Raw genomic sequence first — 60,948 nt, 5'->3', positions numbered from 1 at the left:
ACGGCTGTAGATGGTACAACTCTGTTTTATTGTCTTGTACAATAATAACTAACAACTGCTGGCTTAGGTTCGTGCTTCACCAGCTAACTTGTGGACCCAGCCCTTTCACTATCTTGGTGAGGCACTCAGCACATGGTCTGTGTCTGAGTGGCACGCTGTGAGCTCTGTGCTCTGAGCTATCTCCTGGTAGAATGAGCGGGAACTGTGGTGTTCCCTGTTTTCTAGTGCGTGTGCTCTCACTGCTGATTGGCTGCGATGTTGTGTGTGTGTTGGTTGGTCCAACCACCTGTCCATCAGTGTGTGTGTGATTGCACCATGATATGCTAATGTGGATATCATGACATGAACCATGATTTGGACACCACCACAGCAGACGTCATGCTCCAGATTTTTCATTGTGGTCGCTACACTAGCAGTGTTGGCTTCGGTGCCACACATTGTCGACAGCATCTCCTGCATCTGCAGCATTTGGGACTCCTCCAATCGGCCTTGCAGTCACTGGTGTGTCACTGACACCCCCTCCAAATCTCACGGCTGTGTCGTATCATCTTCATCAGCTTTGGCAGAACCTTGTCCAGACGCTCGGCATCTGGCTGGGACCCAATAGAGTCCTGGGATCCAGCAGACATCCGAATGCTGGCTCCCTTGGATGTTCCTGTCTCCACCTGATGTGCATCAGCAATCTGGTGCTCACCAGACTGTGCCCCAGAGGCCTGTCCACTAATTTCACCCAACGAAGCATGTCTGTCTGCGCAGATGGAAGGTGTGGTGATGCCTCAATGGTGTCTCTTTGAGCTTTCCTCAGAGGTGGTGTCTTGTGTGGCGGTGGGGGAACTATTCCGGATGGCCCGGCCTCATCACATGGAGACCCTGCGAGACAACGGAAATGTGGTCAGTGAGGGGGAAGGATAATCTTGTCTGACATGAACAACTCACTTGAGGCAGGCCATCTGGGTGAAGGGGCAGCGGATCCTCATCTCTCTGGCGCAGGCCAACCTCGCTGTCGGTGACTGCTTTCTCCTCGGCAGCCCTGTGATTTTCAGGGCCTGTTCCTCATAATAATAATAATCTTTATTGTTACAAATAGGCTTAGATTAACACTGCAATGAAGTTACTGTGGAATTCCCCTAGTCGCCACACTTCGCCACACTTCGGCGCCTGTTCGAGTTCACGGAGGGAGAATTCAGAATGTCCGATTCACCTAACAGCACGTCTTTCGGGACTGTTGGGAGGAAACCGGAGCACCCGGAGGAAACCCACGCAGACACAGGAAGAACGTGCAGACTCCACACAGACAGTATTACAAGCTGGGAAATGAACTTGGGACCATGGTGCTGTGAAGCAACAGTGCTAAGCACTGTGCCGTCCTATCGACTCTCTGGGACTCCACCATTTGCCTTGGGCCTTTGCCATTTATTATGGGCTATCTTCTCCTGCGGGGCAAAGAGAGGGCATTGTGGAGCAGCACACTTGATGGGTCAGGGGGTTCTTTAGCAGGTGGCATTTGTGGGCACAGCAGTTGGACATGAAGTGGTCGGTGGCAGGGGTTCTGAGGAACAAGTACGAAGATCGGAGGTGGGGAGCGTACGAGGTGTCAGCCAGCGATTTGGTGGGGAGAGGGGGGGGGGTTGGGAATTGGAGGGGTGGCAGGCGAAACTGCTGAGGCACGATTCCGGGGGAATCGGACAGTGAGGGAACCAGTAATGTCGATAATCTGTTGGGGGCTGATTTTTGGCACTAGGTGCCGTTGAATACATGCCACGGCCTCGCCAATGTGGCAGACGTGAAACACCCCGCCAAGTGCTCCCAAAAGCGGACTTTGAAATGTTTCTGTTGAATTGCACCCAAAATCTATCAAACTACATTGGAATTCACACTGAGAATTCACAGAGATCAAACTTAGGTCACACTCTAACAGGAAGTTAGTATGGGCTCTGAGAGCTGAGGTTAAGGACTGTTCAGGGCAGCATTCACATCATAAGGTCAGACTTCCAGTTTGCTCTTGATACCCTTCACATTCCTTTACATTTGACCTTCAAATGTCTTATGATAATGTGAATGGTCAACAGTTATGCAATGGAGTATTTTCTCATTGAATGCAGCCAGAAAACTACAAATTTGAGGTTCGGATTGCCTTGTAATCTTTTTGCCAAGCTGTACCTCCCCCTCTTTCAGTTTAAAGAATAATTGGTCCACACCGACTGCAGTATTAACTAAAATGGAAAGTATTCCACAGTAAACCATGCTATATTAAGAAAATTCCAACAGTTTGGAGAGCTTGGCTGCAAAATCGAGTGCAGTAAATGAGGATTTCCCAGACTGCATGTGAAACCAGCCAGGCTGGCCACCTGGATGGGCCTCACTTGACACCTGTTAAATCCCGTTGGCGACAGGGCGAGGCCCTTAAGTGGGCATGAAGAATTAAATAATTGGGGACAGGGGGCAGACAGGTAGGGGACAAGCAAGCCATTAAGTGGATTTAAAAAGCAATTCTGCCTTTAAAACAGCCTGTGGGAGAGTGTTAAATTCAGCCCAGTGAGTATCCTTGGAGTTCTAAATGGCGTCTCCTGGAGTGAGTTGCTCTGGATGACATATTAGTAAGAGAGTTAGAGCATTCACAGTTAATGTCTGCAGTATACAAACAGTTGCTCCCAAAAATGAATGCAGTAATAGGTATTCCTCTTAGAATGCAGCCTGACGGGAAAATGAGCAGAGGTGATGCAGAGCAGGACAAGCTGCTGAAAGACAGAGGAGGAGGCAGAGGGAGAGAGAAGATCTCAGCAGGAAGTCATATTTACCTCGGGTGTTCAGGGAGCAACTCTCCTACCTGAACCTCAGGAAGGAACAATGTGATAGACATCTGCTCTTCAGTGTGGATGCCCTGTCTGAAACCAGTCACTTGGTGCCCCAACTGCGATTCTGGGGAAGGGTCAGGACAACATTGCCAATGGCTGTGAAGATGATTGTGGCTATGAACGTTTATGCATCTAGCACCTTCCAAATTGGAGCTGGGCATATTGCAACATCTTGCAGTTTGCTGTGAACTGTTGTGAAAAGGAAGTCACTGACCCTCTTTTTGTAAAGAGAGCAAATTCCATTTAATTATTTCTTGTCGGAGAGCAGCAATTGGAGTGAGCATGCAGGTTTTCAGACTTCCCCAAGGTGCAGGCTGCCTGTGACAGCATGCACATCATTTTCAGGTGTAGCACAAACAAAGGTGATTCCTCTCCCTCAACATTCAACGTGTGTGTGACCATAGGGAGCAAACATAGACTTGTACATGGACTTCCACCACTTGAGTCAGCCACAACGCACCTCCCCTTTAAAAGATGCTAGCTGCCTTTACATTATGCAGGCTAGCTTCAATGTTGGGTTCCTTGCTCAGACATGCAGCTACTCAATAGGGTGTTGAGTACTGGCACCATGCCAAATCGTCGTAATGAGCATGCAGCACAAAGTTGGTCAGCTTCCTATTATCAGAGGCTGTCCATTTTAGTCCCGCTTTGTTTTAAGACCAAGTAAGTTGGCAGACCTTCACCCAAACAGAATCCATGAATCTTTCTCCATCTCTTTCGCTGCTTTCATTCTTTGTGCCTTCGTAATAAGCACAAATAATAGATGATTTCCCTGTTTTTAAAAAACTCTGCTTTTTCTTCCACCAATTTTCACCCCATTCCTTCCCTCTCATGAAGGTTGTGATATTGTTAGTTAGCAGTTCCATAGGTGCCAGCTGTCTTTCAATAATTCACTTAAGTGGACATTTCGGTCATTCTGTCATTCTTGTCCTCCTGGCTAAGGTAACAGAAACACAGCCCAGGCACGGATTGAACCTGGAGTTTTCTTTGGATCGATACACTGTCCTAACCAACTGAGCACTATGAGGGAGACTTAAACCTGTCTTTAGTGGTGACAACTAATCCCATCTCACAGTCTTCCAATCTTCTTCTGAGCAGAATATATATATTTACATATATACACACATACATATATACACACACACATATGTGCACACACACACTATATACACACACTTATATAAATCAAGCTTTGATGACATATTTGGTGCACTGAACAAAATAGCAATAGGGTCCTCAGATTGGGGGAATTTAGCAGGAGGAAGAATCAGGCTTTAGCCCAAATAGATAAGTTTAAAAACTTTTTTTCCCCCATTCTTTGTGTGACGAGGAGCAGCCAGAGCTCTCCTCCAGCCCCCATTAGGAACGCTTAGACCTCCCCTCCCCTTCGCTTGCCCACTTTTCATTGTGACACCTGCTCACGCCCCTCTCCTGATAAACTCCTTGAATTATGGAGGCCCTCTCTTCAGCCCTTTAGTCACTGTCGACAGCTTCTGACTGCCTGATGTTCTGCTCCCATCCAGTGATGAACGGATCCCTTGCCACTCGTTTCTGGCAGTTGAGGTTCAGGAGTTTAAACCAGCCAAGCATTATTCTGCTAAGGTTAGGATGGTTTGCTCACTACCCACCCAATCCTCATCCTAAATCAAAAGTTGGGGATTATATATTTTCTTATTTCCATGGATTGGATTGAAATATTATGGAGCCTAAAATCATAGTCCCTCATGCCTCCAGATGTTGTCTTTGGGCTGAAAGATCTGGTGCATCTGGGCACTGCCTGATTTCCCACCTACAGTCGGCCTCTCACACCCATTTCATGTTGTAACCCTGTCCCAAGCCCGAAAAACCTTCGTTTGGCTTTTCCTAATATTTTTGAGACAAATCTGTGACATATTAAGTAAATGCAGTAAAACACGAATGACAGCAGCGAAACCAGTATCATTATTTATGACACAGATTATTACAATTCCGCCCATAAACTATGCTTCTCAAGACATTTTTAACCATCAAAAAGCTCCGAGGCATTTGTAAGATTTTGTAACTGATAGCATCAGATGGGACAAATTTACTTTAAAAAAAAAATCTTAGTTCTTAGTCATGCGTGTTGTGCTGACACATTCCTACCTAATTCAGCAGGACAAGATTCCATGCGAATGTGAGATTGCCATGTTTTGCGATTCAATACTGGCTGCCATTGGAGAATCATGGTGTAATATATTTTACAGTGTTGCCATTAAGCATGATTGAAGATTGCTAATTATTCTTGGCCAGCACTCAAACCTCAGAGATCGGTAGAGCCAGCGATTGAATATTAGGGGCAGGATTTTCAAATACCATTGGAGGTGTGAGCAGAGGTGGGCGGGACAAATAATTGGCAGGGAGTGAATGCCACTTTGGCAGCACATTGGAATTTCCAATCCATTTTGTTAGAGGTAAATTCAGAGGGATGAGGGGGTATAGGGTGATGGCGTTACAGATCCGAGGGGTGGGTTTCTCCGTACCGCCGCACCAGATTTCTCCGCCGTCGGGATTCTCTATTTCGCCAGCTGATCAATGGTCTTTCCCATTGTGGGGCAGCCCCACGCTGTCGGGAAACCCCCGGCCTGCCGGCAAAACTGAGAATCCCAACGGCGGAAAATTCAGCCCGAGGGTTTTAAGACATCTTTGTGTTTCGGGACTTTTTCTTTAATTTAGAGTAAAGTGGAGGAATGAAGGGATCATGTGATCTGACCTGAATTCTGTCCAACAACAGACTTTATTGGCTTTTATGTTGAAGAGTAAAGGGGGGGATGTTTTATTGGAAGGAAGAGGCAAGGTCTTCATGCATGTAAACAATCACATGAGCAGTTGTGTTGACAGTAAATAGATGATCAGTTTCCAGGTCCCAGGGAGGTGTTAGGAATGCCAGGTTTGTAAACAGTTATACTTTAAACTGTCTATTCATTCCAAGATAGAATGGAAGTGTGGGCTTTAGAGGATAGCTAATTAGCATTTCTACCTGGATACGAGGCCAATGTGATTTACATTGCCATGGAAATGGACTTCGAGAGGGGAAGAGTCCACAAGAAGCCGTTACAGGGTCGGATTACAGAATGCCTACTTAAGGGACAGTCGCAGGTATACCATGGAGAGAGATTTTCAGTCATTTAAAAGTTAAATGGACAATCATTTCTGTAATTCAGAGTATAATTTGCCTACTGAAATAGCATTTAGTCAATGTTGCTTTGTTAGCAGCAAAAATCTTTAAATTTGGAATCTTGTGTGATCCTTTCAGTCATTCACTGGGAGTTTGAATTATTTTTCAAAGTTATCGGTCGCTATGGGAATCACAACAACGGCTACCCGCCCACATGCAGTGGGTGGCCTATTGAGGCAATTAAAGGAACTATTAAGGCCAATATTCTGAAACTGGCTGGAATTTTCCCCAGAGACTGAATCCAAAGAATATCTGAGGCATAACTTAAATGTGTGAGTGATTTTAGTGAAGCTTTAGATGGTACATAGTTGACTTACTTCGATTAGGAGAATATTGTTATTTTTTCCAACAGTTGCTCATGTTCTGGTGCTGTATCACATTCTATATAGCCTTTGATTAATTTCTCTGCCTAACTATAATAGCTGATGCTGACTCTGTGCTTTGTTTGGCATGATAAAATATGATATGATTTTTGATGTCTGTGGAAGTCTGTCACTGTTGCCGTGCTTGTAAATTATTAAACACCCAAACCAGTTTCGATGAGATAGTTCAACTTGTCTTTATTCTAGACAAATGCCATGCTTTAGAAACCACAAGAGTGTTGAGAGTAATTACGGCATTCAAATTCCTGGCATTGTGTGATAAGAAGAATGCGTTCCCTATCAACCAGTGGCAGTCTCGAATGCGTCTGGGAGCATGCAGGATAAAAATCTATCAAGGGGCTCATGTGGGACATGAGTATTTGCACAGTGACTTCAAGTCCCCAGGAACCCTGGCTACCCCTGAAAGGGCCAAGCTGCATTCAAAACTGTTTTGGTAATGAAGCTGGAAATAGCATATCAGATGCTACCAGACTGCATACTTAAGGTCCAAGGCTATAACTCTATAACTGGAGACTGTTCCCAGAACACAATGCAGTTTAACGTTAGCTGTAAATAGCACTGTAATATCTTTAATCCATCTCACACTGCGTAGATTTCCTGACTGACATTGTGTTCTAAATGGTATGCAATTACTAATGCTAAAGATTCTATGCCATGCAGTAGCACACACATTCATTACCTTCGAATGGTCTCCGGTTTCCTCCACCACTTGTAGTACATTAACACATTTTCAACTTTTAATAAGATTCAGTGTTTCCTAACCTTGAATTCACCCCATGTTAAGTCTTTGGTTTTAAACAACTAATTCCAACAAAGAAAAGCTTCCAAAGTTTGCTGCCAATACATTTCTTTCATAAATGTTACAAATTATTTTCTTTGCTATCTTGAAATCTAGAAGACTTTTTACAGTAAGCCTTCTCCGACACGGCAGTATAGAAAGAATGCATTAGAGTGACCATAATTTTAGCTCAGGAAAAGTTATATATAACTATATATTCCCATGTTTTGTTTAAATAAAGGATATGTATTTAATCACGCATTTATTTTCCTCAGGACATTCCAAAACATTTCACAACTAGTGGGTTACTTTGTTAACTTAGACACTGTTGTTTTGTCAGCAAACATGCCAGCCAATTTTTCCAAAGCGCACTCTGACAAAACGGCAATGACCAGTAAATCAGTTTTGGTGGTGGATGGCGTATAAATGTTAGCCAGGATACAGAGAAAGACTCATGCTCTTCTTCAAATAAGGCATCATGAGATCTTTTACAAACAAACTACCCGTCATCTTAAAAACAGCATCTCCAATGCAGCACTCTCTCTTTATGGCACCGAAGTATCAGCCCAGGATCTGTACTCAAGTCCAAGATTGAGGTTTGAATCCTTAACCTTCTAAATGTTAGGCAACAGTGCTACCACGGAGGAATGCTGGCAAACATTATGTATAAAATATATTTTCGATACTCTGGCCTAATAAGAAGACGGTCAGCAGTGCCCAGAAGCTCAATCTTAATATACTTTCAAACACTCCGAGATGACGATGATGGGAAAGATTGATTAGAGTCTTTACATGGTGTATCATATTGCTCCACCTCTACCTATTATATTTCATAAGATTTGTCCACTGGAACAGTATTCTGTTACCAGTTTCTAAATGAATCACACTTCAGGCCCAATTTCAAGAATTAAACCTCACTCTGCACTCAGTGTATGGCATGTTCATCTAAAAGTACAGGGCTATAAGCATCCTTCGCTGACTTCTAATCCAGGTGGATCAGATATCCAGATGCAAAATGTATCTTCTATTAATCTAATATCTTACTGAAGTAAAGGCTGTTAGCAAATGCCCTTGATCCAAATGGATCAGAAGCAGATGCAGTCCGCTGATTCCTCTTGATAACTTGGTTGTGTATCTGCATCAGGGTTAAATTCCAATTCTTCCGATTATTATTTCTTCTACAAAAATAGATACAACACTGTTTGCATTGGAGGAATAATTGGCCGCGATCATGTAATAAAAGCTGAGTCCAACCATTATTTTTTTATCCTATATTTGCTATTGCTGTCAAGTAAAATATCTTGGGCGACCATTTGATGAGGAGTAAAGGTGCAGCTTTTATCCAATGGGGCTGCGATTGAACCTCGTGCAGAGAGGAGAGATTAATTCCTCCTCTCTCGCACAATGTTGAACAGTCACTCCTTCTCAGTTTTGTTAATATTACACAAAATACAAGATTGCAGGTATTGTATCAGACAGTGGGGGGTGAGGGGCTTTTAATAAATCATACAATTGAATCCCAAACTGAATAAAATAGTTTGGTTTTCATGTTACTAAGAAACAAAGATGCAAGATCAAGTCCCATAGTGGAGGATACCAACAAAATTGAAATAAAGCAAAAAAAAGATTTGAAATAAATCAAGAAATGGTGATACCCAGAGATTTGTTATGAGTAGGAGATGGAGGGAGTAGAGTAGGGGATAATGTGACTCTGCTAATATCCACCACTTATATTTCTTACAGCATTGGTTTTGTGAGGGCCACGAAGAATCCAGCACGAGTTTTAAGGATACAAAGTAATAACATTTATTTACAATAACATATATATATATAACAGCAGCAGCAACTTCCCTTGCTGCACACTCCTTCCTGCTGGTTCCAAACTGGCCAGCTTTATTTATACATGGGGTTTACTAATGGTTTCTCCACCCCCCCTCATTGGGGAGGCTCATACTCCCACAGGATTGTGGGATTGTCATTAGTCCCCAGCCAATGGTAAGCAGGCATGTTGTAACAATTGGAAATTCACATTTTTCTGGATGTGATCACAAAACAGACAAAGTGGCATCACAGATCGCTTCTCGGCTTTTTAGCTAAGATCAAGTGTAGTATCTGCTTGGCCTTTTGGCTCAGATCTGGTATGTCTCTCTTGTGGGGAAAATGAATTGGATTCAATTTGAATTGGTTTTTGGAGCAGGCAAGGAGCTGGATTCGGGGTTCGTCCCTGTCCACACTCTGAGTTCTGGCTTTGTAACTCAGAAAAAGTAATTTTTTTAAAAGTGTCATCACAAACAGCTGTAGCTGATTTTCTGGGGCAACGAAAAGCTTCAGCGATACTGATTAAATATATATTTCATTTTATAGTGGAACATGCCATGGTGATATATGAAATATGCTACATATCCCCACTTACAGAACAAACTATACCTGACACTAAGTTCATAATTTGTGGATTAACTGATCCATCTCCCTCACGGGTACTTGCTTGTTTCATGGCTGTTTATCTGGCATATCACTTCTTTTACATGGTATGTGATACTGTGGTGTACATTCTTCTCTGCATATTTCCCATTTACTAATTTGAAAATATAAGGATGTTAGAAACAAGAGTTGGAGCTGGCCATTTGGCCCCTCGAGCCTGCTCCGCCATTCAATAAGATTATAGCTGAGCTCATTGTCCCTTAACTCCAATATTTCTGCATGCCTTGAATACTCAATGGCATCAAACAGTTTTCAATAATTACTATCTTGAGATAAAGACAGCAGCACACAGGAATCTTGTGGCACCCAGTTTATAGTCATTTAAAGATTGTGTGCAGCAGTTGGATTTTTGCAGTTGTGCATAGGGTCAGTGGTTTATCTTGTTTAGTTCTCCGAGACATGCTAAATCCATGCCCAGTATTCTGCAATGTTGGTGAAACCACACCTATACAGTTCGAACAAGACTTCCATACTTCAGTCCCCTTGCAGCAAAGGTCAACATTCAATTTACCTTGCTAATTACTTGCAGTATCTGCAAATGAATGTTCTCTAACAATGTCCCTTACAAAGCATGGAAGGGAGAGCCAGCTGAACCAATCGGTTCCCACAGATTGGTGAACAAAACACTGGACATCAACATGAACATTCACTAAAGAGTGAACAAAAAAACACAACATTGTTCCTTCCAGAGAAGAGGGAAATGCCCTACATCCCCTGTAATCAACAATGCATGCCACCCATGAGGTGTGCCAGTACATTTAGCTCTCTGACTAAGCTCATCTCAACAAAATAATGATGGTTCACATATGAGTAAAGTGAAGCTACTATAATGTGAAATCGTTGCAAGTGAAGTCAAATTTTGAAAAAACACCTTTCTGCTTGCAAGCCGTGTGTTAACAGCAAAGACGTTGGGCAGGAAAGTTACACCCGCGGTGACCATGTGGCTCTTTGATAGCCCATCCGAACCTGCTGCATTGTCAGGTGGTGGTGGGTTTCAACATGAAAAGCAACCCTGCTGCTAAATCACAAGTGGTTACCATGCACACAGCCAGCACTTTAAATTTTAATTGCAATCGTGTGGAAATTGGGAAGAAGCAAGACAGCACCAATCAACATACTGGGAGTTACCATGGACCAGAGCCTAAACTGGACTAGCCATATAAACACAGTGGCTACAAGAGTAGATCAGAGACTAGGAATTTTACGGCAAGTAACTCACCTCCTGATTCTCCTGTCCACAATCTTCAAGGCACAAGTCAGGATTGTGATGGGATACTCTCCATTTGCCTGGATGAGTGCAGCTCCAACAACACTCAAGAAGCTCGACACCATCCAAATCAAAGCAACCCACTTGATTGGGACCCCTGCACAAACATTCACTCCGTCTACCACCAACGCATAGTATCAGCAGTGTGTACCATCTTCTACAAGATGCACTGCAAGAGCTCACCAAGATCTTGGAAAAAACACTTGGAAAAACATTGCCGTTCCTTCACTGTCGCTGGGTCAAAATCCTGCAACTCTCTCCCAAACTGCACTCTGGGTATACAGAGTATGGACTGCAGTGGTTCAAGAAGGCAGCTCACCACCACCTTCTCAATGCAATTAGGAATGGGCAATAAATGCTGGCCCACATTCCTTGAATTAATAAAAATAAATAAGTGACACATGGTTCAAGGTCTGCCTTGGGAAATGGTGTGTCATTGACAAATTCCTGGCCTTTATGTCTTTATGTCCTCCTCACGACTTGCTTTCCGATCGAGTTTTGTATTGTTCTCAAATTCAGCTACAATACAGACAGACCTTTCATCTAAATCATTAATCTATCTTATAAATAGTTGAAGATCCGGCACTGATCCCTGTGGCACTCCGCTAGTCAGTTTCCCAAGCTGAACATGACCCATTGATCCCGGCCCTCTGTTTTCTGTTTTTAATGGCTAGAATACCCGGTGGGCCAGGGATTGCAGAATTCGTGCCAGGAGAGTGCTGGCCCATTAGAATGTCCTGAATTGCTCCCCGAATAGCACCCCAAAAAGAAGATGAACAGCACACAATTCAGTCCCGGTGTCAACATTATGGCCGCAATTCTCCGGCCGCGTTGAGCGCGACTGGGAGAGGCTTGCAGCGAGCCTCCCGAGAGACACCACGCCTCCCAGGATTCTCCGAAGTCCTGCGTCGGAATCAGAACCTCGTCCCAAATGGGCGGACCGAACGACGTTCGTGGAAGTAGGTCGTAAACGTACTTATGACCTACCTGCGCAGGATCCACTAGCCTCCCTCGATTCTTCGGCCTCCCCAGGGAGACTGCAACTGGTTGTTGGTAAGTGCTGATCCATAGAGAACGGCACCTGTGGGTTCTTCCGGGCCACCAGAGATACCACGATGGTCAGGATGAGTGCAGGGTGGCTCCTGGCCCTCCCCTGAAATGCGGGTATCTTGGCACTGCCCAGCACGCACCTTGGCACTGCCACCCTGACACTGCCAAGGTGGCTGGATGGCACTGCCAAGCCAGCAGGAGCACTGCCTGTGAGCCAAGGTGGCAGTGGAAAAGTGCCCGAGTGCCAGGGTGGCACTGCCAAGGGGCAGGGGGTGAGGGGGGAGGGGGGGAATGAAGGGCGGGGGAACGCAGGGCAGGTAAGTAGGGGCCTCTAGGAAGTTGGGTGGGTGATGCGTGGGTGTCCTAGAAGGGAGGGGGTGCTGTAAAGGGGCTTGGGGGAGCCTAGAGAGGTGGCCCCCAGGGACCCCGATGCGTGTCCTCATTTGGGGGGTGTGGGGTAGTGTCCATGTGTGTGTGTGGGGGGGGGGCGGGGAATTGCCCATGGGTGTGGGGGACCCACAAGCTCACGTAAAGATGGGAGCACCCTTTCAAAATGGCGACCCAATCTCTGAGCTCAGCTTGCCAGTGCTAAAGAAAATTCTAAGTGTGGGCTAAATCAGTGAGAAACTCCCCAGGGTCCAAAAAAGTGTCTACATGTCATTGAATAGCGGTGGAGAACTCCCTGAAAAACCCGCCAAGAAATTGTTTGGGTGAATCGTGCCCTTACCCTCAAACAGAGAATTTCACCCAGTACTTTTGGTTTATTCCCTTCAAACTACTTCCCCTAGCAACTATTGAAAACTGAAATAATTGAGCCATATTCTTGAATGATTACTGTATTAGCAGAGCCATTGTAGCAATAGCAGAAGTGAGCAGCACAATAGCACAGTGGTTAGCACTATGGCTTCATAGTGCCATGGTCCCAGGTTCAATTCCCGCTTGGGTCACTGTCTGTGCGGAGTCTGCATGTTCTTCCAGTGTCTGTGTGGGGTTCCTCCGGGTGCTCCGGTTTCCTCCCACAAGTCTCAAAAGACGCGCTGTTAGGTGAATTGGACATTCTGAATTCTCTGTGTCTGTACCCCAACATGTGCCAGAATGTGGCGACTAGGGGCTTTTCACAGTAACGTCATTGCAGTGTTAATGTAAGCCTACTTGTGACAATAAAGATTATTATTATTAGAAGCAAAGCACCATCTCAAAACTATTGCACTCATGATGATGGGCTTGGCAGTGTAAAATGAGAATTATTGGGCTGTGCCTTCATTCTTAATGTATGATCTTGGAACAGTAAGAGCTGCTTGAGATTACCTTTCAAATTGCATTAATTGTGGTTTTAGTGGGTGTGAATGCATTCTTATGAAGATCCTTTAATAGAGGCTGCATGAAGTGAATTTCAGCAGTCTTTCTTGTACCAGTGACTAAATTGTGCTAATATTTTGGCACTTTTAAGAAGACTGATCATAATAAGCGACATGGGAAACGGAAATCTCATCTGGTGAAGAGGTTGCGGGGGCAGAGATTGGGCTACATTGTTGAGGTGAGATTGAGAGTTTAGAAAAAAAATCATAGTTAATCCCTGAACTGGGAGTGCTTGATGCTGTTACTTGATTCAAGGAACAAACACACTGAATTGAACAGTGCTCATGTTTCCTACCTTAGAAACATCACAAAAGAAATTCTATGGCAAACTCTCCACGGACCAGGATAATCACCCTCTTCCCTTTTGCACAGACCTCACTGTGGATTATGTTCCAACATTGCGTTACTTACAGTTTGTATTAGACCAGAAGCTTAGTCCTCATTTCTAACTGAAACAAATGTTCACAGTATGGATTTATAAATCAAGGGCTGTGGCTATTTTCGCCAATCGAAGATATTTCTCATGTATTGTCAGGAGGGATTGGAGCAAAGAAAGTTTGATTAGACAGCACTAGTAGGGTCAGTTTTAACTATCTTCATCAGATATTAATTGCCAGTATTGGCCTTACCTCCCCATTGACATGGGTGATTGGAGCCATTTTGAAAGAGACTTCCCACTGAGTAGACAAATACCTGCTTCCCATGAATGGCCACTTTTCATATAGAAATTAGAGTTCTATGTAATAAAGCCCCAATTGCCGTTTTAGGTTGGAAGCAGGAAAAGCCAAGTGTGTCCAAGTCCTGATCAGTTCCTTGAGCAATGTAACTAAAGGTACCTAACAAAGATGATATACCTTCAATTCACCAAGAGGCCGAGAGAGCGAGTGAACATAAGGCTTTATTAGTCATGAACTTGCCTAGCCAGAGTCACTAGTACAGATGAATGCCGCCCACAAGAGGCCGGCCTATATATGCCCTGGTGTGGGCGGAGCCAGAGGCGGAGCCATATCGGGGTTACAGTACAGTACCTGGAAGGAGTTCATATCACCACTTCCAGGTCATAGGTCACAGGTTATGGTATCGTGCATGCATTATGGTGAATACATTCACCACATTCACCCCCTGTCAAAAAAATCAAGTCCAGCGGGGGTGACGGGGGTCATTACATATTCAGTCTATCTGGAGGCCGGATTGTTCTCTTCGACCTCCGCAGTTCTGGCTGTGCGGCGGGCACAATTGTCGCAGGTGGTGACTCCAGGGGGGTTGCGTCTGGAGCTTGAGCCTCAGTCCGGGGTCTCGGAGACGGTTGGGGTGCGGGGGTAGGGTGGGGGGTGATGGGTGGCGGCAGTGTTGGCGCGGGACAATACAGGAGACCCAGGGGGGCGTATGGGGTGCTGTGAGTGGCGGCGGACAGCAGGGAGGGGGGTATGTAGGCGGGGGGGGGCGCGTTGTCGGGAGAACCAGCTGGCGCCAGGTCCCGTAGGGAGGCCGTATCTTGCTGTCCGTCCTGGTGTGTGATGTAAGCGTACTCGGGGTTAGCGTGGAGCAGCTGGACTCTCTCGACCAAGGGGTCAGTCTTATGGCTCCTCCTGTACCTCCGGAGAAGGACTGGTCCCGGAGTTTTCAGCCAAGATGGAAGCAAGACCCCGGAGATGGATTTCCTGGGGAAGATAAACAAATGACCGTGAGGGGTCTCGTTCGTGGCCATGCAGAGAAGCGATCTGATGGAGTGGAGGGCGTCAGGGAGGACCTCCTGCCAACGGGGGATTGGGAGACTTCTAGACCTAAGGGCCAGAAGAACAGCCTTCCATACCGTCGCATTCTCCCTCTCCACCTGCCCATTTCCCTACGGGTTATAGCTCGTAGTCCTGCTCGAGGCGATGCCTTTGTTGAGCATGTACTGATGCAGCTCATCGCTCATGAACGGCGTGCCCCGGTCACTGTGGACGTAGGCAGGAAACCGAACAGCATGAAGATGCTGTGCAGTGCCTTTATTACGGTGGCAGAGGTCATGTCGGGGCAGGGGACAGCGAAGGGGAAGCGGGAGTACTCATCGATGATGGTGAGAAAGTATATATGGGGCGCATGCGGTCGGGGTCGGGCCCTAAGACTCCGTTCTCCACGATGTAGCCGAGGATGGCCAGTCGGGTAGTACGGAAGACACACTTTTCTTTGTTGTCTGTAAGGTTGAGGGATTGGGTGGCTTGGAGGAACCTCTGAAGGTTGGCGTTATGGTCCTGCCGGTCATGACCGCAGATGGTCACGTTATCCAGTTATGGGTATGTCGCCCGCAAACCGTACTGATCCACCATTCGGTCCATCGTTCTCTGAAAGAACGAGACCCCATTAGTGACGCCGAAAGGGACTCTGAGGAAGTGGAAGAGTTGGCCGGCTGCTTCAAAGGCAGTGTAGTGGCGCTCTTCCGGGCGGATCGGGAGCTGGTGGTAGGCAGACTTCAGATCGACCGTGGAGAACACCCGGTACTGTGCGATCTGGTTGACCATCTCCACTATGCGGGGGAGGGGGTACGCATCCAGTTGCATGAACCGGTTAATTGTCTGGCTGTAATCTACAACCATCCGGTTCTTTTCCCCGGTCTGGATTACCACTTTCCAGGGGCTGTTACTGGCCTCTATGATCCCCTCACTCAACAGTCGCTGGACCTCTGACTTGATAAATACCATGTCTAGCGAGCTGTACCGCCTGCTCCTGGTGGCGATGGGCTTACAATCCGGAGTGAGGTTCGCAAAGAGTGAAGTGGGGGAGACCTTGAGGGTCGCGAGGCTGCATACTGTGAGGGGGGCAAGGGTTCGCCGAACTGTAGGGTTAGGCTTCGGTGATTACACTGAAAATCCAATCCGAGCTGTAGGGGGGCGCAGAGGTGGGGGAGGACGTAGAGCTTGAAACGGGTATACTCTGCGCCCTGTATCGCGAGGTTGGCGATACAGTACCCCCGGATCTGGACCGAATGGGACCCAGAGGCAAGGGAGATTGTTTGTGAGGCGGGGTAGGTGTGGAGGGAGCAGCGCCTTACCGTGTTGGGGTGGACAAAGCCCTCCGTGCTCCCGGAGCCGAAGAGGCAGGGGGTCTCGTGCCCATTGATCCGGACGACCATCATGGAGTTCCACAGTGGTTTCGGCTGCGACTGGCCGAGGATCACCGCGCCCAGCTGTGGGTAGCCTGCGTGGTCGGTGGAGTCGCAAGATGGTGGCCCCCATGTGTCACACGTGTCGGATGGGATCGAAGATAGCGACTAAGGTGGTTGCCCCCATCGGTCGCACATGTTGGTCGGTGCTGAGGCCGGCGGCCAAGATGGCGGCCCCCATGAGTCGCATGTGTCGGTCGGTGTTGGGGCCGGCAGCCAAGATGGCGGCCCCCACGATGCCGATGACGCATCAGGGGAGGGCGTTCTGGGCAGGCACGCAGCCACATTGTGGGGTCTCTGGGGCTGTGAGTCCATAGGTCGGGCCTGGTGTGTTTTCGATTTCTGGGCCTTAGATCGGCCCAGACAGACTCTCGCGTAGTGCCCCTTTTCCCCGCAGTCGCTGCATGTCGCCGTGCGAGCTGGGCAGCGCTGCCGGGGGTGTTGGCCCTGGCCACAGAAGTAGCATTGCGGTTCCCCGGGCTGGGCTGGCAGACGCGTGGCGCAGTCCTGCGGCGTAGAGAGGTCCGACGGGGGCCGTGAAGATTGTGTCCAGGAGGGGGTCGCCAGGCCCGGGCCCGCGGGGAACGCGCTGAGGTTCTGGTAGGCCACCTCGAGCGAGGTACCTAGCTTTACCATGTACCGCAGGTCGGAGGTCTCGTTTTCCAGCAGACGCTGCCTGATGTAGTTCGAGCGGACCCCCGCCACGTAAGTGTCCCGGATATGTGAGTACATATGCTCCTCCGCCGTCACATCTCGGTAGCTGCAGTTTCTTGCGAGTAGGGTCAGGGTTTCCAGATACTCGTCTAACGATTCTCCGGCGCGTTGACGGCAAGTAGTGAGGAGGTGTCCAGCGAACACCTTGTTCACAGGCTTCACGAAGTGCGCCTTGAGGGTTGCGACCGCTTCCTCATACCTAGCCACTTTCTCAATCATTACCGAGATTCTATGGCTCACCCGAGCATGGAGGAGTCGCAGTTTGAGGGTCTCCGAGGGAGCCGTTGCTGAGGAGTTGATGTAGGCCTCGAAGCATCGAAGCCAATGTTCAAATATTTCCTTGGCTTCGGACGCGCGGGCGTCGAGTTTGAGCCTGTCTGGCTTTAGAGCGGTTTCCATGGTGCTGTCGATGACTAATAAATTGATATACCTTCAATTCATCAAGAGGCCTAGAGCAAGTGAACATAAGGCTTTATTAGTCATGAACTTGCCTAGCCAGAGGCAGTAGTACAGATGAATGCCGCCCACAAGAGGCCAGCCTATATATGCCCCGGTGTGGGTGGTGCCAGAGGCGGAGCCAGTTACAGTACAGTACCTGGAAGCAGTTCATATCACCACTTCCAGGTCATAGGTCACAGGTTATGGTATCATGCATGCATTACGGTGAATACATTCACCACAAAAGATAAGTCCTGAATTATTTATTTGTGGCCCAAAGGAACAAGAAACCTCCCACAAAGTTAATCTAGGCCGCTGCCATCCTGGGGTCTTTCGTCCTTGGGGATTGCCCACATGTCCCTCCCCAAACAGTTTACCATGCTGGTGGCCAATCAGAGCCAATTATGAGGCCTCAGTCCATCTATTGGTGCCCTTGCAGCTTATCTACCAGGTTTAAATGAAGGCAGGCTCTCAACTGACAGGAGTCACTTCAACGCCAGGATAACTGGCTCATCCAAAAATCAAAATAGGCCCTGGCTCCAATGAACCTGCATGAACAAAGTATTTTGGATCATGTTCTAATGCAGTACAACTTGAAAGGTGAATATTGAAGATTGTCTATGTTGGGTGCTATAACCCCCATGAGACCCACGGGGATGATCAAGTTGATCTCCCCGTGGGGCTGGTGGAGTCCAAGCTCCACCACTGAGGACAGAGGCCCATCAGCGGGCCTGTTAATTCCATGAGGTAAAAGCCAGCCCAGGAAGGAGCCGGCATCTCAGAATGGTCCCAGCTAGGACTTGAACTGTTGCTTTGTATAAAGTTTTCCTAACTGTTGGTTGGAAATAAACTACTTTGACTCTCCTTTCGGGATCCTCCTTGACTACAATATTGATGACAAGGATAAAACGGAACTACAGTCGGTGCAGCTGGCCATTCAGAGTACGGCTACTTCACAACGTGAAGGAATAAGGTTTGCACAGTTTTGAAAATGCCGCTCTTTGGTAGACTCGACACATTCAATGCAGGAGTGGAAGACTGGGCTCAGTACACAGAGGGTATGCGCTATTTTTCAAGGCAAACGCAATTGCTGGGGGTTATCGTTAGCTGATAATTCTTCTGACCACCTGTGGGGCCCCCACTTTCAGAATCATAAAGATCCTAACGTATTCCACGGCCCCAGACTCCAGACGTTCGAGGAATTAGTGGTGCTTGTGACAAATTACTACAACCCCAAGCTGTCAGTCATTGCCCAAAGATACCACTTAACACAGCTGAGAGAACACCGAGGGAGGGTGTTACTGGGTTTTAACACGGTTGCGTAAACAGGCAGGGTATGCGACTATGGGCCATTCCTACACGAAATGTTGTGGGGCCGCCATTTATGCGGAGTAAATAGTATGACAACTCTGCGGAAATTGCTGGCCGAGCCACTGCTGGACCTAATAAAGGCCATCGCGATCTCCCTTTCATGGGAGAGCACAGAGAAGGCAGTCCAGGAACTCCAGGGGGATGTCAGGGATGGAGGTGAATACCGTATGATGCCCCCATTTGGATGAACAAGGAGTGGGACAGCCTAACAAAGGTGAGTGATTGCAATTGAATTGCAATGCTGCGCCATGGGTTGCCCCCATCAAAATTACTGCCCAGGTGAATGACCACCCATTAGATATGGAGCTAGACATGGGGGCTGAGGTTTCAGTAATAGGGAGGCAGACATTTGAGAAAATCAGGACAGAAATTCAGCAGCTGAATTTAAGGGATACTGAGAAATGACTGAAACCCTACACAGGGGAACCCCTAGCCACAGGAAGCACGATGATTACTCCAGTTGCCTGCGGACAGCAGTCCATTAGGCTGTCATTAATAATAGTATGGAGCTCCGGCCCGGTCGGGATTGGCTACCGGGACTCCAGCCGGACTGGCAATGGATCTTCCGGAATGGCATTGGGGACTATACAAAGTCCTGAGGAAGTGCCCACAAGTTTTTCAGGCGGGCCTGGACAAAATTAAGGAGGCCATGTCCAAGATACATATAGACCCTGAGGCCTAATCAAAGTACTTGAGGGCTTCCCCGGTTCCCCACACATTACTGACAAAAGTACAGGATGACCTAAGCTGATTAGAAAGTCTAAGTATCATCCGCCCTGTACAATTTGCTGATTGGGCAGTGCCTGAAGTCCTCAAACTGAAACCAGACAAAACCGTCCGCCTGTGTGGGATTATACGTTGACAGTAAACAAGGCCTCTCGCCTGGACAGATGCCCAATGCCGTGAATAGAAGACCTCTATGCAAAGCTAGCTGGGGAACATTCTTTTTCTAAGTCCAATATAAGACACACCTCTCTCCAGTTCGAGTTGGATGCCGATTCAAGATGTTACATGACCATTAATACCCACAGGTGCATCGGTGAATATACAAGGTTGTCATTTGGAGTTTTGTCGGCTTGTGCAATTTTCAGCGATTCATGGGGAACATCCTCAAAGGACTAGCATGAGTGGCAGTCTACTTGGATGGAGCCCTTATCACTTGAACCACTGAAAAGGAGCATCTGAGCAACCTGAAGAATGTCCTCCACCGGTTTTCCAAGACAGACATCATCCTCAAGAGGGGAATGTGCGTTTTCTACCCCAAGTAGGTATCATGTTGATCGGGACAGCCTATACCCAGTAGAGGAGAAGGTGCGAGGGATAAGACAAATCCCCATACTAGAAAGCGTGACAGAGTTGCGGTTGTTCTCAAGTCTCGTAAACTTTTAAGGGAAATTTGTTCCTAGCCTGGCAACGATCCTCGCACCGCCTCATGCATTGCTGAAGAAGCACCAAGAATGGGCATGGGGAGTACCACAGGATCAAACCTTCACCAAGGTAAAGCAGCGGATGTCGTTGTCAGGGTTAGTGACCCATTACAGCCGCTCAAAGCCTCTTATTGTAATGTGCGACACCTCGCCTTACAGAATTAGAGCAGTGTATCCCCCACCACATGAATGATGGACTGGAGGGACTGATAACAAATACTTCGCAGACTTGGCCGCTGTGGAACGCAGTTGCCCTTAAATCGAGAAAGAAGGGCTGGCCGTTGTTTTTGTGGTGAAGAAATTTCACCAATATGAGTATGGGCATTGATTTACCATTGTAACGGACCACAAACCATAGCTCAGATTGTTCAATAATAATAATCTTTATTAGTGTCACAAGTAGGCTTACATTAACACTGCAATGAAGTTGCTGAGAAAAGCCCCTAGTTGCCAGGCTCCGGCGCCTGTTTGGGTATACAGAGGGAGAATTCAAAATGTCCAATTCACCTAATAAGCACATCTTTTGGGACTTGTGGGAGGAAACCGGAGCACCGGAGGAAAACCACGCAAACACAGGGAGAACTTGCAGACTCCGCACAGACAGTGACTCAGCCGGGAATCAAACCTGGGACCGTGGTGCTGTGAAGCAACAGTGCTGACCACTGTGCTACCATGCGTTTAAAGAAGACAAGGCGATTCTGTGCATAGCATCTGTCCGAATGCAACGATGGGCCTTATTGTTAGCGGCATATGAGTACATATTTGAGCATTGCCCAGGCACGCAGATCGCACATGCGGACGCTTTCAACTGACTCCTGTTACCGATTTGCACCCCCACCTCCCCACCCCCAATCCCTACCAAGAGCTGACAACCTTGTGTCAACCTTGAATTCCATGGACATCTTGCCGGTCAACACCGCCCTGATAAATGACTGGACGCAGAAGGACTCCGTATTGGCAAAGTTACACCATATCGTATTGCGCAGGGGCCAGCAAGTGAAGCTATCCAAAGAGTGGCAGGCCTTTGAAACCAAGCAGCAGGAGCTTAGTGTGGAGGACGGCTTCCTTCTGTGGGGGGCTCGCATTGTAATCCCAAGTCAGGGCAGACGACCTGCGCAATGGACACCCAGGGATGTCGAAACTGAAAATGGAAATGCTGGCCAGATGTTACGTGTGGTGGCCAGGCCTGGATGGTGAGATTCAACAACTGGCCCAGCAATGTACCACATCCCAAGAGCGTCAGAAGCATCTGCCAGCCACACCATTACAACCATGGGAATGAGTGGGCTGACCTTGGGTGCGCCTACACCGATTCTACCGGGCCTTTTCAAGATTCCATGATCTAACCCATGGTAGATGCCCATTCCAAGCGACTGGATGTCCAACGGATGTCATGCACCATGTCAAAGGCCACCGTTGAGAAGCTACGGCTCTCCTTCAGCACCCATGGCATCACAAAGGTGTTAGTTATGGACAATGGTACTCCGTTTACTAGTGAAGAGTTTGAACACTTCATGAAGATGAACGCAGTGAAGCACATCCAGACAGCCCCATACCACATTGCCTGATACGGTCTGGGTGGTGCAGACTTTCAAGAAGGATATGAGGAAACAGGCCACAGGATCTGTGGAAGCGAGAATTGTGCAATTCTTATTTAGCTACCAAACCATGGCACATGTCACAACGGAGTGTCACAAGCTGAACAGTTGATGGGATGTAGGCTCAGGACCCGCCTTAGCCTGATGCTCCCCAATATTGGCGAGAGAGTGCAACCCAGTCAGGATCTGCAGAAGCAATGCCGAGGCAGATGGACACTGGTCAGAGGTTTCTGACCAGGAAATGCAGTTAGGTTCAAAACTTCGGAGATGGAGCACTTGGATCCCAGGGACTGTGATACAACAGACCGGTCTCGTATCAGATAAATACTCGTGAATGGACAATGCAGAAGCACCTTGATCATCTCCAGAGCAGGGGCCAGTGTTGGGACACACCCCACTGGAAGAACCATCTTCCAGCCACACCAGGTGGCCTGGAGGCCCTGACACTGAGTTGTGAGAGTTGGTGGACTCGGATTCTGAGATGGAGATCCAGCCATCTGCGGTTTCAGATGATGGCCTCACCAGGGGTCAGTCGCCGGCAGTAGCCCCCCAGATGGTCATCATGGAAACGACGTTCCTTGACATGCTACATGCCCCCTGGCCCAGCCCCGTAGGTGCCAGAGGTGAAACCACTAACAAAGACGAGAAGGTCACCTCCTCCACTCCAGACATCAGAGGGACTTATGGACTTTGGGGGGTGGGGGGGGGAGGGGTGTTATAACCTCCACGAGAACCATAGGAATGACTCGATTGATCTCCGTGTGGGACTCATGGATTACGAGCTTCCCTGCTGTGGGGCGGGATCCATCAGAGGGCTTTTTAATACCATGAGATAAAAGCTAATCCAGATAGGATCTGACATCTCAGAATGGTCCCGGATAGGACTTGGACTGTTGCTTTGTATAAACATTTCCCAACAGGAGTTGGAAATAAACTACTTTGACTCTCCTTTCTGGGGTCCTCCTTGGCTACAATATCAGGTTTTAGAAAAAAAGTGCTGAAATAAAGGATTTGTGGCAGAGGGCCATTTACCGTTTAAAAAAAAAGAAAGTGAATGACTTAGTCACATATTTTGCCAGCAGTGAAGTCACTCGTGTTGTGACAATGAAGTCACAAGTTAAATATTTTTGGTATTCAGTGCCCCGACGTGTACCATGGAAATTCTGCAAAGCATCATTATTTCCCAAAAAAGTTATTTGGTTTCTCTTTTATTTGTTTAAATCAGTAAGTTATAAATCTTCTCAAGTATTTTCAGTAATACCTAGCTGCATCTGCTCCTTTGAAATGCTACAGGCATCAGATTTTCACAGTTTCCATTGTATTCAAAGTTCATGTGTTCAACCTTCATAGATAAATGAGTTGCTTGATCACAATTGTAGAACACTGAGAATCTATGGTATCACTTTCATGTTGTTTGATATAAACCAGAATGTGAAGAGTAACAATTAAGATGAATATTTCTGCGTTCTAAGGAAGTTCCATGTGTGACCTCTGCATTCCAAAACACAGATTGTGCTACCAAATTTGAATTACATTACATTCTAATGGAAGAGTTACTCAACACCATGAACCCACCAATCCTATTTTAAATTAATGCATTATATTATTAATGGTGTCTTTATCATCTCATACATTAGCTGACTGCATACTCATTAAAAAAACATCTGCTTTGTTCTGGATCTTAACTTCTATTTTTCAGTTAATACTTTTACATGGTTATTTGACTTTCACATTTTAGCCCTTATTCTGGACTTTTCGAGCCTGCGTATTATCATATTTTGTTGCCTATATATGGGGACCATAAATCAGTACCAATAACAGAACGAGTTAAGACGTTTATTTTACTATTGACAACCAGCAATCTCGCACATCTACACATTATCCAACTCCTGCTCCCATTGCTGATGTTCTCATGACATATTCCAAACCCCTTTGGTAGTTATTTTTCTGATGGACTTCAACCAGTCATTTGTTAGAGTAATGCTTACAACACTTGTAGATTATTGCTTGTGCGAAGGACGTTGTCTAAGAGTTTTTTAATCAAGCGGATAAGGTAGCAATGAAGATGAAGAATGAGAAAAGGAGAATGAAGAAGTCATTACGGTGGGGAATAGAATGTACAGTTGAACAGGTGGTTTTCACAAGCAGAGAGCAAGGTAGCAAAGTGGAGGGAGGTGGTCCGAGAACGCAGAAAAGGAGAGATTGAAAGAAGGATGAGGCAGGCTCTGTATTAGAGTAGAGAGTATTACGGTGGCGGAGAGGATGCTAGATGGGGACTCATCTTCCGAGGTAGTATGGGCTGAAGTTAGAAACAGGAAAGGAGAGGTCACCCTGTTGGGAGTTTTTTATAGGCCTCCTAATAGTTCTAGGGATGTAGAGGAAAGGATGGCGAAGATGATTCTGGATATGAGCGAAAGTAACAGGGTAGTTATTATGGGAGACTTTAACTTTCCAAATATTGACTGGAAAAGATATAGTTCGAGTACAATAGATGGGTCGTTTTTTGTACAGTGTGTGCAGGAGGGTTTCCTGAAACAATATGTTGACAGGCCAACAAGAGGCGAGGCCACGTTGGATTTGGTTTTGGGTAATGAACCAGGCCAGGTGTTGGATTTGGAGGTAGGAGAGCACTTTGGGGACAGTGACCACAATTCGGTGACGTTTACGTTAATGATGGAAAGGGATAAGTATACACCGCAGGGCAAGAGTTATAGCTGGGGGAAGGGCAATTATGATGCCATTAGACGTGACTTGGGGGGGATAAGGTGGAGAAGTAGGCTGCAAGTGTTGGGCACACTGGATAAGTGGGGCTTGTTCAAGGATCAGCTACTGCGTGTTCTTGATAAGTATGTACAGGTCAGGCAGGGAGGAAGGCGTCGAGCGAGGGAACCGTGGTTTACCAAGGAAGTGGAATCTCTTGTTAAGAGGAAGAAGTAGGCCTATGTGAAGATGAAGTGTGAAGTTTCGGTTGGGGCGATGGATAGTTACAAGGTAGCGAGGAAGGATCTAAAGAGAGAGCTAAGACGAGCAAGGAGGGGACATGAGAAGTATTTGGCAGGAAGGATCAAGGAAAACCCAAAAGCTTTCTATAGGTATGTCAGGAATAAGCGAATGACTAGGGAAAGAGTAGGACCAGTCAAGGACAGGGATGGGAAATTGTGTGTGGAGTCTGAAGAGATAGGCGAGATACTAAATGAATATTTTTCGTCAGTATTCACTCAGGAAAAAGATAATGTTGTGGAGGAGAATGCTGAGCCCCAGGCTAATAGAATAGATGGCATTGAGGTACGTAGGGAAGAGGTGTTGGCAATTCTGGACAGGTTGAAAATAGATAAGTCCCCGGGACCTGATGGGATTTATCCTAGGATTCTATGGGAGGCCAGGGAAGAGATTGCTGGACCTTTGGCTTTGATTTTTATGTCATCATTGGCTACAGGAATAGTGCCAGAGGACTGGAGGACAGCAAATGTGGTCCCTTTGTTCAAAAAGGGGAGCAGAGACAACCCCGGCAACTATAGACCGGTGAGCCTCACGTCTGTAGTGGGTAAAGTCTTGGAGGGGATTATAAGAGACAAGATTTATAATCATCTAGATAGGAATAATATGATCAGGGATAGTCAGCATGGCTTTGTGAAGGGTAGGTCATGCCTCACAAACCTTATTGAGTTCTTTGAGAAGGTGACTGAACAGGTAGACGAGGGTAGAGCAGTTGATGTGGTGTATATGGATTTCAGCAAAGCGTTTGATAAGGTTCCCCACGGTAGGCTATTGCAAAAAATACGGAGGCTGGGGATTGAGGGTGATTTAGAGATGTGGATCAGAAATTGGCTAGCTGAAAGAAGACCGAGGGTGGTGGTTGATGGGAAATGTTCAGAATGGAGTACAGTCACAAGTGGAGTACCACAAGGATCTGTTCTGGGGCCGTTGCTGTTTGTCATTTTTATCAATGACCTAGAGGAAGGCGCAGAAGGGTGGGTGAGTAAATTTGCAGACGATACTAAAGTCGGTGGTGTTGTCGATAGTGTGGAAGGATGTAGCAGGTTACAGAGGGATATAGATAAGCTGCAGAGCTGGGCTGAGAGGTGGCAAATGGAGTTTAATGTAGAGAAGTGTGAGGTGCTTCACTTTGGAAGGAATAACAGGAATGCGGAATATTTGGCTAATGGTAAAGTTCTTGAAAGTGTGGATGAGCAGAGGGATCTAGGTGTCCATGTACATAGATCCCTGAAAGTTGCCACCCAGGTTGATAGGGTTGTGAAGAAGGCCTATGGAGTGTTGGCCTTTATTGGTAGAGGGATTGAGTTCCGGAGTCGGGAGGTCATGTTGCAGCTGTACAGAACTCTGGTACGGCCGCATTTGGAGTATTGCGTACAGTTCTGGTCACCGCATTATAGGAAGGACGTGGAGGCTTTGGAGCGGGTGCAGAGGAGATTTACCAGGATGTTGCCTGGTATGGAGGGAAAATCTTATGAGGAAAGGCTGATGGACTTGAGGTTGTTTTCGTTGGAGAGAAGAAGGTTAAGAGGAGACTTAATAGAGGCATACAAAATGATCAGGGGGTTGGATGGGGTGGACAGTGAGAGCCTTCTCCCGCGGATGGATATGGCTGGCACGAGGGGACATAACTTTAAACTGAGGGGTAATAGATATAGGACAGAGGTCAGAGGTAGGTTCTTTACGCAAAGAGTAGTGAGGCCGTGGAATGCCCTACCTGCTACAGTAGTGAACTCGCCAACATTGAGGGCATTTAAAAGTTTATTGGATAAACATATGGATGATAATGGCATAGTGTAGGTTAGATGGCTTTTGTTTCGGTGCAACATCGTGGGCCGAAGGGCCTGTACTGCGCTGTATTGTTCTAACGCTTACAGGGCTTTGAAGAGGAGGATATCACTAAGATAGAGTGGGGAAGGGTAACAAAAACAAAGAATGAGAATCAGTGATATCTGGAGAGGATCGATGTGATGAAGGTGTGGGAATTGTTGTGGGTGAGAACACAAACAAGAATGTGCATTTTTGACCCTTGAATACATGGGGCTGGATTCTCCGCACCCCAACACCGAAATTGTGTTCGGCGACGGGGCGGAGAATCCAGTTTCCCGCACAATATCAGGACTGGGGCCGGTTCCGCGATTCTCCACCCCCCAAAAAGCGGCGTACTCTCCCGATTATCCACCACCTGAGGCCATTGCCTGAGGCCCGCCCCGCTATTCTCCATCCCCGACCGGCTGAATTCTCAACGGCGTGGACCACTCATGGTCCCACCGTCCATGATACCCGCGTGGCGGCTGCGGACTCAGTCTGGAGCCGCCGCAGTTGGGGGAGGGCCGATCGGAGAGCAGTGAATGGGGTACTATTTCATTTGCGACTCGGGTTTTTTTATGCGGGCGGCCCGGGTCGGGCGAGCGGCTGATCGGGGCACTATTTCCGCAGTCCAGATCCGCGGACTGAGTCCGCCATGGAGCACAGCACAGCCTCTGACCCGGAAATGCGGGGGGCTGTATCGGCAGCTGGAGCTGCGAGCTCCATGACAGCTGCCTGCTAGCCCCCTACAAGGCAGTGAATCTGTGGCTTTTGACACCAGTTTTCCTGGCGTAAAAGACCACAGTTTTCACGACAGCGTGGGTACATAGTCCCAAAAAGGGAGAATCCAGCCCATGGTGACTATAGCTTTCCTTTAATTTTATTCAGTCTTACATCTAGAGTTTGCTTATCTCTCGGCTCCTAGTTCTGATATTGGCTGTAACGTCCGGCTCGCGGCAGGAGGCCAGAGCTGCCAATTTTAATCGGGAAAACTGCGCATTTACCTGCGTTCGGGTGATGCATGCAACCTTCCTTTCCCTGCGGCAGCCTTGGGCCTCCAGGGCGACTGTCTTTGCAGACTCCAGCGCGGTGCAGGAGGAATGCAGTCCCACCTCCCTATGACGGGGCCAGCTTGGGAACGCCCATTGAGGGCATGCATTTAAACAATAGATTTATATTGAAAACAACAGGCAACTTTTTTAACAAGCGCTTTAAAGTTGTGTAGAAGTATTTTTAAACAGCTTATTTTGCTGTTGTTGTCTTGTTTCAAGTAATTTTTTATTTTGATTAAAGGCGATTATTTATAAGTGAACATAGGTTTGGTTATCTGTTTTAAATCTGTGAAACTATTTAAATCTGCACTATATTATTCTATACCTTTACGTGTGGCATACTTAAAAATGTTTGCATGTTTTAATCACAAGATTTTAAAAGTGCCCCAGGGCTTTTTGCTGTCACTGCCCTTGTAACATCTGATTTTTTTGATTTGTGTTTGTAGAATCACTGCATTGCAGAAAAAAGAAATTTGACCCATCGAGTTTGCACCGACACTCCGAAAGAGCGCCATATCCATGACCTGCCGTAACCACATAACCCCACCTTATCTTTGGACACTAAGGGGCAATTTAGCAATGCCAATCCACCTAACCTAGACGTGTTTGACTGTGGGAGGAAACCAAAGCACCCAGAGGGTATGGCGACGGCACGGTGATATAGTGGTTAGCACTGCTGCATCAAAGCGCCAGGGACCTGGGTTCAATTCCAGCCTTGGTTGACTGTCTGTGTGGACATTGTACATTCTTCCCATGATTGTGTGGGTTTCCTTCAGGTGCTCTGGATTCCTCCTGTAGTCGAAAGATGTGCGGGTTAGGTGGATTGGCCATACTAAGTTGATCCTTAGTGTCCAGGGATATGCAGGTTAGCTTCTGGGGATAGGACAAAGAGTGAGTCTGGGTAGGGTACTCTTTCTGAGGATTGGTGCAGACTTGATGGGCCAATTGGTCTCCTTTTCCACTGCAGGAATTCTCTGGTTCTATTCTGTGGTTCCAAGAAACCCTGCAGATACGGGGAGAATGTACCTACACCACACAGTCATCAAAGGTCTGAATTGAACATGGGTCCCTGGTGTTGTGAGGCAACAGTGCTACCATGTTACCTCTTACCATTGGGCTTATAATTAAATGTTCTGTTTTGATGTTTCAGTAAGACATTTGTAGAAGCTTGTACAGTTTAATGTGAAACATTTATTAATAAAAATAATTTTATAAATACAACGTTTTGAAACCAGTTAACATTTAACTTAGTGTTTAACTTTCTCAGCTGAACAATGACTTAAAATACCTCAAACGTTACAAATTTCTTGTAATAAAATATATTTTCTCATTTAAACACGACAGTCAATGAAATATATTTTTCCACATAAACACAACGGTTCTGTCTATTTGAAAACAGGAGGGAGGGAATAGGGGAGGGAGGGAATAGGGGAGGGTGGGAAGAGGGGAGGGAGGGAAGGGGGGAAGGGGAGGGTATTGAAAAATCAATTGTTCATGTTACAAGCTTAATATCCAAAAACAGCAGCTGCTGAAGCACAATGTCCTAGCACACATCTCCTCTGATGTCATTTTGGGACTTCCTTTGGCAGTACTCTTAGGGGTGGGTGATTGATTCGCTGCGATATCTGTCGGAGAGATAGTTTGCATTATCCTACAGGAGGCTTGCATATATCAAGTAAGACATTAAACTTTGTTAAACCATTTGAAGTAATCACTGCAGCTTCTAAGAATGAACATCACATCAGGGAGACTTGTAAACAATTCAGCTTAAAATACACTGCAAAATCCAAATGTACTTTAGCTGTGAATCAGCTGGGAAGACAGTCATGCTAATATTAGTGTCCTTGAAGAGCAGCACGGTGGCACAGTGGTTAGCACTGCTGCCTCACGGCGCCAAGGTCCCAGGTTGGATCCCGGCTCTGGGTCACTATCCGTGTGGAGTTTGCACATTATCCCCGTGTTTGCGTGGCTTTTGTCTCCACAACCCAAAGATGTGCAGTGTAGGTGGATTGGCCACGCTAAATTGCTCCTTAATTGGAAACAATGAATTGGGTACTCTAAATTTATTTTTAAAAAGAAAACTGAAACCCATGGAGGGGGAAAAAACCCACATATTACACAGGTTTGTGCCTGAGAGAAGACACTCCGGTTCCGTTGCTGAGTGTTAGCACAACATGTGAGACAGCAGCTAAGAATGATAAACCCAAATCCGTTGGCACAAAAACCAAGTGCTACAGGCTATCTCCAATGGTAAGAGGGAACATCGTATTCCACTGGTCAGCCAATGTTCACCTCAGGTAAATTTCTAAAAACCAAATATTAGTGTCCTTGAAGCAGTCAATAGCACCAGTATCAGGGCCATGATAATCCAAACCCAATTCCGCTGGGCTACCCATATACTTTAGCAGTTTGGGCTCTGACATCCTAAGTGAATCTTATTCACCCAGCTCAAGGAAGGATTCTGAACAAGAGGAGGACAAGGAAAGCTCTTCAAAGACACCTTTGTAGGCTTACCTCAAGAAACGGAACATAGACTTCAATGCCTGGGTGACCTTTGCTCAGAAGAGACCTATTGGAGGAACCTCCTGATTGAAGGGTCACAATTCTTTGAGAACACCTGACAGCAAGAGGAGGCCTGGAAAAGGAGCCTGAGAAAGGAATACCCACGAACTAGTGTCCAAGGACCGATCCCACCTTTTGGAAACTCCTGCCAAGCGAGTGATTGAAGATTCGGCTCTGGGATCGGGCTCATCAACCACACAAGGACCCACAGAACCTGTGACCAGTAACACTGAGTATTTTAGGTGGACAATCATACCCGTTAGAGAGTGATCACCACATTCTATCCATTATAATTCCTTTAATGGAATTAACATCCTCATGACAAACCAAAGTTTTTAAAAAAAATAATTCTTCCACCTTCTGTGACTTCATACTCACTTTACACAGTAAAGTATCCTTTTAATAGAATTAACAGCCTCATGAACAATGAAAATATATCTTCCTTTTATGTTATTTGCATTTTAAACGTATTTGTAAATGCTAAACACTAATAATATAAAACAGGACCTACAAAATAAATGTGTCCTGCCTCTGCTTGACCGAAAAATATAAGTGCGATTAAAAAGGTGTAAAACTCTCCTAAAACCCAGGTAAGTGGTACAAATCCCGTTTTTTCATTGAGCAGATCCAGTGCAGCGCAGGGCTTCAAGCAGGGGAAAAAGCGGCCGGTGGTTTGAACGTCACGCGCTTCCAGTGCGATTACCCTTACGCCCTAAGTTCTGAGTCATCATGCCATGTATGTGTGGCACACGAGCGACTTAGATCACTGGCTGGAGAGGAAGTTACGGGCCAAGTCCTTTCTCTTTACCAATGCTGATGGACAGAGATTTCTTTCCAGCATTTTCTTTTTTTATTCCGAGTCATTCATGAAATAAACCGCCTTGAAATTATTCGTCATCTAATCAAAGCCCATTATACACAAAGTGATTTTGACTCAGAAACTCAATGCAGTCTTTCCAAATTTCCAGAAATAACTAACTCAAGAGAGGCAGTAAAATCAGAGGAAGCGGCTCAGAAATTGTAGAATAAGTTGTGCAAAATGTTGGGCTCGATTCTCCGGTCCCCCAGCCACGTGTTTCTCAGTGACACACTGTTCACTGGCGGTGAGATTCTTTACTCCTGCCACTTGTCAATGGGGTTTCCCATTGAAGCCACCCTACATTGCCGGATATCTCGCGGTCGGCGAACCGCTGCCGGCAGGAACAGAGAATCCGTTTGGAGGGGAGAACAAGGTCTGATCAAATTTAATGCAGCAAAATGTAAAGTGCATGTATAGGAAGGACTATGATCAATATCCATGATTTGTGTGGAAATAGCTCAAGATGAAGATGAATAAAGATCATGGGAAGTATATTTCCTTGGAGGTTTTCCACCATCATTCATCATCACATCAATAATCCCCTCACCACCCCAGCACCAGAGTTTCCTAAAGTCGTCAGGCAATATCCAAGTTGACAGTTTTTGCTGTCTCTGCATGACAGGTGGGCTGCATCTGGCACCCACAGATTGATAGTATTATCCTAATGAGGCTTGTCGAACAATTTGCCGTGATCAGACCATCGACCTCAATCGGTTCATGCAACATTCTCTGCACCGGGGGCATGCCCTAATTCGATCTTGATCCATTTTCTGAAGCCTGGTATCAACATGTTCAATTGAATATTAAAGAGCATAGCCAGATTAATAGAATACAAGTCAGACAAGTCATGACCAGACTAAAATGTGCTCTAGGCAAGACTGTATCATGTCCAGAAGTGTTAGCTCCCCACTGAACTGCTAGATGACACTAAGAAAAGCATGCACAGCTCAGACTTCACCCAGTCAGTATCTTCAATCTTGTATGGCATATGACCTCAATTTGAATATTAAAAGGGCTTACTAGCTGATTAATGTATGTGTTCTGGCCACCAAACAGCAGGCCTGGGAAGATTGTAACAGCCACAAGTATCTCAGGAAGGGGGCCACATCTTATTCCCCACCATTTATGGCCTAATTTCATCAGACCGCCTCACAATTGCACTCCCAAGAATGAATAAAAGATCCAATTTGCTGTTTGGCAAAGAAGTCTAGAATTTGTTTCCCAATATTGCAAGACAGCCAATAGGATTTATTATTGGGGATGTTTCTTTAGAGTAGATGAAGTAATTGCCATTTCCAGTTCTAGATATTACTTACACATGTTCCATTCTGTTTTGGCTGGTTTATTGCCAATTGTTGATCAAAATATGTTGCATCTTGTTTATAATTCAAATGGTACACTTGTTGCATCAAAAAGACTACTGCCCTTATTCCTCTTCAGCACCCATCTAGGGAGACCAAGTGAGTTGGTGGTTTAAAAATCTCCTGTCCCCAGCTAATTCAAAGGACAATTGCAGAGTAATGGGGGTTTCCAGCTCTGCCCACCATTCTTCCAGATTAACAGCCCTTGCTGAGGAAGAAAAAGAAAAATAGAGAAAGATTTGAATTTATATTATGCTTCTCACAGCCACTGGCCTCAAAGCACTTTGCAATCATTGAAGTACTTTTTGAAGTGTAGTACCAAATAATCTGTTCTGTTTTGCGATTTGATTGAGGTATAAACATTGGCCAGGACACTGAGGCTAACTTCCCGGCTCGTCTTCAAAATAAATTCACAGGATTTTTACATCAACCCAAGCAGACAGGAGGGGCCTTGCTTTAATGTGTTATCTGAAAGAATGTGCAGGGCTCCTTCAGTACTGCACTGGAGTATCAGCCTTTTTTTTGTGCTCAAGTCCCGGAACCCGGAACTTTGGCCAGAATCCTCTGGTCGTGGCGATTCAATTTTCCCACTGGCCACGCAACCCTGCCAGCGGGTTTCGCGGTGGCGTTGGGTGGTTACAATGGGAAATCCCATTGACAATTGGTGGGAAGATAGAATCCCACCTCCAATGTTCGCCGCGCGGCCGAGAAACGCACAGTTGTCGGACCGGAAAATCCTGCCCCTTGTGCATTAAGGGCAAGAGTTCTGCCAACTGAGCCATGATTGACACACATGGAAGATAATGAGGAGGGTCAGAGGAAATAGAAGAGATTAAAAATTGCCTTCTATGTCCAGCATTAGTCTTAAAGGGTCTTGCACCTCCTGCCGCCTGTGACAGCAACCTCCTCTCACAACTTTGCTAATAACAGATATCAAGCTGCATCCTATTGGTGCAGCGCCAGCTCGTCTTCTTATTTAATATCAAATAGCCTAATGAATAAATTGCAATTGTATTCTAGAAAAACACATCCCAGGATTTACAATGACTATGTCAAAACAGAGGTGGCGCCGTTATTACTGTGTCCAAATAAGCTGCAGTGAGCATTCTGCCTGGGCATTGAAAGAATGATATACAGTAAGGTGAAATGTAATACTTATCAGGAACTGAGTTTGCAGAATATAATGCCTATGCCAAACAAGCCTTTGCAATCTGTGAAGTGAAAAGTGCTCATTGCATGAACAAAATATATGGGAGAAAGAATGAGCCGTTCAATAAAAGTGAGTGAATGCGATTAAAGTTTTGTCATCACATCTTGTTCTGTAGGCCCAAACCCACTGGGATAAGAAAAGCCAATTCTCAGAAAGTATTTTAGACCTTAAACAAATAACTCTGGGAAACTTTCTTGCATTTCCTATGCATGACAGAATGAAGTAGGTTTCACTTGTCAGGACCTTAATTTAGATGAATGACATATTTCTATACAATTTTCCATTCAACTGAATGTTTCAAATTCCATCTTTTCTGCATCATCTTAATTCTTTTATTAAGATGTAACAAAATTATGTGCCTACAATACTGGGTTCAGTGACATTAATCCTATCAAGGTCTCAAGCATTTCAGACACCCAACTTACCCAATAACATTTACAATATCAAAAGACCTTTATATTGTTATTTCTCAATAGGGTATAATAGTGACAATGACCTTCTGGCCCACATATATGCATCATGTTCTCTTTTACTTAACTCAAACCTCTGGGGATAGAAATTTGATAGTATTGTGTTTCTCAAGTGTAAAATAAGCACCTAAACATCCAGTTTAGTGGGCGTTACATGCCAGAAGTGTGTTGCCCCCATTTTGTGAAGACAAAAAACGATGAGCCCAGGGCTTACACTAGGGCTTACACCTGCATAATGCATAATACACATGCATTAGACCCTTTGTATATGGATATTGATTGCTATTTGCCGTCCCTCACAAATAGTACTTGTTAATGACACAAATTTGAATATTCCACATTGGGGTGCATCATTGGTGTGATGGAACCTCCATCTACCGGACAACACTTTTCAATCTTGGACTACTTAAGTCATTTTGGTGGGTGATGGCAGCATCTCTGCTAGGGAACTTGGCGATGCCAAGACCTGGAGGTGTGCCACGTTATGGGGTGACCAGCAGCCTCTGTGGTACTGGTTGAAAGTTTATCAAAAACATTGGGTGGGATTCTCTGTTTCTGAGACAACAGCTGGATTCACCTTTTATGAGACTACGTGCAGAGGATCTGTGGCGTTTTCCGTCAAAAAAAGTTGGCGCCGACCCCTTACTGAACCTGCGAACGGTGAGGGGCTAGCAGCTGCGCCGAGTAAAATTGCCGGCTCCCACGATAAAAACGGCTGGAGAATGGCCGGGACCGTGGCCACGCATGCACACAGAGACGACCTGCAGCGGTCACGCCGTAAAACATGGCACCAGCCGTGTGAGGACCAGACTTGCCAGGTAGTGCCCTCCTGGCCACCCCCCACCAGTCCCCCAGCCCTCGTGGAGGCCCGCCCCCGGCCAACAGTGCGGCTCCCGCCCGACTGGCGGCGCTGGACGCAGTCTGCAGCCGCCACGGCGTGTTCCCGACCGCTGAGACCACACATCAACCGTGCGGTCAGGAACTCGGCCCATTGGGGGCGGAACATCGGGTGAGGGCCGTCAGGTGGCGTGCTATCGCTGTCTTAACGACGTGCGGCGCGCAATGCGATGACGCCATTTCAGAGAGGATGGATGATACAAAACCCGTGTCAAATAGACGGCGCCTCCGATTTTGGCATCAGAAGGGGAACGGTGAATCCCTCCTTAAGTGTTGACACCAACGTAGAATTCGTGAACTTTTAGGACAGAAAAACCGGCGGCGCACCTTGACCGATTCTAGTACCGTTGAGAGGCTAGCACCGGTGCCGCGTAGAGCACAATTGATTCCAATGAAAAATGTTGCGGGATTCGCTGGGTTCGTGATCGACACGCGGGTGGCTGACAAGCTGCAGCCGCATATACACACTGTAATCCCCACACACACTCATCCCAGCCAAGAAGATGGCACTGCTTGTGCTGGAGCGCATCCATACAACTGATGGGATGGCTGGGCCAGAGGGCACCCAAGGGGATGCCCTGGGGGGACACCTATACGACCCATGGCACTAAGTTCAAAGTGGGCTTTTAGCGATATGCACAGCTGCATAGCTGCCTTGCCGGTTGCGACAATGGTGTTCTGTGCCCGTTCACCCCGGCCCCACAGGCCACCTCCTGGCCACCTCCACTACTTCTTCCTACCCTGGCAGAAACACCCCGGGCAGCGGCACAACTTCACCAAACTATGGCGATGTTGGACACTTTCCGTACCTCCCCTGTATCCCTCATCCGCATCGCGTCGGTTTCACAATTTCTTAAATCAGAAGTGAACCGTGCAGTTGGGACCTCAGCCCATCAGAGGCGGAGAATCACAGGGGAGAACCTAATCGTTAATGATATGCAAATGGTGTCTACTGTTCGTGCATTCCGGAACGCATTAACGATGCTGTCGAGGTTGTGGAGCATTGCGATCTGGTGTCAAATCCCGCCACGATTTTGGCATCGGAACCGATTCTCCACCCAATTGCCATTCCCGAATTACCCCGTCAGCTAACTTTGGGGCGGCGCGATGCCCGTCTGATTTGCGCCGTTTTGGGCGCCAGTCGGCGGATATCGCGCCGTTTCCGGAGAATTTCGCCCCTGATTTGTGATTTATAGTTTGTGGGCAGGCTTTGGGGAGTCAGTAGGCGAGTTACTCACTTCAAAATTCCCTGGTTCTGACCTGCTCTTGTTGCCACATTATTTATGTAACTGGTCCAGTTCACTTTCTGGTTAATGGTAAACCCAAAATGTTGATGGAAGGGAATTCATTGATGAGAATGTCGTTGAATGTCAAGAGAAGATGATTAGGTTCTTTCTTGTAGATAGTTATTGCCTGACACTTCTGTGGTGCGAATGTTAATTACCACTAATCAACCCAAGTCTGAATGTTGCCAGGGTCGTGCTATGTAAGAACATGGATTGTTTCAGTATCTGAGGAGTCACAAATGGTTCTGAACACTGTTCTGAACATCAACCACCGTCCAAACATCTGACCTTATGAGAATGTATTTATTTATAATCTTTATTGTCACAATTAGGCTTACATTAACACTGCAATGAAGTTACTGTGAAAAGCACCTAGTTGCCACATACCGGTGCCTGCTCGGGTAAGAGGGAGAATTCAGAATGTCCAAATTACCTAACAAGCACGTCTTTCGGGACTTGTGGGAGGAAACCAGAGCACCCGGAGGAAACCCACACAGACACTGGGAGAACGTGCAGACTCCACACAGACAGTGACCCAAGCCGGGAATCGAACCTGGGACCCTGGAGTTGTGAAGCAACTGTGCTAACCACTATGCTACCGTGTTTCCCCAAACATGGGCAAAATCTTCTGCCCATGTTTGGACTAAAGCTGTAATGAGGGCAGGAGCTGAGTGGCCCTGGCAGAACTTAAACTGAGCATCAGTGAGCCTGTTATTTCTGTGTAAGTGCCGCTTGACATCATTGTCAACAGGACCTTTTATGACTTTGCTGACGATCAATAGTAGGCTGACGGGGCAGTAATTGGCCAGATTGGATTTGTCCTGCTTTTTGTGGACATGATGCACGAGGCAATTTTCCATGTTGCCGAACAGCTGCCAGGATTGTAACTGTACTGGAACAGCTTGGATAGAGGCACAGCTAGTTCTGGAGCACATGTCTTCAGTACTACCACCAGGATACCGCCAAGCCCCATAGCCTTTGCTGTATCCAGCCTATTTCATGATATCAAATGGAGTAAATTGACTTTGCTGAAGATATGAAGATCATCTGTGATGCTGGGGGGAAAAGGAGGCTGTGACGGATCATTAAATCCAGTAATAGGCTGTAGCTTTTGTGCCAATCTTTTGCTTGCTTCCAGGTGGAAGTGTGTGACTCGTGATGCGTAAAATAAATATTTATTTCATGCTGAGCTGCAGTTGACTCAATGGAACCAGTTAAAATGTGCCATCCTCCCAGCCAGATCTTGGGAGATTTGAATCTATCTGTCACACAAGCTCACCCACCAGTGTGCAGAGATTGAGACATGCCTGAAATGTTAACTCCGTTTCTCTCCGCTGATGCTGTCAGACCTGCTGGGCATTTCCAGCATTTTCTGGCAGAAATTGAGTTATTGACTAAAACACAAGCTCGAATGTTTAACGATCAGGGTATGAGGAAAATAAAAAGCTGCTTAGATCAAACTGGGTCACCTTTAGTCTCTTTAGCGAAGGATGATGAGAGACTGGAAATGACTGCAATATTATTGTGTGAATGCTTAACAGGATCACAAGACATCTATCTATGTGTTATCTTGATTGAGGCATTAATACAGATTCAGATAAATGAGTTAAGCAATGGACAAATAAATGCCATATAAGTTGTCTGGAATGCACTGCTCAGAGGGCGGTGAAAGCAATAAATTAAATAATAACTTTCAAAGGAGAATAAGATATGTACTTGAAAAGGAAAATCTTGCTGTGAGCAAAGATCGGTGGACTGGAAATAATTGTATCATTCTTTGAAAGAGCTAACACAATCCCAATGGAGCAAATGGCCTCCTTCTGTGTTGTATCATTCTCTGACAGAAGAATCCTTAGACTCCATAGAGTGCAGAACGAGACATTTCAGCCCATCGGGTCTGCACCGACCCTCTGAAAAAGCACCCATACCTAGTCCCACTCCCCCGCCCTATCCTTGTAAGCCCATGGGCGGGATTCTCCCCTACCCGGCGGGGCAGGGGGTCCCGGCGTGATGGAGTGGCGGGAACCACTCCGGCGTCGGGCCGCCCCAAAGGTGCGGAAGTCTCCGCACCTTTAGGGGCCAAGCCCTCACCTGGCGGGAAAGGCCTTTGGCGCCACGCCAGCCGGGGCCGAAAGGTCTTCGCCGGGTGGCGCGGGTCCGCACATGCGCGGGAGCGTCAGCGGCTGCTGACGTCATCCCCGCACATGCGCAGGGGAGGGGGGTCTCTTCCGCCTCTGCCATAGTGAAGACCATGGCGAAGGCGGAAGAAAAAGAGTGCCCCCACGGCACAGGCCCGCCCGTGGATCGGTGGGCCCCGATCGCGGGCCAGGCCACCGTGGGGGCACCCCCGGGGCCAGATCGTCCCAGAACCTCGGAGCCCGCCTGCGCTGCCTTGTCCCGCCATTCAAAAGGTGGTTTAATCCACGCTGGCGGGACAGGCATTCCAGCAGCGGGACTTCAGCCCATTGCGGGCCGGAGAATCAGCGGCGGTGGGCCCGCCGACCGGCGCTGGGCGATTCCCGCCCCCGCCGAATCTCTGGTGGCGGAGACTTCGGGATACGGCGGGGGCGGGATTCACTCCAGCCACCGGCGATTCTCCGACCTGGCGGGGGTTGGAGAATCCCGGCCCATAATGCCACCTAACCTGCACATCTTTGGACACTAAGAGGAAATTTACTTTTAGCATGGCCAATCTACCTAACTTCCACATCTTTGAACTGATGCAATGAATGCATTTATTTCCTCATTTTACAAGACACCATTTCCAGTGCAAAGTCTAACTAATAGCTTGGGTCCAGGAATTAAAACCCAGGCCGGGATTCGGTGTTGACGCCGAGACGGCCCGCTACGCCAGTCCGACGCCGGGAAGCGACCCTCCGCCGACCGGAGAATCGGCGCCAGTCGCTTGTGTGCTATCGACGAGGCGCAGGTCGGGGCCGTTGAAAGACGCTCCCGCGGCAATTCTCGCCGGTCGTCCGGCCGAATTCCCGCTGGCGTGGTTCCACCCGGCGGGAGCTCAGACCCGCGGCCGCGGTTGCCGTCCTGGTGGGGAGATTCAGACTCTGGGGGGGGACCTCCATGAAGCCCAGGCCCGCAATTGGGGGCCATCGATGGGCAGGCATGCGCGATCCGAGGGGGGCCTTACTTCTTCCATGCTGGCCCGCTGTGTGGCTCCGCCATGTTGCAGTGGCCCAGTGCGGAAGCGGCCGCCACACCCCATGTGTGGACCCGCGGCCGGCAGTGCAGGGCCGTGTATCAGCGCCAGCGCTGCGTGCAGCACTCTGGTGCCGTGCTGGCCCCATGTGGGCTACGGAATCACTGGGCCAGGAGGTCCGTTGACGCCGCCGTGAAACACTCCGGTGTTTACGTCGGCGTGAACACTTAGCCGCGATTTCAGAGATTCCTGGCCCCTATATTTTCTGCTCATAGTTCATAGAATCTACAGCATGGAGAAAGGTTCTTCGGCCCTACCTGGTCCATGCCAACCACAAAGCCCATCACAGCTAACCCCATTTGCCTGCATTTGGCCCATATCCCTCTAAACCTGTCGTATCCATGTATCTGTCCAAATGCCTTGTAAATGTTGTCAATGTCCCTGCCTCAACCAGTTCCTCCGACAGCTCATTCCACATATGTACCACCCTCTGTGTAAAGCTTGTCAGATCATCCACTGTGTTCTGTCAATATGAGAGTACCTTTAAGAAATGGGTGTTTATCACTGCAGTGATGTCAGAGAGTGGGTGGAGCTGGGCTGTCTGTCAGCTTTTTACTTTCGTTTTAGGCTGTTTGCTGCAGGGTGTGTTTTAGTTTCGTTTTCAGAGCTGGATAGCTGAAGTCACGGCCAGAAGGTGTATGAATCTCTCTCTGTAATCTAAAGACTGTAAATCGATCCTGGTGATTTAAAACTAATAACAGTAGTAACTTTAACCTGATGGGCTTCTGGTAAAAGGTGTTTTAAGTCGTATGGATGTTAAAAGGAAAGCTTAAAGGATTACTTAGTGTTGTAGTCTTTGGGGGTTGTATTTGAATTAATGGTTGATAAGATGTTCACTCTATGTTTTAAAAAGGTTAACTTGAGTTCATAGAATAAACATTGTTTTGCTTTAAAAAAATACTTTTCCATTTCTGCTGTACCATACTTGCAGAGTGGGCCGTGTGCTCCCCATACCACAATCTAGTAAAAGTCGTGGGTCAGGTGAACTCCATGCTACACTTTGGGATTCTCTAAACCCTGGCCCATAACAGTTCAGACATATCAGAAATAGTAACTTTTTTTTAATCATCACAGCAAACCTGAATAGAAGCTCAAGTGGAATTAATTGTTAAGCTTGATCAGAAATGTGTAAACCTTTGTGACTTTAACACTAAATGTGACGATTTGGACAGACTGTGTTGCAAACCTGAGGTCAGGTGAAAGATGTTGCAGGCTGATGCCTACTAGATTATCTGTTTGTTTCTAATATTAGAGCTCTTTCCCATTGGAGATAAATATTGAATTTCATGAGTAAAATGACCAAAACAGCCTTGAAAAGTAAGCAATGCTTTGTGTTTTAGATTGGTGCAGATATAGGCCCATCATTTCTACTGTATTTTAAAATGTAAAAGCAACAGAGAACAACCCCAGACTTTAACCAGATCAAGGTAGAATATATGTGTTTAAAAGCTGCTGGAACGATAGGGCGGCATGATAGCACAGTGGTTAGTACTGTTGCTTCACAGCGCCAGGGACCTGGGTTCGATTCGTGGCTTGGGTCACTGTCTGCGGAGTCTGCACGTTCTCCCCGTGTCTGCGTGGGTTTTCTCCGGGTGCTCCAGTTTTCTCCCACAAGTCCCGAAAAACGTGCTGTTAGGTAGTTTGGACATTCTGAATTCTCCCTCTGTGTACCCGAACAGGCGCCGGAATGTGTCGACTAGGGGATTTTCACAGTAACTTCATTGCAGTGTTAATGTAAGCCTACTTGTGACGATAAAGATTATTATTATTAAACCCAGTAGGCAAATGGGACAAAACATAGAAGAATATTAGCAGTCTCATTTCAATCAGTTCATTTATTTTTGACTCCACAAGGTTTTATCACATATCAATATATTCTCTTTTGACCATGCATCCAAATAATGTGCATGTAACACTCTACCAACTGATGTTCTATGATTTAAGGATATCAAGCATTCATCACAGGCAAATCATCTGAAAAAGCTCCAATCTAAAGCTCATCTACTTTCCCTCTAGTTTCCAAGATGTCACCTTCACCCACACTCTGCTGTGTGGGGGAAAGGGGGCAGCACAGAGTTAAAGATGTGAGCTTTAACTCCTGCTCCTCTGTAGTCAGTGCCACGTAGTTCGTCTCATTTGACTCAAAAGCTTTGAGACAATCATTTGAATATGAAGAAACTTTATTTTTGATCCACCGACAATTGAGCACCCAGTCAAAATGTTGAGGTCAATTAACAACTCCAAAAAAGTTTGCTTGTCACATTTGAGATGACTGTCATAGCACGAGAACATCTTTGTGAGTTTAGTAGAATTAGTGAATTGCAGTGAATCCTCACGTCAAGGTCATTGACACAAGCAGAAAGCTTACTCAGCTCTTTTTGATGCACCAATTTTCCAACTCTGCCTTCAAAGATTTTAACTGGAGCTAAATCTGATTCTAATAAGCAGCCACCTGCCCTTAGAAGCCAATTTAGCTGAGTCAAGCAAAAGTATATTTAACTATATGACTGCTTATGCGATAGAACTTTACTTTGATTTGTAGAGCTATTAATTGAAGCTAGCCTTGGGCCTCAGAAAAAGTATATGCTATTTTATTGCAAGTAAGTGCTCTGAATATGTTTTTCTTATAAATACAGCATAGGTTGAGTCTGGACAATTGAAATATATTAACCAGAAGATTGAGCCTTTGAGTCCCAAAACCATGGGCGGGATTCTCCACTCCCACGCCGAAGTGGCCGCGCCATCGTGAACGCCGTTGAGGTTCACGACGGCGCGGAACGGCCCCGGTCCCGACCGATTCAGGCCCTGACAATGGGCCAGGATCGGGGCCGCGTCATCTACACGCGCCAGGCCTTGTCGCCCGCGTAAAAGCGGCGCCGCATAGATGACGTGGCCGGCGCCACATAACGGGCGTCATCCGCGCATGCGTGGTTGTCGTCCTCTCTAAATCCGCCCCGCAAGAAGATGTGGGAAGGATCTTGCGGGGCCGCGGAAGGAAGGAGGTCCTCCTTCAGAGAGGACGGCCCAACGATCGGTGGGCACCGATCGCGGGCCACCCCACATTCCAGGTGAAGCCCGGTGCAGGATCCCCCCTCGCCCCCCCACAGGCCGCCCCCCCCAGGGTTCACGCACCGCCCACGACTGCAGCGACCAGGTGTGGACGGCGCCGGGGGGAACCCGCCGTTTTGGCCTGGCCGCTCGGCCCATCCTGGCCTCAGAATAGCGGGGGTGCCGGAGAATCGCCATTTTGGCTGTCTCCGGCGATTCTCCGGCCTGCAGCCCGCGATACTCGACCGGGCCGTTCCCGCCGCTTGGGAGAATCGCTGGAGGGCGTCGGACCGGCGTCCCCGGAAATTTTGGCGGCCCAGGCGATTCTCCCAACCGGCGTGGGAGTGGAGAATCGCGCCCCATGTGTTCTCAAATTCACTGGGCTGATTTCATGGTGTTTTGTTAGGTGTAAGCATGACCACTGGATGGAGCACCATATGCCAGGCAAGCATTCTATCTGAGGAGGTTGGGGTCCGATGTCTTTCAGCTGACCCATCTTGAACTGTACCTAATTTTGGCAAGAATGAATCATATGTATATTAGAAACTCTAACTGCACCTCTCATCTAGCTGGATGAAAACATATGTTGATGGACGTTTTACATATATAGAACAGGAAGAAGGGGGAAAGAAGGAAGATAATGGGCACGATGTACCGGCCTTGTCGCACCCGTCAGTACAGGAAATGATGTAATTGCAGCCTCGATGGGGCCTTGCCTGCCAAGGCCCAAAAAAACGGCAAAGTAGCATTGCACAGCGGGGTCATTCTCAGCGCTGCAGGTGCTGAGAAACACACCGCTCAACGCGCCCAAAACGGGACACTGTTTTTGTCCCGTTGAATCGTTCCCTTATTTTGGAAAAATCTCTCGCAAAGTCAGTAGATAAATGGCCATAAAATGTCACATGATAAATAAGAGATGAGGAAGGCCTTTCAACCATCTTACTTTGACTTTCCAGGAATAAAACTTTGCCATCCACAGAAAGACCCTTCAATCTCCACCATTAATGTAGGCTGGAATGTCTGCATGGAACGGAATTGATGCATTTGTGAAAATTGAGGATAGTGCAGGGTGCGTGGGCTCAAGTGCTCTGCTGCAGTTTAAAGACAGCTGAGGGCTCTATTATTTTATGATTACAACATGCAAGACTGTCATTTCTATTCAAGTCCAAGCAGCCATAAACACCACCAATGAATTAGTCATCATTGTTTGAAAAGAACTCTGGCTTTATGATTAATGGAATAAGAAATACAGTAGACTGATGGACATGGGCAATTGTTAAAGCTTTGACAGCCTTGATGTGGAAAACAGCCATGGCTCAAATCATTAGCTCCCTTGAGTGCTTGAGTTTTGGAAACTTAGCATTAAATTTAGCACACTGTCTGTTCTTATTTTTCATACCTAGGTCTACCCCTGTAATATGTAGCTGTGCAATGTTTTTTTTCCTCAGCGGCTGGTTCAAAAAGTGCTGGCTCTTGTCTTTCGTGCATAGTGTGCAGTGGACAGCTGAGCCAAGATTTGATCCATTAAGTGGCTTTCATGGGTAAGGTCTTGTATGTAAATCTGGATTCTCAATTGTAAATACAATTTGTCATCAATGGCTTTCTGCTTTTTACATTATGGATTTATGGTTATGTAAGATAAAGTTGAGAAAGAAAATGCTGTTCCAATGGTTGACATTTTTATATCATTGTGTTGTATTCTGTGATAATTTGGTTCACTTTTTCTTTAAGGCCATTAAAAACTACTGAATAATACAAACCAAGAATGAGCAGTTGGCAGTAAACAAAAAACATTCAAATTTAATTCATTAAAATGTGTTAGAGGACACCCCGCTGGTTGCTGGTTAAATATAACACTCAATGTTGTGCCAAAATGGAGGAGATAATGAGACCCAAATTACAATGCTTCAAACCTTAGCCTAAATGTTGGCAAGGTAGAGCCTCTAATTGCTAGGCCCAATCTTGACCTCAGCTGATGTACATACATGATAAACAAAAACTATACACAGAAAAAATCTAAGACACAAAAACGTCCCATTGCTAGTTCATGTCGATGTTTATGTCTGCATGAGCTTCCTCCTGCTCCTCGTCATTTAATTCTATGAGTATAACACCATTCGCACATACACTATACCAGGGGTCGCTACATGGCAATGAAGGGTATACTTAGCTCTGCACATAATATTAAATTAAAACATTTATTAAGCTGCATTTACAAACCTCCTCAGTTTTGTAAGTAAATTATTCCTTAACATCACACACATTGCAACATGTGGATCCTAGAATGAAAATGCAAGCTAATCCTTCTCCTCCATAGCCATTGTCAGATCCCAGCTAAGATCAGCTTTGTGAGTACCAACCAGATGCTGAGCCTGGTACATGCCTGACTGATATGACACAAAATTCAGAGCTTCAAGATGAACTATGAACTCGGTGTATACGCTTCATTCCTTTTTACATGGCTCAGGACTTTGGGAGCACAGAGAATTTGTTGCGCTAATCTAGTTCAGGTGAGAACAAAGTCAGAGTGTGATCGTCTCCCTCAGTCAAATAATAGCCGCCTGACACTCATGGGAATTCCAATATCTGAAGTTTGATCGTTTGGCTAAAGTACTCCTGAGTTCCTTCTCGCAGTGGAATTATGTCCCAGAAAATGAGGCTACCTTTTGGAGAGAAGCGTAAGGGAAGAAAATGGTAGGCGGTAAAAAGTTGATAAATAAATGTTAGCGGTGAAATGGTGAACATACTTGAGGCAGACCGAATCACAAGCATTACATAGGTGTTCACCAGTTAGTGGCTCTCATAGGAACATCTGTGAAGTCATACCCAACATTGAGGGTTCCCAACCTTTCCAGGATCAGCCTCAATTTCCCAGAAGCCAAGAAAAGCATTCTGGGAGCATTTCAGCTCTCGGCCATGGCAACCAGGACCAACCAATAGCCAATCATAGTCTGAGCTAGGATACCACCTGACATTTCTACAGTCAGTGACCAGCTGCCAGCCAATCATATAGCGCTGGCTCGGGTACCACCTGACCTTCCCTATGGCTAGGATCAGCTGTCAGCCAATGACAGTATGGGTTCAGGTATGACCTGACCTTCGCTATGGCAGGAACCTACACCCCCACCTATAGAAAAGCTAGAATCGGTGTTGGTGGAGTTAACTTGACGGAAATGTTCGAATGATCTACAGACCACATGATCAATGTTGCAACAATTTGCAGCAATGCCCACTCGGGCTGCAGAGCTGAAGGAAAGGATCTCTGATTGTGAGTCAGGGTTAGGCCAGGCTGAGCCCAACTAAATGCTGGTACAGTAATTACTAAGTGTTATTAATGTTATTAATTGGGGCTAGATTGAATTGGTGATGACTGGGCATTGTGCGGCGTGCTACGGATTTCCATTCCCCAAGATTAACTGGCAGGGGAAGGAATCGTTCGGACTCAGTAGTGGAATGTAGTGGAGACGGATTCATTCCCTTTCAGTCAGTGTCACAGGCCTTTTCTCGAGTTTCACATGCTCAAGCCACATTGCCGGCTTCCCGTGACATCACGTCCGCCGACTTTCCATGACTTCACTTCCACTGACATCTCCCAGAATATGTCCGGCCTGAGTTGGCAACTCCCAACTTCCCTCCAGCTCAGCCTCCATCTTGGATGAAAATTTAAATTGACATGCCGTTGTGATTGACAGTATAAGTAAAAATAGATTCCATGAAGCAGTTTGGACAGGGCTGCAGTTTTGTTTCCAGCAACTAATCCCCTCTGTGAAGGACATTTTAACAGAACTATTTACATTTCAGGTAAATGGAGAGATGCAAAACTTTTCTGAGGTCAAGGATGAATGGAAAGAGCTTAACTCTGCAGCTGGCTGGTGATGCCTGAACTGGGAATGCTTAATGTCGACACCGGATACTCAGAGTGAGAAATTGTGCTCTCCCAACACTAACATCCCTTGACAAAAATTCACAGACATGTTTTCACGGTCTTCATTTGGGCTTCTTGGAGTACATCTGCTTGGTTAAACACCAGGAGTTGTTTCTCTTTCATCATATGCTACAGAAACTCACACCCAATTCCCCTTCCTGTTTAATAAAATGAGCCCAATACTTGAAGCCAGATGACTATTTATCAAGTTACAACTCTGCACCTAAGGACAAACGAGATAACTGCATTGTTACGATACCCTGGGCCTAGTGCACGATCAATTGAAGCCCCACTGGCCCCGGAGTCACAACACAAGTGAATTAACCAATAATTCTTATAAAAATACCTGAAATCTTTGGCCCTTGTCTCTCCAATAATTACAGTCACCAGGTTTGTCAGTTTGAACACAATTATGTTTATTTGTAACTAGAACAAATATGAAATATGCAGTGAATACAGTGAATACTAGCGCCAAGCTAATACCTGACTCCCCCTTTAACTGCCCCACTCTCTACCCACACACTCCAGACAGACAAACACAGAGGGGTGGAAGGGGGTAAAAATAATAAGGATTAAGGTCAAAAGTTAATCATTGGGCGGGATTCTCCGAACCCCCGGCGGGTCAGAGAATCGCCGGGGGGCGGCGTAAATCCCGTCCAGCCACCCCGCGATATTCTCTGGCCCTCAAAAAATCTCATTGACGTGAATCTTGCCGCGCGCCTCAGAGAATGTCGGTGAACGGCACGAGGACCATCTCCGGGCCGGATGGGCCAAAGTCATGGTCACGCCGGCGTAAATCAAACCACCTATTTAATGACGTCAACCAGTCATGCTGATTGACGCCGGCCAACGCGGAGGTAGGGGCTAGCATGGGGCGGCCACCGGAGAAGTGACGGCACGGGCGCAGGTGGTGGGGGGGGGGGGTCGCTGGAGCTGTTGGAGTGTGCGTTCAGGGGGGAGGAGCTTGGGGGGGAGGGGTTGGGGGTGAGGGGCTGGGGGGAGGAGGCGCTGGAGGGGAGGGAGGGAGGGGTTGGGGAGAAGGCTGTGGGGAGGGAGGGAGGGACTGGGGGGATGGAGAGGCTGGGGGAGGGAGGGGCTGGGGGGAGGGATGGGCTGGGGGGAGGGATGGGCTGGGGGAGGGGCTGGGGGAGGGAGGGTGTAGGAGGGTCTGGGGGAGGGAGGGGCTGGGGAAAGGGGTGGGAGGGGCTGAGGGGAGGGGCTGGGGTGGGAGGAGGGGCCAGGGGTGGGTCTGGGGGGGGCTAGGGGGGAGGGGAGGGGGGGTTGGAGAGGGTGCACGATGGAGAGGGTGCATGATGGAGAGGGTGCGTGCCGGGGAGGAGGAGGGGGGTGGTTGGGGAGGGTGCATGCCGGGGAGGAGAGGGGGGTGGTGTTGGGGAGGGTGCATGCCGGGGTGGAGAGGGGGGGAGGGTTGGGGAGGGTGCGTGCCGGGGAGGAGAGGGGGGGCGAGTGCTGGAGAGGGTGCATGCCAGGGTGGGGGGGGGGGGGGGGTTGGGGGGTTGGGGAGGGTCCGTGCCGGGGAGGAGAGGTGGGGGGCTGTTGGTGAGGGTGCGTGCCGGGGTGGGAGGGGGTTGGGGAGGGTGCATGCCGGGGAGGAGAGGGGGAGGCCAGGGAGGAAGTGGGGGGTTGGGGAGGGTGCATGCCGGGGAGGAGAGTGGGGGGGGTTGGGGAGGATGCGGGCCGGGGAGGAGAGTGTGGGGGGTTGCGGAGAAGTGGGGGGGGGTTGGGGGGGCTGCGTGCCGGGGAGGGGGGCGGGTTCCGCCTGGCCATGACCCAGCTGGCAACAGTCGCGACCATGCAGCCCATGGCACCTGGCTGCGGTATGGGCAATGGTGACATGTCGTCTATCCCCCCCACCCACACTCCCACCCCCCACACCCTGCAGGCCGTTATGTTTGGTCATCACCCAGCGATGTTGGCCGCCGTGGCGGGAGCCGCACTTCAACATGTTGCCCTGGGGGAGCTGGTGCAGGAGCGTGCCAGGGAGACGGCAGAGGCTGCCGCAGAGGAGCGTGCCGCAGGGAGGCAGGTGGCAGCCGCCCAGGCTGGGGGGCCGCCTGCTCGACAGGACGAGGAGGAGGAGGAGGTGGTGGTGGTGCCATGGCGACGGAGACGCCCGATGAGGCCCCGTGTGTACCGGCCCCGCTCATTGTACCAGGACCTCACGGACCGGGCATGCAGGAGGAGACTCCGGATGAGCCGGGAAACTGTGGCACACATCTGCCACCTGATGGCACACCTGGCACCGCGTGGCACTGGGGGAGGACACCCTCTTCCCGTGGCCTTCAAGGTTACGGTGGCCCTGAACCTCTATGCCATGGGGTCATTCCAGGTGCTGAGTGGGGATCTGTCTGGCATCTCGCAGGCACCGGTGCATCCGTGCAGTGACAGACGCTCTATATGCAACTGCCGACCGCTACATCCAGTTCCCTGTGCACTGGGCCAGCCAGGATACCCGGGCAGCAGGCTTCGCTGCCGTGGCCGGGATGCCCATCGTCCAGGGGGCTATCGATGGGATGCACGTCGCCGTGTGGTCACCTGCAGATAACAGGGCCATGTTCACGAATAGGAAGGGGACATATTCCATGAAGGTGCAGGCGGTCTGTGACCACCGCATGAGGATCCTGCACGTCTGCGCCCGGTACCCAGGCAGTGTACATGACTCATTTGTATTGGCGCAATCTTTAATCCCCACCATGTTCGAGGGATGCTCCCCCCGGCTGAGGGGCTGGTTGCTGGGCGACAGGGGTTACCCGTTGCAGTCGTGGCTGATGACGCCTATACGGAGGCCACAGACTGACGCGGAGAACCGCTACAGCGATGCCCTTGCAGCGACCAGGGGTGTGATAGAGAGATGCTTTGGGCTGCTAAAGATGCGCTTCAGGTGCCTGGACCGCTCTGGAGAGGCCCTCCAGTACCCGTCAGATAGGGTCGGCCGCATCGTTGTGGTCTGCTGCGTCCTGCACAACATAACCCAGCAGAGGGGCGATGTGCTGAGGCAGAGGAGGGGAAAGGGGAGGAACAGCAAGACGAGGCGAATACCTCCCCAGATGACGAGGATGGGGGCAATGGTCAGGACAGGCGGGGAGGACATGGACGGGAGACTGCCCACCGATACCGGCTGGGCCAGCGGCCACGGGACAGGCTGATAGCCGCCCGGTTCACGGACTAGGGGGCATGGGAATCGTCTAGTATGGGCTGCACACCACGGCACCAGCCTACCACCCTCACCCACCAACCACCCTCACCTCACCCACCCAACACCAACCACCCTCACCCCGCCCACTCAACACCAACCACCCTCACCCCGCCCACCCAACACCAACCACCCTCACCCCACCCACCCAACACCAACCACCCTCACCTTACCCACCCAACACCAACCACCCTCACCCCGCCCACTCAACACCAACCACCCTCACCCCGCCCACCCAACACCAACCACCCTCACCCCACCCACCCAACACCAACCACCCGCACCCCACCCGCATGCACACCACCCCTCCATTGCACATCCACCTGCGGCACAATGGGCCGGGCTCACACGGTCGCTGGTGGAAACGTGTCTATTGCAGGCCATGGAGGATGATGACAACCCGCTCTGCGATGTGCTCTGGTCTCTACATCGTTGGACAATATCACACCCATGGCCACAGTACCACCCTCTACCCGGACCGTCCCTGCATGCGGCCGTGACACTGCAGCGCACGGTCCCGTCGTCTGCCCGGGGGGATGGCGAGGGCGACTCGGGGGAGGGGGGGGCACACTCACCACAGGCCGATGTTCTACCACCCCTCACACACCCACTGGCGCTCACCTCACTCCACACCGCTGCACGCATCGGACAGAGCACAAAGGCAGCTTCTGTAGGTGTGAAAGTGATTTTAATAACAAACAGTTCACACACGTGCCCCAGCCCCAGAACTAATCTGTGCCCTGCACCCATGCCAACTTACTCAGTGTCTAAATATTTGGCCTTATGGCCTATGACTATGTCGAGGTGGTTCCCCAGACGGTGCAGCAGAACTAGAGGTGGACTCCTGTGATTCCTGCCCTGTGACTAGGGACCTCTTTGGTGGCCGTTTCCTGTGGCAGCCCGGCCTAAATGGGCCAGGCTGCGGCTCGGCGACTGGGATGGCGAGCTGCCAGCCTGTCCTGCCCGTTGCCCACCAGATGCACCTGGGACAGAAGGGGGTGGAGTCCGAGGTGTCGCGGATTTCCGGGACCTCCCCTACAGGGGGACTCGGAACGGACCCCAGCACCTCCTTCTCCCTCGGGGTGCCCGATGGCCCCCGCGGGGGCCTCTACATGGGTCGGGGATGCGAATGGACCGAGCACCCGATGCCCCCCCCCCCGACACCTGGCGCTGCCAGTCCTGGAGGCCCACCCTGGTATCAACAAGGGTCTGCAAGTTTGCAGCCATGGAGCCCAGGGAGTTGGCCATCCCTGTCTGTGAATGGACGACACCGGCCAGCACCTGGGCAATGGCGTCTGTCGTGTTATTCACCCTGGGGTAACATGGACTGCAACACGATGCCGTTAAATGATCAAGCATACACCAAACATAGGCTTTGGTTCAATAAGGTTTATTGAACTTCAGTAACGAAGCACACAGCTGCCTGTGGGTTGAATCTCTACTACTTTAAGTAAACTAACATTAACTATCTAGACCAGGCTAGCTCTGATCCACGTGTAGAAGGTGTTGAATGATTTGTACACCCTGACTGTCACTACAGTTGTCACCAGTGGAAAGAGGCAGAGTGCTGATGCCTCGTGTGTTTTATAGTTGGAAGACACCCTCTGATGTTCTGTCTGGTGATTGGTCGTGTTCTGTTCTGTATGTTGATTGGCTCACCTGGGTGTCTGTCACTGCCTGCTTTTACCTCATGATGTGCATGGGTGCATATTATGACATCCCCCTTTTTTTTTTAATTTGTCGGCTGCTTAGCGCATATACGACATATTTACAAAAGTAACTATATACAGCAATTGGTGAGTGAATGAATATGTACATGTAAGGTGTCTAGCGTGCAGAAACATAACAGTATATATACAAAGGATGTATTTATACGTCCCGTCGTTGGGGCTGTCGTCGGATTCTTGTGGACCGCCTGAGAGGTGGAGGCTGGGATGATGGTGTCTTGACAGGTTGGCATGCAGCCAGACTTGTGGCCTCGTGGAGCGAGGTGTCCGGATAAGGCAGAACAACATCTGGGAACGTGAGATCCGGTGGTAGGCAGGCATGTTGGCGTAGTGCCCTTCTGTTGCGCCTGACAATAGATCCATCAGCCATGCGAACCACAAACAACCTAGGAGCAGCCTGTCGAACAACAACAGCTGGAGCTGACCAGCCTCCACCAGGCAACTTGATGCGAACAGTGTCCTTCGGAGAGAGCATGGGCAGATCAGTAGCATGAGCATCATATGTCAGCTTTTGCCGGGTTCTGATCTGCTGCATCTTTTGCAGCACTGGAAGGTGATCCAGGTCAGGTACATGAATGGCCGGAACAGTCGTCCGCAGGTTACGATTCATAAAGAGCTGTGCCGGAGACATACCGTTGGACAGAGGGGTTGCTCTGTATGCCAGAAGAGCAAGATTGAAGTCCGAAGCTGAGTCCGTATAATCCACATTGGGGATGGGTGTGTGTGTTGCTGAATGCGAGGAGGCCTTGTCAAGCATGGTGATGATGCCCACTCGATATGGGGACTCCGAGCAGTCACCCTCCGGATCCGTGGCGGGATCAGGTCCCAAATCCAGCAGCCCTTGCTGCACAATTCGAACGCGTCTGCGTTGGATCTGGGATCGCTGGCCCCCTATCGGAGGTGCAGACCGGCACAAAGCCGCATAATGGCCAAGCTTCTTGCAGTTGAGACATCGCCTGCCTCTTGCAGGGCATTGCTGCTTTAAATGGGCGGTGCCGCAGTTGGGGCACGTCATCGCGTCGACGTTGTGACGCTCGGTGTGTCATCGCACATGCGCAGTGCGGTCAACCGCCGCTCGCACCTGCGCAGTGTAGTTTCCGGCCTCTTCGTTCTCCCGACCGTGGTGTGCATGCGTGGGACCCCTGGAAAAGCATGCAAAATGACCGCCTTCATCGATGCTCAGGCGCCGTATTCAGGCGATGGCCTGTGCACTCTCAGCCTCGTGGGAGGCAAGTTGGTCCTGCTCTGCCGACTATAGTGACTTTTCACCTGTTTCTGGACTTTGCACGTCTTGATGGCCACTGGCAGGGTCATGTTTTTTATTTTTAGGAGCTGCTCGCGCAGGGCGTCGGAGTGGACGCCAAACACTATCTGATCCCTGATGAGAGAGTCAGCGGTGTCACCGTAGTTGCAGGATTGCGCTAGAATGCGCAGATGAGTGAGAAAAGACTGGAAAGGCTCATCCTTACTCTGAAGGCGCTGCTGGAAGACATAATGCTCGAAGCTTTCGTTCGGCTAGACCGCACAGTGACTGTTGAATTTGGCTAAGACGGTCTGGAACTTGGTCTTGTCCTCACCGTTGGCAAAAGTGAGCGAATTGAAGATTTGGATGGCCTGATCCCCCGCAGTCGACAGTAGCAGCACGATATTTCGGGCATTGGACGCACTTTTGAGGCCCGAGGCCTCAAGGTATAGACTGAATTTCTGCTTGAAGACCTGCCAGTTGGCGCCAAGGTTCCCAGAGATCCGAAGCTGGAAAGGTACCTGGATCTTTTCCATGCTGCTGGAAAGCAGTTGCTGGTCGTCAGTGAATTTTCAAAGGTAAGTTACTTAGAAGCAGTAGCCACTCGTAGTATCATGTCGTATTATTCACCCTGGGGTAACACGGACTGCAACACGATGCAGTGAAATGATGAAGCATACATCAAACGTAGACGTTGGTTCAATAAGATTTATTGAACTTCAGTAATGAAGCACACAACTGCCTATAGGTTGATTCTCTACTACTCTAAGTAAACTAACATTAACTACCTAGACCAGGCTAGCTCTGATCCACGTGTAGAAGGTGTTGGATGATTTGTACACCCTGACTGTCACTACCGTTGTCACCAGTGGAAAGAGGCAGAGTGCTGATGCCTTGTGTGTTTTATAGTTGGAAGACACCCTCTGGTGTTCTGTCTGGTGATTGGTCGTATTCTGTTCTGTATGTTGATTGGCTCACCTGGGTGTCTGTCACTGCCTGCTTTTACCTCATGATATGCATGAGTGCATATTATGACAGCGCCGATGCCCTCAGCGATGGCCTGCAGAGACTGGGCCATTGCCTGCTGAGACTGGACCACGGCGTTGAGCGCCTCTGCGATCTGCTGCTGGCTCTGGCTCATGGCTGCCTGTGAGAGGGCAGCCATGTCCTGGGCCACGGATGCCGACTGCATGGAAAGCCCCACACCTTGCATACTGCGACCCATGTCTGACACCGTCGCACCCATTGCCTCCACCGCGGACACCCGTGCGGTGTCAGCCTGGATGGCACGCGTGACCGGCACCACTACCTGCTCCTGTATGTGTGTGGACTCCTCCACCTTGGTCTGCAGCTGCCGCAAGCCGGCCGTCACCCCCTTCAGTCGTCCCTTGGTCCCTACCTGTATCGGGTCTATGGATGGGTGTGGTAACTCCAGGAACCCGGTACCCGTCTGGGCAGCAGTTGGTTGCCTGCGCCGGGCTGCCCTCCGACCGCCCGGCCCCTCAGCTGCTCCGGCCTCCACCTGCTGTACAGGACGGCTGTGTTGTGCGCACCAGTTAGTGTCCCAGATGCCTCATCGCTAAAGTGACCAACCGAGGTGAGTGTCTCTGCGATGGAGGAGGGTGCAGGAGATAGCAGTGGCGTAATGGCGTGCTCCTCATCCGACCCGAAGTCCAGGGTCCCCTGGAGTGGTGATTCCTGTCCGTCCGTCTCCTGTGTCTGGGTGACGTGTGCATCAGTGTCCCGGGCGTTGGTGTCCTGTGTGTCGGTGTCCTGTGTGTTAGGGTCCTGTGTGTTAAGGTCCTGAGTGGCGGTGTCCTGTGCGTCAGTGTCCTGTGTGTTAGGGTCCTGTGTGTTAGGGTCCTGCATGTTAGGGTCCTGTTTGTCAGTATCCTGTCTGTCGGTGTCCTGTGTGTCAGTGTCCTGTGCGTCAGTGTCCTGTGCGTCAGAGTCCTGGGTCGGCTGCGAATGGGGCCTGTTGCTGTGGCTGCCCTCCTCGTCGCTGGGTGTGGACCTCCGGCGTCGCCGCACTCTCACTAGATGTGGGCGGCGTCCGGCTGGTGCTCCAGGTCTATCCTTGGCTCGTGACCGCCTTGAAACGTCCTGGGGGCGGCGTCCGCCTGGTGCTCCGGGTCTGTCCCCGGCTCGTGGCCGCCCTGGAACGTCCTGGGGCTGTCGTATGCCTGATGGGCCGGGTCTGTCCCCCCCTTCCCCCATATCCCCCCTCCCCCCAAATCCCCCCTCCTTTCATATCCCCCCTCCACCATACCTGCCCTTCCCCCATATCCCCCTTCCCCCATATCCCCCTCCCCCAAATCCCCCCTCCCCCATATGCCCCTCCCGCATATGCACCCTTCCCCCATATCCCCCCTGCACCCATATCCCCCTTCCCCCATATCCCCCCTTCCCCCATATCCCCCTTCCCCATATCCCCCTTCCCCCATATTCCCATTCCCCTTATTCCCCCATATCCCCCTTCCCCCATATCCCCCGAAATCCGAGAAAGGGGGGGGTGCGAGAAGGGGGATACGGGGGAAGAGGGGATATGGGGGAAGGGGGATATGGTGGAAGAGGGGGAAGGGGGAGATGGGGATGGGGGGCTATGGGGAAGAGGGGATATGGGGGAAAGGCAGATATGGGGGATCTGGGGATAGGGGGGATATGGGGAAGGGGGAATATGGGGGAAGGGGGATATGGGGGAAGGGGGTTATGTGGGAAGGGGGGATATGGGGAAAGGGAGGATATGGGGAAGGGGATATGGGGGAATGGGGCTATGGGGAAGGGGGGATATGGGGGAAGGGGGATATGTGGGAAGAGGGGATATGGGGAAAGGCAGATATCGGGGGATATGGAGGAAGGGGGATATGGGGATATATGGGGGAAGGGGGAATATGGGGAAGGGGGATATGGGGAAAGGGGGGATATGGGGAAGGGGGGATATGGGGGAAGGGGGGATATGGGGAAAGGGGGAAGGGGATACGGGGAAGGGGGACACAGGGGATGCGGGGTATGGGGAAGGATGGATATGGGGGATATTGTGGAAGGGGATATGATGGAAGGGGGTATGGGGGAAGGGGGGATATGGGGGAAGTGAGATATGGGGGAAGGGGATATGGGCGAGGGGGATATGGGGGAAGGGGGGATATAGGGAGGGAGATACGGTGAAAGGGGGGATAGGGGGAATGGGGATATGGGGGGATATGGGGGAAGAGGGAAAATGGGGGAAGGGGGAGTATGGGGGAAGTGGGGATATGGGTGAAGTGGGATATGGGGAAGTGGGGATATGGGGGAAGGGGATATGGGGAAGTGGCATATGGGGGGATATGGGGGAAGGGGGAGATGGGATATGGGGGAAGGGGTTATGGGGAAGTGAGGATATGGGGGATATGAGGGAACGGGATATGGGAAAGGAGGATATTGGGAAGCAGGATGTGGGGGATATGGGGGATGGGGTTATGGGGATATGGAGGAAGGGGGATATGGGGAAAGGGGGCATGTGGGGGGATATGGGGGAAGGGGGGATATGGGGAGGAGGTATATGGGGGATGGTGGATTGGGGTAAGAGGGGTTTTGGGGAAGGGGGAATATGTGGGATAGGTGATATGGGGAGGGGGATATGGGGGAAGGGGATATGGGGAAGGGGGGATATGGGGGAAGAGGGGAATGGGGAGGGGGAACTGGGGGAAGGGGGATATGGGGAGCAGGATATGGGGAAGGGGGGATAGAGGAAGGGGGATATGGGGAAGGGGGTATGGTGGAGGGGGGGCATATGGGGGAAGTGGGGATATGGGGAAGGGGGATATGGGGAAGGGGGGATATGGGGAAGGGGATATGGGGGAAGGCGTATATGCGTGAAGGGGGTATGGGTGGATATGGGGGAAGGGGTTATGGGAGATGGGGGAGTGGGGATATGTTGTAAGGGGGATATGGGCGAAGGGGGGATATGGGGGAAGGGGGGATATGAGGGAAGCGCATATGGGGGAAGGGGGATATGTGGGAAGGGGGTATGGGGAAGGGGTTATGGGGGAAGGGGGAAAAGGGGGCAGGCAGTGGGGGGTCTTACTTGGCGCTGCACGGCAGGCGGGCATTTTGCCGTGTCTCTGGGGGGGGGGGTGTCTCTGATGGCGCACACGTCCGTGACAACTACTAGCCCATTCCCGGCCGGAGAATTCACGACGTTTCGGGTGGCCCCGACGCCGGATTGCTTCACGCTGTTTTTGGCGCCGGACTCAGGCCATCGTGCCGCTTCATGGAGAATCCCGCCCTTTGTTTCCAATGGTGGTTCCATATCAGGGTTTCCTCACAGCACGCTGGTCGATCAAAGCCTCTGGTTTACAGCTGGTGATGGTCTTCTTGGCAGAGTCATTAATTCAGTATGGTACTTACAGGCAGCAGGCCTTCTGGAGAGTCATTTCAGTTCTTATTAAACTGGGCCTTCAACTCGAAGGTTCACATTCAGGCCTATTTGTTTCTTGAGACACTTTGTCTCACATAAAACCCCATTTCCAGCATGGTTCGACTTCAAGCCTGCACAGTCTTGAGAGAATAGCACCCAGACATACTGGGAAGAAAGTCAGACTGTTGGTGAGAATTTGCTTATTGGTTTTGGAGAAAACAGAGTGGGAAGAGAGAGCTTTTCTCCCTTAGCTGCCAAAAGCAAAACTGAAACCTCTTTCGGTCTCTGAACCATTTCTGTGGGAACAGAACAAATCACCACCTTTTACTGGGCAGAGCACTATCTTTTAGGCCCATTCATTAGCCCCCAGCCACATCAATCAATCCGGGTCATCACTAATGTCAGTCTAAAACAGCATTGCCTTCAGGATCTTCGTGTTCAAATTAAAGTTGCAGGCTAGTTTACCTTAACGTAACAGGTCCATTAACATCCATGGATCAAAAGTGTAACAGCAGAAATAAAAGAAAGGGGAAAATAAGGGAATGGACAGGGAATAAACAAGAAGGAACAGGAAGGACCCTTACAGCATGATGGAAAAAGCAATAGAAGGGTATGTTGATAGGGTGAGATGAAGTAAGGCTGAGGAAGGCTTGTTTAGAGCATGGGCCAGTTGGGCCGAATGACCTGTTTCTGTGCTGTACATTAATTATATTAAATACTGATATTCTGTAAAATTGTAAAAACAATCCAGTTCTTAAGAGGTTAAAAAGGTCCATTGGCAGGCAATGTGAATTTGGCTGCAGTTGCATAACGAGAAATCCAGATTCATTGTGTCCTTTGTGCAGCAAAAACTCATTCCGTGTTAAGTCTCGTACCTCTGGGTTTTTTTTTAAAGAGCACAATAATGGCTTTTGAGCAGTTAGTGCAGTCAGTTGGGACATTTGCACTTATTACCTTATTGCCCACAGTACCGAAAAGAACAGAAAGAAAGTTGTTCCCTATAGAATTTATTGTATATCTGAATGCTTGTAATATGAGGCCTCCTTTATGAGCAACCTTTCTGCTTCTATTTTTTTTAAAGCATTTTACATGTGTTATAATTCAACACACTGTGACAGTGTGAAAAAATGCATTAAAGCAGGGCTTCCCATATGTTAATAAGTGCTAATGGCATCTCGCAGTAGAAACATGTTAAATGCATAAATGTGAAGTGTTCCTGCTTTATTACTTTATGCACACAGGGTCATTTCTCAATGTAGATTGTACTTTATTTTGGAAAAAGTAGCTTCAGTGAGACAACTGCATTGATGCAGTATGTAAAAAATATTCACTGGGATTTGGGAATAGAACAGAACAAGTAAATAAAAAATCACAGAGCCAAAATTGTACACAAGGGTGTTCATGGAAGTATAAGCTTGCAACCATATTGTCGACTTGAATTTTTAAGGTTCACTCTTTCAGTAAAAAAAGAAAATGCTACAGCTGTTTGTTGATTATTTTTATCAGAACCTTTGAGAATCTCACATTTTTGGCAATGAAAGGTTCTCTTGTTTAAGTATTGTCCTGTAACTTGTTTTGAAAAGAATGACAGAGCAGCCCAAGCGATTAGTGCTATACAGAGAAATTTCATAATCTCTCCTCCATCTAACCCCTTTCAGATATGTTCATAAATCATAATGCAAGTAAAATATGAATCGGGCATTCTTGCCCTCCAGAAACCCTTCCCTAAATACCAATGTGCCGTGCGGTACGGCACTCCCAGCTTGTCAAAAAACTTTAAAATATAGTTGGCACAAAACATAGGAATTCTTTGTTAATGTCAAACCTTTATACAGCTTTAATTTGCTGTTACATGAACCTTCTTTTACCATTATCTGCATTCTGCATCAAGAATGTTGCTAAGCCAGCAGTGCAGAATGGAAGCATATGCTTTCACAGTGTACGTATGTAAATAGCTTCTTCTCTTTCTGGTGAAAGCAGGCATGGCAGGCAACTAAATTATGTTTCATTTATTATTGTCTATGCACCTTAACCCCTTTTCCACCTAAACATTTTATAATGCGATCCTTATTCCTCACCTTTCTGTTTTCTAACTTCAGTAGCCACTTCAGTATCGACATTTTCAACACATGCTGGTTTTCACTTTTGAGCTCAGTGCTATAGAAATGTGCTCACAACATTTATGTTCCAAAACTGTCTGGAAGCAGGAGGTGAGGGAGCTGAGGGGGAGTTAAGGTAACCCCCTGTAACAGGCAGCCTGCATCGAAGGTTTACATATAAAATGTGCATTTTTGAGTTATGAACAAAATAAATCTTCACATTCAAGTAATAAGCCAATTTTACTGCACAGTTTATGTTGCCTTGAAACAGTTTGTTTCAAATATACAGTCAACGAACATATGAAAAAAGAGCAGAAGTGGGCCAATAGACCCCTCATGCCTGCTCCGTCATTCATTAATATCATGGTTGGTCTGTTCGTGTTTTGAATTCCACTTTTGTATCTGATCCCAATAACTTTTGACTCCCTTACCTAACAAGAATCTATCTACCTTTGCCTTAAAAATATTCAATGACCCTGCCTCCACCACGGTCTGAGGCAGAGAGTTCCAAAGTTTCACAGTTCTCTGAGAGAAATAAATTCTTCTAATTTCTGTCCTAAAAGGGCGACCCCTAATTTTAAAACAGTGGCCCTTAGCTCTGGATTCACCCACATGAGGAATCATCCTTTCCACAAGAACATTGTTGAGAACCTTTCAGAATCTTATACATTTCAATCAAGTCACCCCCTCATTCATCTCAGGTATCGACCTAGCAAACCTCCTCTGAACTGCCTCCAAAACATTTACATCCTTCCTTGAATAAGGAGACCAAAACTGCACACAGTATTTGAGTTTAACTGGAGGCAAACGGGTTTCAGTTTGGATTTGGAGTTTACATGTGAGGTGACCATGCTGAGGTCAGCTCACATTGCCTGAACTTCATACTGCATCATAACTCAAAGCAGCGTAAAGCAAATATTCAGCACAAAGTTGCAGAAAATTCTCAGGCATTTCATTGAACCACCTTAGGCTTTACTAAGCCATCAACTCTTTGTTACATTTAAAGAATTGGTGGTATTGGACATTCGGTGAAAGAGCACTGCTTTGCACTATTTGTTAGCAACACGAGTAGAGTGTATAGCTCAGTACTGGCAGTATTCACACTGCTCGAAAACAAATACTAGTACCAGCCATGTAGCATATAAAGAGGCATAAATGGGGCGGGATTCGCCGGTCGGCGACACCGAAATCGCTTTCGGCGATTGGCCAGAGAATCCCCGTTCACGACCGAATCAGGTGTGGCGCCACTTTTGCGATGCTCCGCACCCTGCAAAGTAGCGTACTCTCCAAGTACGTCGCGCGCCATATCGACGGCCTCAGGACATTGCCTGAGGCCTACCCCCTGACACTCTGCTCCCGACCGGCCGAGTTCCCGATGGCGTCGGTCGTGTGTGGTCTCATCCGTCGGGAACTCAGAGTGCTGGACGCCACAGTCGGGGGAGGGCCGATCCGCGTGCAGCGGGGACTTTGCCAGGGGCTGGGGGCACTGTTGGGGGATGGGCTGGGGTGCACTAACCGGC

The 60,948-nt window shown here is 48.5% G+C and overlaps 1 non-coding gene across 1 annotated transcript; it reads left to right on the top strand.

Moving 5' to 3' along the window:
- Window positions 1–9,285: 9,285 nt before the first annotated feature.
- Window positions 9,286–9,485, top strand: LOC140430848 (U2 spliceosomal RNA). The gene has a single exon (XR_011949567.1). It is a non-coding gene; the product is annotated as a U2 spliceosomal RNA (small nuclear RNA).
- The last annotated feature ends 51,463 nt before the right edge of the window (window positions 9,486–60,948 follow it).

The sequence above is a fragment of the Scyliorhinus torazame genome, chromosome 1 (genome assembly GCF_047496885.1).
Source record: "Scyliorhinus torazame isolate Kashiwa2021f chromosome 1, sScyTor2.1, whole genome shotgun sequence".
Classification (NCBI taxonomy): domain Eukaryota; kingdom Metazoa; phylum Chordata; class Chondrichthyes; order Carcharhiniformes; family Scyliorhinidae; genus Scyliorhinus; species Scyliorhinus torazame.
Note: the sequence above shows the minus strand (reverse complement) of the source record. Positions and strands in the feature narration are given on the sequence as shown.